The 72,089-nt window shown below is 34.7% G+C and overlaps 2 protein-coding genes across 3 annotated transcripts; both read right to left on the bottom strand.

Moving 5' to 3' along the window:
* Positions 1-3,418: 3,418 nt before the first annotated feature.
* LOC114259980 (GATA transcription factor 1) lies at positions 3,419-7,741 on the bottom strand. The gene is made up of 2 exons (XM_028200017.2): positions 7,220-7,741; positions 3,419-4,355 (listed from the first exon to the last, which is right to left on the bottom strand). Exons 1-2 carry the CDS (start codon positions 7,409-7,411, stop codon positions 3,756-3,758), a joined length of 792 nt encoding a protein of 263 aa, XP_028055818.2. The 5' UTR covers positions 7,412-7,741; the 3' UTR covers positions 3,419-3,755.
* Positions 7,742-50,678: 42,937 nt separating this feature from the next.
* On the bottom strand, positions 50,679-53,691 carry LOC114259989 (uncharacterized). Of its 2 annotated transcripts, XM_028200024.2 has the most exons (4): positions 52,355-53,574; positions 51,698-51,745; positions 51,022-51,083; positions 50,679-50,933 (listed from the first exon to the last, which is right to left on the bottom strand). In XM_028200024.2, the coding sequence occupies exons 1-4, from the start codon at positions 52,547-52,549 to the stop codon at positions 50,918-50,920; spliced, it is 321 nt and encodes a 106-aa protein (XP_028055825.1). In that variant the 5' UTR covers positions 52,550-53,574; the 3' UTR covers positions 50,679-50,917. The 2 variants fall into 2 exon arrangements, 1 of the variants encoding a protein (XP_028055825.1); XR_014334560.1 differs by having other exon boundaries at positions 51,688-53,691.
* Positions 53,692-72,089: the final 18,398 nt, after the last annotated feature.

Genomic DNA, 72,089 nt, shown 5'->3' with positions numbered 1-72,089 from the left:
ATTATGGTTGTTATTTTGGTTATGACCAAAGAGGCATTTTGTTATGGCTCAAATCGTGTTTAGTTAGGATCTATTATGGTTTCTTTAATTATGACTAAAAATAATTTAGCTATGACATTTTGTATTATCAAGACTACAAAATGTCATGACTTATATTATGTACATTTTTAAATTTGTGTATTGTAGAATGATCTTAATCTTAATTACTTTTATTTATTTATTTATTTATTCAATATGTAGTCACACATAGGGTTGGACAAATGTCGGACCGGATGGGATTCGGGTTGGGCCGAAATTACATAATAAGGGATTTTGTGTCTATCCAAGCCCGGCCCTAACATCAAATCTCTATATGTGTCCAAGACCGGTTCAAAAACTAATTATAAATCCTAAGCCCACCCATTGGGTTATATGTTAAAAAAAATTAAAACATTCCATAATTAAATTCAATCACACATTATATTTCTTAAATAAATATATTGATATTATTATAAATTGAAAGATTTTGTATATAAATTGAAAGATTTCTTAAATAAATTCAATCACGTATCACCATAAATGTGAGTTTCAATAAAATTAATAAAGATAAAGTTTAGATCCCAACAAAAAATATGTATATTAATGTATTATAAATAAATAAACGAATAATTAATTTAATAGCTGGCCAGGCTGGGATGGGTTGAAAGTATAAATCCCAAGCCCAATCCATTAATATTTCGGGTTGAAAATGTGGGCACAGACCGGCCCTATGGACTAAAACAACCTTTTCAAACCTTAAAAAAATAAAATTAAAGTCGGGCGGGCCAATGTCCACCCACACAAGAATATAAACATTTATTATTCTTTTGGAGAACTTTGAGTTGTTTTGTGTAAATGTTTTCCAAAATTCAGTTTACTTTCAAACTCCCAAAGAAACATGCTACATAGGATCATATTTGTTATTTTTTTTCCACTCCTATATTCAAGTGGGTGGGTGTCGTACATGTATTTATATCTAAGAGTGAGAAAATGAGTCAAAGAATGAGATTATGTATAGTAATGCTCATCCTCAAATCATCTCTACAAGTCAGAGAAGTTTCACTAACTACAAGTCAATTACAGTGGCATTTAAATGATTTTTGGAAATTTCTCTAACTTTAGTTGTTGAAATTTATATGGCTTTCAGCTAGTGAAACTTAAAATCAATTGCAGTGACATTTAATTGATTTTGTTGAAATTTCACTGACTCTCTATTTAAAGATAACAAACTTGGTGAAATTTTCGTTACTTTTTGTGTCAGTGAAATTTAAAGTCAATTATAGTGACATTTAACTAATTTTAGTACAATTTCTCTGACTTTAGTTATTGAAAGTCAGAGAAAATTCTCTGTTTAAAGATAATAACTTAGTGAAATTTTCATTATTTTTTTTCTTTAGAATTTCATATTCATCATGTATCTTATTTGATAGATCTTGATAAGAGAATTCTACAAATAAAAAATTTATGCAAAACGAAGATCTAAGAAAAAAGTTATTGAATTTTAAATTTTGAAATATATTACAAAAATGAAAACAAAGTTTGCTGGATGTATTTAACTATTTCATGTAATAAGGTTGTTTTTGTTGAAAAAATTGTAGCATGCTATAATAGTAAAATCTTATTATATGATTCTACTTTAAATTCAAATTAAAATAAAATAAAAATTATCAGAAATAATAATTTATGTTGAAAATTTTTAAAATTATTAACAAATAATTAATTTGATATAACAGATCTACTATGCTAACATAAATTGTTATATGGTATTTATTAATATTAGTTACTAATGAAAATTAATAAAATCACTAATAGTAATTCTGATTTTAGAGGAAATCAAATTTTCATTTCTCCCTCCAAGCAATTTAACTAACTTCAAATTTATATAGACAATTTTCAAATCTCCCTCTAAAACATTTTAATTCGAACACTTTAAAGAAAAATCTTATTATATGAGAAGTTTTCACATTCTCTTTAAATTTTCAAATGAAATTCCTTATGGCTCAGTTTGGTTAGGATAACAATGGCAGAAAATGAAAAAAAAAAAAAAAAAAAAAAAAAATTAAGTTTGTTTAGCATGAAAGTGGTAAAAGTAATTTTCTTATATAAGTCATAATAGCGTGATAGCTAACCTTCCAGCTTCTTACCCAAAAATAAAAGAGAAAGTTTAAATTTGTTATAAAAGTAATTACTTATAATTAGAATTCTTATTTTCTTACAAAATTTTCATCCTAATCAAATTAATACAATAAAAGATATTTTCTTTTCCTTTTCTTTTCTCTCACTTTACTTTCTATCATTTTCACTTTCCATAATTTATTTTTTTATAATCAAACGAAACCTAAGAAAAGCCACTTGGAAGGAGAGTTTCTAGTATTGATATACAAAAAAAAATAAAAAAAAATACATATATAATAAATTAATATTAATAATAAAAACAAAAATTGGTAAAATCAAAAATATAATAGGAGTATACATGATTTTATGACTAAGATTATAATCTCTCCAAAATTATATAAAATTCAAATCCTAGTACAATTCAGATTGTTTGACCTGTCTGAGATGAGCATAATTTTGATATTGGAAGTCGAGCACAGCAAATAGCATAATAATAAGAGTAACTCCAACTATCACATCCACAAGCACAAAATATTTTGAAGTAATTTGTGAGTTTTGTATCTTTGTATAAAAAGGAGGGACACCTCAAATAAACTTCACCCATTGTTGACAAAGAGGTTGCACAATGACCAAGTTCACACTACAAACAACCAAGTCAAAATCCAGCAAATAATATATCAAATTGATACAAACAGAGGTGAATCCCATTATTGGATTACAAGATTTTCATAATCCTTCTCACTTAATCTTGTTTTGGTCATAAACTACCAAAAGCCTCAATAATTAATCACCTGACCATTTTCTACTCACTTGTATGACCATTAATCAAAACTAAAATAGACCATACAAGATAACATTGGCATTTTAAGAGCCTTCTTTGGACCCTGTAATCCAACCAAATATTCTAACACTAATTCTTAAAAAAAATTTAAAAAAAAAGAATACATTTTTACAGATATATGAATTCAAGGGGAAAACCATCCACCACATTGTGTTGAGAAGACAAGAATAAGCAAAAGTGAAGATTAAAGACTTGGTCATCTTCAAAAAATCTCACAGAAATTTAAGTCATTGACAACCAGTGCAAGCACAAAGTACAAAGGAAATGTATATATATATATAAATAGAACTAGTTTAAGTAGATTGAAACAGCAAGATGTAAAAATCAAAACTTATAGACATGTCTTTGTATTCAAGGCATCTTCAACATGTCAATCATCAAAAGCAACTCCCCAACTATCCATCAGGCTTTAAGCTAGCTCAGAAAACAAAACATGACAACCACTTTGTGTCCCAAAATTTCACCAAAACCTTCATTTCAGCAATCCAAAATTCCATCATCTCCATTCCAAGCAAACAAACAACTAGTATACCAAAACCAAAACCAAATATTTTTTGGGTGTTTTCTATTCGAATAATGCATAAACAATCACACTCTAAAGTCAAAATTCCCCTAATGAATTTTGATGAACCAAAATAAATAATGGTTAAACTAAACCATCTATGTAGCCCCATTACAACAAACCCTAATTCCTAATCTAACATCACTATGCTAAATTAAAAATAAAGACGGAGAGAGAGAGAGAACTACTCACCACTATCCTACTCTATATCCACAGATTTCATTCACCACCACCATACCTCTGCCTTCTCATCTCTATTATCTTCCGGTGAGAATTTGAATGCATTACACTGGAAAATGTTGGACTGCTTGCCGGGCGGTACTCGGGCACAAGCCTCCCTGACTTGTACCGTACCCCACAAGCATTGCACAATGTTTTCGGCCCCATTGGACCCGCCCGCCATTGCGGTGTCTTGTCCGCCTGACAATGCTGGCACTTCCTCCCGATTGTACTACTTGGTGGTGGTGGTGGTGGTGGTGGTCCTTTGGGCAACCCTTTTTTGGCACTCTTCACCATATCTTGGCTCCATGACCACCACTGCTGACCCGGTAAGTCTGAAAACCCGCGCCGCCGCCGCCTCCTGCTCCGCGCTTTACCGGGGTATGGCGGAACCGGAACTAAAATGCTGCGTGCACAGCAGTTCGGAACAGTGGTGGCGCTGCTGTTGCTAGTGCTGGTGCTGGTGGTGCTGCTGTTTTCAAGCACCGATGCCGGGCTCTGGACAATGCCAGGGTTGTCTGAGAGGATGTCCAAGCAAGTCTCAACGGCCGGAAACGCATCTTTGTTGGACAACCATTCCAGTTCTTCCTCGGCAAACTCCTGATTGGGGAAACAAATTACTCAATGCCAAACCCCTTTAACACAGTGGGTTGACCTGTTGAGTCAACTCAGCTAAAATATCATACAAATAACAATACAGTAAGCTTAGGTATGTTTGAAAAAAAGGTCATGAGAATTTGAGTCAAACAAGGTAGTGTGTAATCTAAATTTATTTTAAATGTAGATCTCACTGGTTTTGATCATACAAATCAATCTGGACTACACACTAATTATTTTAGTACTGAACTTATTGATTGGGAAGTGGCTTTTTTTTTATTTTCCTGTTTTTTGGCTAAAATATAATGTGAAAAAAATCAAAATTGTTTGAAAAGGACTTTCTGATTTTTCACGGGAAAAACGGGCAAAGAGTCGAACGAATGAAAAAAAAAAAATCTGACTTTTTGGTACGAATTGAATTTTTTTAGCTTCTTAGTTATTTTAGTAATTTTTTTGACTTTTTAATTAAAATGTTCAATTCCCAAACAGACCCACCCAAGCCACAGTTTATTTGCTAAAAAAATCATTCTGTTAAAAAAAGAGTTTTAAGTCATTTAGCATACTCATTTCTCAACAAAAAACCTAGGCCTCGTTCAGGAACAGACTTTTTTAATAACTTTTTGATTTTTTAATTAAAATATGATGTAAAAAAAAAATAATATGTTTAGAAAGACTTTTTAATTTTTTATGAAAAGATGTGCAAAAAGTAAAGAGAAAAGAAAATCTTTAACTTTTTAATATAGGTTGTTGGCTTTTTATTTTTTTAATAACTTTTTGACTAAAAAAACAACTTGCCAACCGATTACGTTATAACCACTCTAAAAAGTCAATTGAAACGTCAAAAAAAGCTATCAATATGGGTGTTCTGGAATTATGGTTAAAAGCTGATTTTTTAAACTTTTTTAGCTTTTTTCGCTGTTTTAAGTGAAAGGTGATGTGATCCAAAATAAATTAAAAGTTTAACTTTTAACTTTTACCCTATGTTCCCAAAATGGGAAGTCTCTTTTAACATCAGCTTTTTTTATCAGATTTCTTTTATTTATAGTCAATAAGCTAACTTTTTAGCAACATCTTAAAAAGGCCTTATATTAACTACATTTACCATCAAATTTTATTTATTATATAATACGACAAATTCATAACTGCTGAATATTATTGGGAACCCCTATTCACATGTGACATATCATATGGTAAGAAAATATGGCAATTTAACATTATTACACAAATAAAAAGTTCCCATACCCACATGGTGATAGGTCACTATTCCCATAAAACTACCCCCCCACTTTTTGAATAGGGTCAATTGTACTTTTTCTTTTCCCCTTTTTTTTTTTTTTTTTATCAAGATCGTAGGATGCTTGTTCATTAGTAAAGTTACACTATAATTACAAGAGTCGCTGCTGCATCAGTTCAAACTCCTAACATTCTCCTCACCAAATAAGAATACTTTGATCTTTGAAATTTTTTTCTTCCCATTTTGGTCTTCATGTTTTAAGTTTTTTTTTTTTTACTTTACTTCTAAATCTAATTTATATTCAAAATTAGATTTAAAAAAAAATATCACGGTAGCTACCAAACTATATAATTGTATTGGAGTTTGGGTTTGGGCCAGAGGTGTCCGTTACAAATAATAAAATATTTTTATTCTTTATATCATGTGACCGTGTATGTGTTATTTTTTTATATAGTTTTTTTTTTAATATAGAAATTAGCTTAAATTGAAACATGAATGGTGAAAATGTATATATACATATATCAAGCAGTCTCGTTTGACAATATCATTTTTTATTTTAAAAGTTAAAAAATTATTAAAAAATTAAAAAGTCTACAATTTATACTAAAAAATTAAATTTTTTTTTTTTACTTTTTACACATCTTTTCGTAAAAAATTAAAAAATTATTTTAAACATATTTTTTTATATCATATTTAAGCTAAAATATTAAAAAATACTAAAAAAGCCTTGTTCCCAGGCTTAAAATAAAAAATAAAAAAAATAGCCAAATATAAACCGGACAAAGTATAACTTAACGTTTTGAATAATGCTAATGTGTGATTTGTTGTAGAGGGGTATTATTGTCATTTCACGTAGAGACACAAAAGAGGTATGAGTTGTCAAATGGGAAAATGTCGACTAGGCGACAACTAAGAAATAAAGCCAAGGCTTTATGTTTGGCATGCTGTTTCGAACTAAATAGTCATAAAAAAAAAAAATAATAATAATAAATTAAAAATTAATAAAATAAAATGTTATATTTAAATAAAAAAAATTATAAAATTACAAAATCTATCTCAAATAGTAAAGAATTTAAAAGTCAACACATATCCAAAGAAACATATTACCTTATTAACTTAGGCTATGTTTGAAAACTAGTATTTTAATTAAAAAATTAAAAAATTATTATAAATTATCACATTATCTTATTTATTTATTTATAAATTTTTTTTTTAAAATTTAAAAATTATTAAAATAATCTATTCTTAAAGGAGGCCTTATTTGAATTGACTTACCTTTTTATATTTTTTATACGTTTTTCAAAAAAAAAACCCAATAAATTAATTTTTTTTCCACGTCCCATAAACAAGCTAACTACCCTTAGATTCCCAAAGGACAAAACTGTCCACGCATTAATTTTGAGTGGCAAAACACCCCACAATATTAAATCAATATCAAAACCGCCAGGGCCACCCAATGAAGAGAGCCCACCGACTCGGACCCGACTCAAAAAAATCATCCGAGTTGACACATAAGATTCCCGAGTAACACCGTGTTAGGCCCCAAACAACCCAGAATCGTCCGAGTCAAGCAGAAACTCGGACAGAGTTTGGGAAAATGATGGAAACAAAAAGGGGGATTTGAAGTACTTACAGTCAAAGAGAGGGTTTGATGATCATCTGGGTCTTGTTTGGATGACTCCAAAGAAGAAGAAGAAGAAGAAAGGGGTTTTAGGGTTTTGTTGTTGTTGTTTTCGTCATCATCGTCTTCATCTCCTGCGTCCAAAGTGAAGTTGAGAAGGTCATCAACCATGAAACGTGCACGTCTGTCCAGAGCAGCCTCCATTTTTCTTAGAAAATACAGAGAGAGAGAGAGAGAGAGATGAAAAGAAGGCGTGAAATGTTTAAAGGGTACGACCAAAAGGGTTTGGTTTAGAGAGGGAAAGAACGCCTGTTTAGAGAGAGAAAAAGAGAGGGGGTGTTTCTTCTCTTTTTCTTTTGGCTATATCATCAACAATGCCAAGAGGGCTTTGTTTGGCTAGCATTGCCATGTGGATTTTTTTAAAAAAATACTATAGGTCTTAGATAAATTATTAAATAAATTATCAAATCTCTTATATAGATATAAAATTTACATTTATGTAGATTTCACACTCATATAAGAGATTCAGTAATTTATTTAGGCCAAGTTTGGGATGTTCCAAAAAAACCAAAAAGTCAAAAAGTTACTCAAAAAGTTAAAAAGTTAACACTATTCACCAAAAGTCAACAATTACGGCTGCACAACTCCCAATTCAAATTTTTCCCTTCAAATCAATTTTTACAATTTTTTATTATACATTTTCCAATAAAAAGTCAAAAAGTTAACCCAAACATCCATATTTTCAACCTCAATTTTTTAGTCCAAAAAGACAAAAAGTGTACTTATTTAGTTTTCCCAAACTTAGCCTTAGAGTACTTAGCGTAACTCAAATTTTTTTCTTTTTCTTTTAGAGTGTGCTCATTTTTCCTTTTTCTCCTTTTTCCAATTTCCTTTTTTAAACGTCTATTGTAGCATCTTTATTTCCTTTTTTATCATTTTTTATTAAATTAATAAAAAATATTTTTTCATTAAATTAAAAATTTATCAAATCCTTCTTCAAAAATTATATTTGATGAAAAATTTTAAAAATAAAACATTAGAGATGATTTTTTTCCCATCAAATTAGATGAAAAGAAATTATAATCAGTGCGTTTGGTTTGAGTTTTTTGAATTAAATTTTTTAAAAACTCCATTTTTTAGTTTTCATACTTTTTTGTCTTTAGTAAATATTTTTAAAATTTTAAATATTTTTTTTACTTTTTTAGATGCACCTTACTTAGATGTATCTAAAAAGTAAAAAATTTGGGAAAAAATATTTTAAAATTTTAATAAATACATAAAAATACAAAAAAATGCATTGAATTCTCGTATTTTTTTTTGTATTTTTGGTATAAGAGCCAAGTGATGTTGTATCCTGTTTATGACTGCTTTGCTGCTTCTAGTCAATCTTCTCTATTGTTTATTTGATTAATCTTGTTTTCAGTTCATCTTAATCACCCAAAAGATCAGTCTGTTTTATCCACCTAGTTTGAGTCACCCACTTTCGTCCCTGTACTGAGTAAGTCCTTAGAGTTAAGTCGTGTTGGACTTAGGAGTCTTCCGAATAGGGTATGTATGTATACTAGGTATGAGGTAAAACTGACAAGAATAGGGTATGTATTAAGATATCTGTCAAATTGATTAATTAAACAGAACAATGAGTCGATTATTTAGAAGCAACTCATCAGTGAGTTCTAGGTCAACAACTTTGCCCTCAATACCTAATCAAGGATTAGTAATTAATGAAGAAGATGTTGAAATACAAAATGATAAATTTGATGCTGGATGGAATATACCCAAATTGCCGATTAAAGAAATTTATAAAACTACTTTTTTACAGAATGTTTTTAAAGTTGCTCTCCATGTTAAAACTATTGAACAAGTTTATGCTTTAGAAAAACTTAGGGAAACCTGCCAATTATTTGATAAAAAGTTAATCAAAAGACATTTAAATAATGGTTATAATTTTATGCATATTGGTTTAATTCAAGTTAGTGTAAATCCATTAACGATAGTAGGCAAAAACACTTCTGTTTTATTATGTTTAAGAGATGCTCGCTTTCTTAATTACACAAATACTCCAAACATAAACATAAATCATCATACAAATATTCTAGTAAATATAAAAAGAACTATTCACCTTCCAAATCAAATGATAAATACATAAAAATACAAAAAATGTATTGAATTCTCGTATTTTTTTTTTATATTTTTGGTATTTAGTGAATTTTTAAAAGGTTTTTTTCACATTTTTTTTATTTTTTAGGTATATTTATGTTAGATATGTCTAAAAAGTAAAAAAAAAAATGCTTAAAATATTTAAAAAATTTAATAAAAACAAAAAAAATATGAAAAATAAGAAAGTAGAATTTTTTAAAAAGTGTTTTTGAAAAAACACAACCAAGCATGGTGATTGTTTTTTTTTTTAAATTGAAGAATTGGAGTAGTTCACTCTGTCCCAAAATATTGGATAAATTAATATAAATTGTTTCTTATGATTCTAAAAATTACATTTCATTTCTTGAGGTCTTTAATTTCGTAACAAATCTCTCTTTTTATTAATAAATTATCAAGTTAATTAATAATTTTTAATGATATTAGAAATATATTTCAATTAATAATTTAAGTAATTTTATTATTGTATAGAAGAGAAATTATGAATTTTATTTTCTTAGTTAATTTTGTTAAATAAAAAATTCTAAGAATGGGATATTGGTAATTTTTCAAATCACATGGGGCAATTTGTACTTTAAGTAAACCTCAGAAGTTGTATTCAAAAATACTAGAGACCCTAAAAATTTTATCAAAAATTTTACTAAATGTCTCACATGAGTGTGGAAGCCACATGAGACCCACATTGTGTGGGACCCACACCCATGTGAGGCATTTGGTAGAATTTTTGAGGTTTCTAGCATTACGCGATTGTATTTGTAATATATCCCAAAATATTAGTAGTCTCTTATGGGAAATCTGATTTTTTTGAATAATGCTATATGTATTAATTAATATACTAACTAGTATACTAACAGATGATGTGGCATAATTTTAGAAGTTTTGGATATTTATAATTTGTATAATACGTGAGGTCAGTAATAATGACATAATACTAGTTGGTACACTAATGTGTACATTAATTGATACATGTTGCACCATCAAAAAAAATTTGGTAGTACAATTATTATTCTTTGAAAGTATTAAATTTCTAAGTGCTCATTTGGAAAGATAGGTTTGGTGTTTTTTTGGCTAAAATAGTCACAAAAAAAATAAAATAAATTTTTTAGTCTAATAAGACAAAATATCACATCCAACTCATAATCATTATATTCTTTCTCTCACAAAAGTCAAAAAGTCAAAAAACACATCCCAAACAAAATTTTTTAACCCCAGATTAAAATAGCTAAAAAATCGACCCACTTTCCAAACCAACCCTAAAACTATCATTTGACTTCTTTTGTTTTTAAGAGAAATGCCCCGTAACTCGATATTTTAAGGCTCGAATGGCCCATCTCTCTCTCTCTCTCTCTCCATCTTTCTCTTTCTTCTCTATCTCTTTTCTGCTTTGGTCTTCTTCTTTCTGAGTAGTGATGGCGGTGCCGGAAAGGTTTGCGACGTTGGAGTCTGTATCTTATACACACATATGTATATGTTTGTGTATACACAAATTCTCATCCCTCTCTCCCTGATCCTTTCTCTCTCTCTTTCTCTCTGGCCGATTTCACCTCCCATCACTCTCACCTCTCTTTCTTCTTCATCTTTCTAGATTGTTGGCCGATTGACGGTTTTCAACTGTGGCTGTGGGTTTGGTTTGGATTTTGGGATTTGATTTTGGATATGATTTTAATTTTGGGTTTTGATTTTGTTTATTTGTGGCTCTAATGACCATTTCCGCATGAGACCCCAAGTGGGTTTAATTCTGATGACCATTGTGATGGGTGATCTACTCCCAATTTCACGAATTTTGAGGTTGCTTCTTGAGTGTCTATTTCACATTTGATAGACACTAAATGTGGAATAGAGCTTCTGGGTTAGTTGGGTGTCTGTGTTAGAGCTTCTTGTATAGTTTTTAAGCTTCTGGGTTAGTTGATAAATGTGGAATAGAGCTTCTTGTTGTATAGTTGATAAATGTGGAATAGTTGAGTGTCTATGTTTCAAGTTGTTCTTTGGGTTCTCATGGATTAGATAGATAATTTGTTTAATAGTAATTTTAGTTTCTGGGTTAGAAGAGAGTGAGATTGAAGATGAGGAAGAAAGAAGAGAAGGAAGGAAGAAAGGAATAAAGGAAAGATTTTCGGAACGATTTTCAAAATTTGGTTTGGGTCTAAGAGGAAGGAAGGAAGAAGAGAGAGAAGAGGAGAGAAAAAGAAAGAAAGAAAAAAAAAAGGTACCAAAACAAGCCACTCGAACCAGCTTATTTTCGAGCTACATAGCGGAGTAGTTTTTTTAAACATCAATTGTCATAATTAATGAATCTAAAATAATGGTAAAATAGAAAATTTATTTTATTTTAGTCCTTAATTTTTGAAAAGAACCTAATATTGGGATAATAAAAAATGAAATAAATTATTAATATTTTGGAATGGATGAAGTAAATTTTTTCCGTCAAACTAGGCTTTTTTTTTATAATAACTTTTTGCCTCTTTCATAAGAAAAAAAAAATTAATGTGTTTGAAATAATTTTTTAAAAGTAAAATAAATAGTTGTGAAGAAAAAAAGTGATTGATTATGTGACACTTTGCTAATTGGTTAAATTTGTTATTTTCTGACTTCTTTAATCAAAAAAATTTCTTTCCAAATGGGACAAAATAATAATAATAATAATAATAATTGTGCAGAATTGTAGATAATGATTGATTGTAAGATTTTTTTTTTTTTAATGGGATTAAATACTATGGAATTATACTATGATATTTTTAATAAGATTGTAAGGGATAAATTATATTATGAGATTAGATTACATGAAAGATTTGATATATGATATAATTATTGGGGTGAGTAATAACAATGGGATAATAATAGAATTGTGGGGATAAGTATAATGGGATAATAGATGGAGAGCAAGATTGTCCAGTGTAAACATACACTCTCCTGCTGGTGAATCAATGAAGTGGTCCCATTTTTCATTTCATAATGGACTAGTCAAAATAAAAGGTGTGTGAATAAATTTATATTATTATTTTTAATTTCCTATTTTTCTCATCCCTCAAAAAACACATTACTTATAGTGTTATTTAATCCCTTATTTTTCACTATTTAATCTTTCATATTACTATTAAAATTATACAAAATTTAGAATCATGTAAAATTATTCGAAATTTACGTAAAATAAATAGTGGATTAGACTATTCAATAAGACTTACATGTTCCTCACCTCACCTCTAATTTATTCGACAATCAAATATCCAACTATCAATCCAATGAGTCATATTTCTTCCACTTTCAATCTCACTACTTGGTAGATAATCAAACATACCGACAATGGAGAAGTTGTTCAACAGTGATGGAGCAAGTTTACTTGGTATCCCAAATTCATTTTTATTCACCGAAATAGTAAAAAATATGTTACCAAATTCATTTTTATTCACCGAAATAGTAAAAAATATATTTAGTGTAACGATTACATTATTAACTAATTAAAATATCACAAATGAGAAGTGAACCATCAAAATTAAATATCAAAATTAACTAATCCAACAATTTTGTGATTCCTATTGTAAATCAAAATTATTCATTAAATGGTGATATTATCATACAATATCACTGTTACTTTTAATATTTTTAAGTCCTAACTTTATTGAGATTATAAGTAAAATTAGTATATGTATTATTTTTAATTGATGCGGAGAAAAAATTATCCTCACCCTACACTCCTCTAACGATCGATTCTTTGTTATCACCAACGGTAATGCTGTCATTATATATCACAAACAAATCTCAGCCGTACATGAACTCTACACAAATCAATAATTGAAATATGCTTGGGGACAATGCCGTTGGTAGCAATGAATAATTTTGGCTCTCTAACTAACGCACCTCAATCATTAGGCCTCCATGCATGTAAAGCTAGACAATAAGTGGGACCTACACTATTAAACAATTGAAAATGATCATAATAATACAACCAAATTTCTAGCATGAGGCATGGCCACGTTTGTTTCAGAATCAAGGCATAAAGGCACAAATATTCTAGTTTTAGGATAATAATATATACACAAATTCTTGTACAAAATAATGTAGTTAGGAGACCGGCTTGGGTTTAGTCCAAAAATTGGATTTTTTTATTTTAATAGTAAAAAATGATGTTTTGAGGTGTCATCATGGTATTCGTTAGTCCAGATTCTAGAATAGCTAGTTACCGGCTTGATATAATCTAACCCATAAGAAGGGACTAATCGACCACTCTCAGCAAGACCAAATTCCGATGGAAGTACAGCACAAGGTCTCTGTAAAAAACCATTGAAAATTACCTAGCATTTCGTGTCCTCCAATAGTTGAACTTGACTCTGTGCTGAGGAAGGCCAATGCCTTCACCACTTGGCCACCACCCTCAATGGTCTAAAAATTAAATTGGAGGGTCTAATTTACGATTTTGTGATCCTATCCCTAGTCAATCTCAATAATTCACACTGATCAACTGCTAGCATCAATTAGAATATTTATACAGAAAATATTATTAACTAAATATTAATAGTTATATAATTGAATTATATTTTTCATTAAAAAATGAATGACAAGAATTTTTTTAAAACATACTGTCTTTTTTGAAGGACAAATGTGATGTAAATATATGATTGTCAATATCCAATAAATTTAATTTTTTTTTAGAAATGATCTAAAGTATTTAAAGTTAAAACGGTTTTTTTTTTTTTTTAACACAAGTTAAAACGGTTTGAATTACAGAATTAGGATCGAGAGCTACATCACAGCTCCAAAATTGTACTATTGGTGATCCTTTCATTTTAAACTGAAACTTTTCTTATTGTAGTTTATAATTTTAAAAATTCACATTATTTTTATTTAGTTTTATGTATGAAAATTATATTTATAAGGACTAATGATACAATAATCATTTATTTATACCATATTATGTTACCAACATGATATATGTTTTTATTTGTCTTGTAATTAATATTATTTTGAATTATAACGAAATATGCAGTACACTCTTTTTAAAAGTGTATATTACAAAATTAGTCTTTTTATATCATGGATGTTAGATGAAATCTATATATTATACAAATAAAATGGGGTTTTTAGTGATAAGAGTTAAGAGAGCTCTAAGCTGTCAATCTAATTTTCTTGATATTTCAATTTAAAAAATAATTAATAAATCACACACTAACACTTTCTTTTTTAAACAAATAGTACATTTTTTATTCCTAAAATCATTCATTTCTTACCATCAAACAACGGAGTTTTTCAATTAAGAAAAAAATAATTAATAAATCACACTCAAAAATATTTAAAATTCTTCATTATAAAATATAAAATAATTTGTATAATTAAAATTCCGTAACATGTTTTTTTTTTTTCCTCTCACCATGGCCATTACTACGTACTCAACGTATATATCAAATCTCATTATTTTCATATACAGTAAATGTTAATAGGATTTCTTTAAAATTTAAACTCTTAACTCAATTTTTTTTTTAATTTTTAATTTTTTTAATAATGAAAATACTAAGTGTCATTATGTGTTGCATTTTAATTAGTTCATAATTAAATTCATAAAATTTTATTCACCATAATTACCATTTCAAATTACTTCCTTATGTTTTCCACTATTTGGCATAACTAATAAGTGTACATATTTGGGTCACATCGCCTCTCTATTTTTTTTTACATTTTTCGTAAAAAGTCAAAAAGTATACTTATTTAGATTATCTCAAATAACTCCCAAATTTATTTTCAAAATTGCTTCCTTAAGACTGCATTAATGCATTATTTTGATACATTCATACATAGACATATGAAAAATAATTAATTCTTTAACTTCAAATTTAAACATTATTGATTCTTTAACATGACTTGAGCTTCTCTCCAATCTTCCATTGGACTGGAGAAGTGCTATTGGGCCTTGTGGAATCACTTTTAAGCCTCATTTTAATAATCTAAACTATTCATATTTTAAGATTCATCGAGTACATCATCCCTATAAAAAAATCAAGACGATCAGATAACAGTAATCATGTGTTTGAATTAGTTTTGTATACAAAAAAAAAATACAGTAAGAAAATAAACAATTCATACAAAATTGATCCAAACACGCAATTTTCGTTATCTAATCGACTTGATTTTTTGCAGGGATGATGTACTCGACAACCCTTAAAATATGAATAGTTCGGATCATGAAAACGGGGCCCAAATTGGCCTATTGAACGTTTAATCCGATATTAGAACCCCTAAACTAACTCATATCGATCACGAATTGATAAATTATAAAATAATTTATACATAATATTTAAATTTGTTATTGTCAATTATTTTTACTAAGATTAAGGTTGTTTGGAATACACTAAAAAAGTGCACTTACTTATCTTTTTATTTTTCTTTGGGGCACGTCACCTTTCTTTTTTTGCGGTTCATTTCGTACAAAATCAAAAAATGTACTTATTTAGATCATTCCAAATAATTCCTAAAACTAAAATATAACATATAATTTAGGGTGACTCTATCTTAGATAATTTTTTAATATATGAATATATGTAACTATTATTTCATAATGTTATCATAAATATATAATTTTTTACCTAAGTTCAAATTTTTTAATAGAGATATGCATAAAATATTTTCATATTTCTTATTTAAAAAATAAAAAATACTTATAGATATTTATTTACCAATTTAATAAATAAATAGGTCAAATGATTCATAAGTTAGGGATAAACCAAGACAATTTTTTCATGATTAGGTGAAGATCATGTTGGTATAAATATACAATCATTTATGTGTAATTCCAATAAAAACGAATAAAATTTAATTAATTATAATTATTTTTACTACATATTTTAGATAAATTTTGATTATTTATTTATACTCATGCATAGCACTATCAAGGCTACTTTACTGGCTCTTAACAAAAAATAAAAAATAAAGCTAGCTAAGATTTTAAAAAGAAAAGTGATTTTTTTAAAAAAATTTAGCAGCTTCAAAATTCAAAAATTTCTAAAATTTATAAGTTATTGACACAAAATAAAATTAAAATGAAACTAATTAAGATTTTAAAAGAAAAGTGATGGTATTTTTCTTTTTATTTAGTAGTTTCGGAATACAAAAATTGTTAAAATTTATAAGTTACTAACACAAAACAAAATTAAGAAATAAAAAGGTGATCACTTGAATATTTTTTTTTTAATTAAGTAGTTTTAGAATACAAAAATTGTTAAAAATTATTAGTAATAAGATATCATAAATGCTTATTTTTTAACTACGCGAAATTTAAATTCTAAAAAATTGTAGTTGCTATTTAACTTTTAACTAATTTTTAACTTATTACACCACAGTTCTTATTTTTGAGATTTTTTTTAAAATTTTGAAAAATTATAGGTGATATTTTATTGTTGTCCAATTTTATAGTTATTACCCTCTTCTGTTCGTCTATTATTAGAGTTTAGTTTTTTTTTTCAAGTTTATCTTATTTTATTTTTGAATTTTTAAATTTCAACTTGATTTTTTTTTAATCTTTATTTGATATTTACTTAATTTCTCTCTATCTCATTTTTCTAGAATTTATTTAATTTTGTCTTTCCAAATTCTTATAATTCATCATCAAATTTAAACTTTATTTTTTTTATCTTTCTCTTATATTTATAGAATCCATTCTCACTCTTGATTTTCAGTTGACTTTATTCTTTTTTGAAAATTTATCTAATTTTCTCTTTCTATATTATCTTCAAATTTAAACTTTTTTTTAATAATTTTTCTCTTAGATTTATAGAATTTCACTTTTATTATTCCTTTTCAATTGAGTTTATTTTAAAAAAATTAATTAGTCCTGCATATTTATATAAATATAGTGGATATACTCAAATTTATTATTTAAATACCCATCTAAATTAATATCATAATATTTAATTAATTTTTAACATATTCAATATTATTTATCATATTTTATTATTTGCTGCTATACGCTAGTTGTATATATAATGAAATTTACTTTATTATATTTGGTTAGATTTAAAAATAAATAAATAAAGAAAAAACAACAAGATAAGTAATATAATTATTCTTTTTATTGGATAAAGGAGAAAACCTAGAGAGCTTATCTCATGGGAAGTAGGGGTGGGCGCGGGTCGGTTGCGGTCACGGAACCTCTAATCTGCTATTCGTCCGTCAGATTGGCGGATTGGAGAAAATCAATCCGCATCCGTTCGCCAATTCGGCGGATGTGGATTAAACGGATTGGCGGTTTGGCGGATGGATGTGAATCGGTTTGGCGGTTTAGAATTTTATAAATTTTCAACATAATTCAACTTTTGCACTTCCTCAAAAAAAAAAAGTATTACAATCAATGATTTAAAAAAATATTACAATCATTGCATGCCTCATCCAAAGTAAGAAAGTTTGAAACTTTAGAATATCATAATCACCGCATGCCTCACCCGCATAAAGTATTACAATTTGTAGTTCTTAAAATATAAAAACAATTCAAACCACCAAAACCATAAACATAGCAGTAGTAGAGATTGTATGTCTCTGTATTGTTACATCTATATCTGTTTTTGAAAACAAAAACCAACCAGTATATATCATATTTTCTATTTATTATTTTTAGAGATAGATTTAAAAACTAAAAAATATAGATAAATAATACATTTATTTTTTTCAATTCAAAAAAGATATTCAAGTTGAAAACTTTTTTTCAACAGAATATTTAAACTCTTTTTTAATTGAAAACACAAACAGAATATTTAAACAAACTAAAAACACAAAGTCTTATAAATTACTAGGGGTGCTCGCGGTTTGACGGTTCGGTTGCGGCCAAATGAATCTCAAATCCGCTATCCGTCCGCGAGATTGGCGGATTGGAGAAAATCAATCCGCAACCGTCCGCTCGTCATCACGCATCCGTTCAAAATGTGATGGATCGGTTCGGTTCGATCGATTTTGACGGATCGGTACATCCGCTGCTCACCCCTAATGGGAAGAGACTTATAATTCAGTGATTTTGAGAATTTCTTATTTCGATCATACACTAATCTCATGAAAAGTGGCCTCCCAAACACGGTACTAAGGATTTGGGAACGTGGGCCTTAATGTTTCATTCTACTTCTCTCCAATCTCTCCGCATGATCTCGTTTATCCAATCTATGATAATCACATGACATGTATGAACCTATCCAATATATATTTGGGTCAGTTGGTACATAATGTCTCTTTTTGCGGCTGCTCTAAAAATATGTTGGATTGACACGTTGTGGAATATTATAAAAAGTATAAGTGAAACTCATTCTACATTACTAAATAATTTTAGAAAAATATTGTACAATATTTGATAACTGTTATCAGAACAAAATTATCATGGTAGTTTGAGTCAGAAGTGGAACTAAGAGAAGATTATGGAGGTCATGACCTTTGCTTTTATGAAGGATACAATTTGCTTTTAACATTTTAATATATATATATATATATATATATATCTTATTTTATTTATGAAATGACCATTCAATTTTAAAAGTATATATATATATATATATACTTGTAAATCAGACTTTGAGAAGAATATTTTTATTCATCTTAATTCAATAAATTGTGCAATTGCTTATTGATAGAGATGGATCACCAGTAAGTCCTATAATTGAGTTATTCCTACAATCAAGCGATTTCTTAATCTACAGATAGAATAATAGTATTTCTATAATAGGAAATAATCACAATAGATAATTCCTAAAATCTCTTCACTCCTCAAGTTGGTGCATAGATGTCACACATGTCCAACTTGCCCAAAAAACTTTGAGAACGCTTGACTGGACACTGCTTTGGTGAGGATATCGGCCAACTGATCTTTTGAGTCAATCTTAAGCAACTCCACAATTTTCTCATCCAATTTCTCTTTAATGAAGAATCTGTTCACTTCCACATGCTTTGTACGATCATATTGAACCGAATTATGAGTAATATCACATGCCGCTTTATTGTCACAGTAGAGTTGAACTGGTTGCGTAGGCGAATAGCCCAAATCAACCAAAAGAAGTTTTAGCCATAATGCTTCACATATTCCAAGTGTCATACCTCTAAATTCAGCCTCTGTACTTGAACGTGCAACAACATTTTGTTTCTTACTTCTCCATGTAACGAGATTACAACCTACAAAAGTGAAATATCCTGAAGTAGATCGTCTGCCATCTACTGCTCCAGCCCAGTCAGCATCAGTATATGCATCCACACTTTGACAATCTACATTTTTTGTAAATAAAATTCCTTTTTCAGGAGCAGACTTCAGATACCTCAAAATGCGCATAACTACATTCATATGTTGCTCTCAAGGATTATGCATAAACTGGCTGACAATACGCAAAGCATAGGCAAGGTCCTGTAATTGAACTATTCCTACAATCAAGCTATTTCTTAATCTACAGATAGAATAATAGTATCTCCACTAATAGGAAATAATCACAAAAGATAATTCATAAAATCTCTACACACACACACACACACATATATATATCATTCTTTTCTGATCTTATATTCTCTATTCTACACTCAAAAAGTTATTAATCCAGTCAAAAATTATTTCTATTGTATTTATTTTTTAATGTATTTTGCATGTCAGAGTATGGTGAAAAATTTTATGAAAATTTTGACTCTTTCAATGATGAAATCTTAATTCCATCTCTGATTCGAGTCACATAAGCAATTATATGTTTATTCTTTTTAATCCTAACAAAGGCAGCCAATATGTATTTGTCATTTTTGCCATGTTAAAAATTTCAGAAAGAATTGTAAATCAATTGAAAGCATAAAAACATATTATAAAAATATGGAGGAAAAGTGAGATGCGTTTTGATCTTGTTATCACTTATATCCGAGCACAACTCTATTTACACTTTCATATTTTTGTAATTACTTACTTCTTACTAATTTTAAAATTTCCAGAGTTGAACATATCATGTTTCTCTCATTATATTTGGAATTGGAGAGAGAATGAAAAATAACTAGGAAGGATAATCTTCCTGCCCTACTCTGCTCTGCCTCAGCATCCCGTGGAAGTTTTTTTCCCCTGATGAAGAAGTGGGACGGAGACAGATTTTGCTCCCTATCCCATTCTACCCCACCCTCCCCTATTTTATTTATTAAATATTTTTATATTTCTATAATTTAATTTTTTTTCAATATAATAAGACTAAAATATTATACTTAATATTCATTTTCACTTATTTATTAATTATTTTACATCTTTTAACTCTCATTAATTATAAATTAATATCCATAATATAATTTTTTTTAAGGTCCCTCGTATTAAGATTTTATAGCATAAAGGACATCTAATATTTTCATAATGTCTAAGGTCCCTCAACTTGATTCAGAGAAAATTGGTCCAGAGAAAATTCAAGTCATAGAATTTCTCTGGACTTTCCAGACAAATTTTGCATGGCCAAAAAGGAAAAAAAATCAGAGGTGATGGTCAAACATGAAATATAAACTTTGAGGCGTATATACCTCCTTGTCATTCTGATATTTTGCAGTACTCAAAGGATTCTGCGAACAATGCAAAAAAATGAGTGTGTAAGAGAGAGCAAAGTTAGAATCAAGCAAGTACATCAATTAATTAGGGCATGGGCATACATCCATGATGGCTGCTTGAACTCTTGGATTTTGAAATGCCATGGCGACTTCGGGATTGGCCATAATTTTTGAAATAACTTCTTCAGGAGTAAGCCCAATTTGATCTACAAAACACAAAATAAATTTAGTACTGAATCATGAAATCATTCTGAAATTTCATCCAGAAAAATTTTGCATTTCCCAAAGAATTTCTCTGGGTTCAACCCAGAGAAAATTCAAATTTCTCTGGGTTCATTTTGACCAATTTTCTTTGGGTTCATGTAATAACCCCGATCCGTAATTAGCCACTAATCCGTAATTAATGATGCTAATGAGAGGATTAAAATAAATTATGTGTTTATTCTGTATTTTGCATGATATTTGGCTTTCTATCTGTTGCCTGTAGAAATACCTGTTTGGATTTTCCGCTTTAATATATAAATTGAAAGCCTTATCGGCATCCGAAACCGAAATTGATTACATCAATACGTTATTTGGAATTTTTAGAACCTTGTGGCAAATTTTATTAAAAATTGATTTAGAACGATTAATTAGGTCGTGTTTGGTTAGCCTAATGTCCCGATTAATGCATTATATCATCATAACTATATATGCATCACATTTAGCTCTTTTGAGCTCATTTCCCTTGAGTGGAAAAATCTGAGATTTCATCTTCAGAGAGAGAATGCAATTCTAGAGAGAGGAAATGAGAGATTAAAGAAGAAGTTGAAGATTTTACTAGAGTTCATCAATTTTGTGCAAGAGCTAGACTAATTCAAGACTATAGGTATGAATTCAACTCCTAAATTTATGAATCTAAGTTATTAACATGTAGATTGTGAGTTTAAATGTGTATATTGAGCCTAGGATGAAGATTTGAGTTACCATTCATACATGCATGCATGAATACATGGAGTTTTGACATGTTAAGTTTGATTTTGGGCATCTATGTTGTTATCATGAGTTATTTGGCACATGCATGCGTAATTCTTCATATTTTAAAGCTTAAATCCATGTTTTGAAAAGGATTTCCCTCATGCATGGAGCCTTTGAGCTCAATTTACTAGTTTCATGAAGTTTGAAGAAAATATTTTACATGCATGTTTGTTTCTTGAATTTCAAGTTGAAATTGTGAGTTTTTAACAAACCCTTGGGCCATGATTTTATGAAATGATCCTAAATTCTTCATGTTTTACAAGTTTACTATGTTATCTCAAATTTTGGGGCCCAAGAGATGTGTTTTGGATGGTTGAATTCGAGTTTTGAGCTTGGTGATCAAATTTGAAAATTCCAGAATTTGCATCCACGCTCAAGCGTGGGAGTTTATGCTCGAGTGACCACTCTGAGTGCGTGCACTCTACTCGAGCGACCAAAAGTCCATTTGAGCGTGAATTGCAAGCTCCCAGAAGTTTCATGTCGTTTACAGATCGCTCAAGCGAAGGAATGTGCGCTCGAGCGACCATTTTCATTTTGCATGTCCGCTTGAGCGTGGAAGTTGTAGCTCGAGCGTAGATTGAGACCAACCAGTACTTTTTTCCAAGTTTACAGATCGCTCGAGCGAAGGAATGTGCGCTCGAGCGACCCCTCTCATTTTGCATGTCTGCTCGAGCGAGGAAGTCTACGCTCGAGCGGGGACCTTATTTTCAGAAATTTTGCCTAAGTGTTCCAACTCATGTTTTGGCATCCTCATTGCACCTTAGGCATTCCTAAGCCTTAATTAAGCTTTGATAATGAGGTTATGGATTAGAAACACACTAAGAAAAGAATGTACCAAGTTCCGAGACTGCAAGTGTGTGTCTGTTTTAATTAATGTGCTGAGTATGAACAAGAACCAACGTAATGAAAGTTAAGCTGTGTTGGCCATGTGAACGTGTAATAATGAGATATGTTGTGTTATGTACTTTTGTGATTGTAGGTCAACGTCTGAAGATTGATTAACCGTTTGCGAGAACCATTGTGAGTAACGTTATCGTAAAGATACGTTTATATGAAATTATGTTCCAAATGACATGTGATAAGCTATGATTTTTGTTACGATATTTGTTTTACGTGAACGAACATCCCCAGTTTGAAATCTATTATGGCATCCATAGATAGTCCCAAGTCATGGGGGACGACATGAAAATGCGGGTCCATGACATACAAGTTTACGAGATCTCGTTAGCCACTTCATTGTGGTGATATGTGTTTAATCGGTATCCGGAACCGGTTACTCTAGTCGGAAGACGTTCTGTGATGTGTTCTATGGGATGTACCATTATTATGTTCTGATATGAGAATGATTATGCTATGATCCGTTTTCTGTTTATGATATGTTCGGATTTCGTTCACTAACCCCTTTACCTTAATGTTATTCACTGGGTTTTAGCTCACTGTTTATATATATATATATATATATGTATAGGTGAGCATTCCGGAGTTCAAGTCTGGAGACTTTTTGTGTGGATCTGTGTTCGGTTGTCAGCCAGCCATTGTGCCTCACGTGGAGGTTCCCGAAGTGTCCTGTGTTCAAGTTTTGTTGGTCCTGTATATCTATTTGACTTGATGTAATCCTGTTGGCTGTACTTTAGTACTTTAATGTGTGTGGGTATAATGTATGATTGACTTTTGACTATGTATATAATGTTTTAAATATTCTGTTTCATATAAGTCAGCACAACTCATTGGACAACTATATTTATGTACTTGCTTCCGCTAGGCCCCTTATTATATGCTTATTTGTTCAGAGACCTTCGGTAATCCAAGGATTACTGGCCGGTTACGATGCTAAACCTATAGGGACGGGTTTGGGTCGTGACAGAGTGGCATAAAAGCACGAGTTATACTGCACACACGTGTCCATATGAGCTATAGGATGTCCTAGAAGTGAAATAGGGACATTGTATTACCATGTTTAAGTGTGTGAACTATTATGAACACATCCTTATTGAAAATGAATTGAAATGAAACTTTGTGCATGATCGAAGAAGTTAAGTGAAATAACATGTAATATTAATTTCAATATCGAATGTGGAATCTTGTGAATGTGAACGTATGAAAGTAAGGATCACGTGATTGTATCTGAATTGAGATGAAAGTATAAACGCGTCTGATATGAAATGAAATGTGAGAACAGTGAGAACTTTCCTTATATTAATAAGTAACTTGTTTGTGTGTAGCCAATGGAAAGGACAAGGAATATAGACGAATCTGAATCTTCTGACGCTAGAATTAGCCGGTTAGAAAGAATGGTCGAAGCCTTAACCGAAAATTTGAAACAACAATAACAAGGGCAAATACACGTACCTGAACCAGCTAATTATGATATGATAACACTGACACAGAAATACAATAAGATGAAACCACCGGAATTTCAGGGGGGTATTGAACCGTTGAAAGCTGAGGCTTGGGTCTTAGAAACTGAGAAAATATTTGAGGTATTTCCGTGTACTGAGGCACATAAAGTTTTGTTGGCAACATTTACGCTCAAAGAGGAGGCTAGGAGATGGTGGATGTTAGTACGAACTGATAATGAGGGTGTGACATGGGATAGATTTAAAGAAATTTTCTTCGAAAAATATTTCCCCCAATGCATCCGGGATGGATGGTATCCGAATTTGAACAACTAAAACAAGGCAAAATGACTGTGGCTGAATATGAAACAAAATTTACTGAGTTAGCCCGTTATGCATCTCACATGATAGACACTGACTACAAAAATGCTAGGAAATTTGAAGGTGGGCTTGACTTAGATGTGTTTGATCGAGTTGGCGTCTTAAAATTGCCAAAATACGTGGATGTTCTTGATATAGCCTTAATGTCCGAGGCAAATATAGCAGCTTTGAAAATATCAAAACCAACATCACCAACTGAATCAGAAAGAATGAAACAAAAGAAACAGAAAGTCGAAATGACTAGTACTTTGACAACTTCTGCAAATGAAAAATCTAGGGCGAAAACTGTGAACAAAGAAAGTTGGGGGAGCAACGTGATCAACAATATACCTATCTGTAGAGAATGTGGGAAACAACATTGGGGCATTTGTCGCCGCCTGTCAGGAGCCTGTTTTAGATGTGGATAGAAAGGACACTTAGCTAAATCTTGCTCACGAGCTCATCCGAACAACACCTAGAAGCAAGGAAGGGTTTACATCCTAGTTCCAGAAAATGCCCGGAATACTGAAACAATTGACGCAGGTATTACCTTAACTATGTGCAATTGTGTAGACGTCCCCGAACGTCCCGGGAGGATGAGTCCCGTTCTGTTCGTTTGTGGGTCACTACAGTTCGGACTCAAATTGTCACGGTTCTAAATCTGAACCAACGAGTCCAAATCCTTCAAATCGTTTTGAGAAAACAGATTTTTAAAAAGAAGTTCCAAACATGGACTGTTTTTCCAGATACAAAGCCGCCACCTAAATATTTATTTTGGGAGAATTTAGGAAACCCTGACTCGTTCGCCTAAAACCACGTGTCCGTCATCACCAAAGTTGCCTCGGCTCGGGAACTTGGGTACGATTGGGGAAGGTCAGCTATGAGCACCCCCGCTCGCCGGATCCGAAGATCGGTCTCTACTAAACATGATATCTAGTTTTGAAAACGTCATGTGCTCTTATTCCGGTTATTAGCCTAGATTTACTATGTGATGCACACAGCATACAAGTATAGACTGGGTCGCCTGAATTGAAACAAAACATTTCATGTTTGTTTTGAAAATGGTTTGCTACTCGTAAGTAGGCTAAGACATGGATTTTGCCATCCTTAAGTGGGTTTAGAAAATATGGCTTTGCCACTTCCAAGTGGGTTTAAAACTCATAATCAATGCATTATTCCAATTCAGATAACCCAACCTTTACCCACAGGCATTCAAGCAGTTATATCACATAAGCATATAGCCTCATGGTAAGCATGTAATATGGCAACACTCACACGCATGCAAGATGCTAAAGCATAAGAGCTTACCTAATACTCCAAGCCAAAACAGAAACTAGTTAGTAATCAAATGCATAATCCTAGTTCATGTTAAGATGTCTAATGCAATACATACAAAATGCAACTAGAATAGGCTCGGCTAATCTAAGAATGGCATGAGAAATGCGACAACTCGATACACGTATTCAAGTTGAAATGGAAATACTATGCAGTCAGTATGATGCGCCGAGCCCAGTGCATGCAAGACTGATGAATGATGCACGCATGCATAGCATAAGGTATGCTAATTTAAATATGCCCTAATACTAACCATTGAAAGCTAGTAAATAAAAAGGGAAGAAAGACGTGGGGTTGGAAGACATACACAAACTCACGCACACTTATTACACAATTGCCCTCACTCGGAGGGTCCGAATAAATAATACAAATTTAACTAATTAACTAGCCGACTAACTAATTAATTAATTACAAAATTTCTAATTAATCAACAAATTAATTACAGAAACAGTCTAAATATGAAACTAAAGAGACCGCCACAGCTCTGCCTCGGAATGCGTGAATGATGCATGCTTGACTCGCCTTGCTCGGAAACCCGGTACCATGCCACTGTTGCCTCTGTTTACACTGCCTTGCTCCTTTGAAGTTCATGAAAATTTCCGGAACCCTTCTGGATCACTCCCTGAGTGTTGTGGGATGCCACCGGCCATGATATAGTATTACCGGCCATGAGAATGTTCTTATCGGCCAAAGACTGGGCCACCGACTGGACACTGATGGTCGATTGGCACTTCAAGTGGTCGGCCGGCCATTTATGCCTGCAGAATATTGGTTTGACAGCAACAGAGGACAGACAAAGCATGGTATGGAATTCTCAAGACAATATGTGCATGTCCACTCTCCCTATCATGTTGTGGACTCAAGGGAGTGTGGGCCTCGGTTCTCGGGCCACCAATCACGCATTTTGATGCATGATGGCCAAAGGCACCAAGTTTGCAAATCAATATAAATGCATGCAACAAGGCAAATGGATGCCTCATGCCCTATCATGTTGAGATCAAGGGCGTAGGCGACCGAGGAGTGAGACGTGTTTCGTCACTTTAAGTACAAACACACCTCATTCCTCATGTTTGGTTTGACACCCCAAACCAAAGATAATGCAATGCATGTACGCAAAATGCAATGCGAAAACATGTAATTAATGCAACGCATCATGAGTAATGTAACATATCATGCAAGCACCATGGCAATATGACAAGTATGCAACACTACAATGCAACCTAGATAGGCAATTATGCAAAGTGATAGGCATGCAACAATGCACTAACTACAAGGATGCAACAACCATTCAATGTAATGAGCATACAACAAAATGCAAATGCATGACCCATGGTCTTACACTATAGGTGGATAGACCTCAGCCTTGTCCATAACAGTGGCCAAAATGATGCAACAAGAGCACAAATCACATATGCAAGCATGCATGCCCCAAGGCCCATCACCTAAGGCATGAAAGAGGCAACTCTAAGCATCCATAAAAGAGACAAACATGGGCATTAGACCAACAAAAATCAGAGCTATGGTATGTTAGAATAAGCCCCAAAACCCACATAAATGGCATCCCAAATGACTTAAACAAAGAAACATGCACAAAAGCGCAAACATGAAGCATAAGACCATAACTCTTCAAGGCAGTAAAAGGGTAACAAATGCAAGCATGTAGGCACAAAACATGAACTAAAATGGCATGACAAATGATTCCAAATCACTGAAATAGACCAAATGAGGCATGCTAACGACTCACACACCTGAAGCCAACAAGCTAGAATACAAAGAGGCTATATGAAGCATGGAAAGCATGGCTCCAAAGACTCAAGACAGACCTTAAGCATGTTAAAACATGACCAAAAACTTCACAAAGCTAAGCCAAAGCATGAAAACATGATGGTCCAAAGGCAAGATGTATTTCTAGGCAAAATGGAGGAATATAAGGCAAGTGTATTATGCATGCAAGGGGTCAACAAACCAACATGGGAAAGAGGTAAAACATGCTAAATAAACACCAAATAACCTCTGAAATGAAGCCAAACAAAGCTAGGCATACATGCTACCCTTATGAGCCAAAAATGCAAACAAAAGAGAGACAAAGGGAGATGGGTGTCCCTCCCCTATGCAAGACCTCAAACCCTCTTCATCACCACTGAAAATCCACTGGATTTCAGTGGTGAGAAGGCCAAAGCACAATAGTATTCAAAGCTTAACAAAGAGAGCACAAAAAGAGCCAAACAAGGCCTAAGAGGGGGAGGTCGACCCCAAAAAACAAAATGACCTGAATGTAGTATCTTAAGAATACAAATACAAGACTTTTTTCAGTTATACATGAAGCTCAAATCAGTATGCAAAGCAGGTCAAAAGCTAGTGCAAGATTGGGGAATCTAAAGCAAAAATGTTACCCTTGAAGAACACCTCAAGAACAGCAAGTCCAGCCACCTTCTTCTGATCAAAACCAGCTCAAAACCTCAAGAATAAACCCTCAAGACCTCCCAAGTCGATATGGTGTAATGGTGTGTGTCTTAGTGCAAAACTAAGAAGAAAACACACCTTTAGGCTCTCAAACCCACACAAATGAAGAGAGAGAGGGACATATAGAGAGAGAAAGTGTATATCAGATATATATATGTATTTTGCTCTGATTTTTGCTGAACCCCCTTCAAAGGAGAAGAGGGGTCTCTTATATAGACAATGCAAAGACTAAGCTTCCAAGGGAAGCTATTCAAAAAGGGTCAAGGCTTCCAAGGGAAGCTAAGCTAAGGGTGCAAGCTTCTTGAGGAAGCTATGACAAAGGGTCAAGCTTCCTCAAGAAGCTTGAGCAAAGGGTGCAATCTTCTCTAGGAAGCTTGGACTAAAAAGGTGCAAAGGTTTAAAACAGCCACACCCGTGCATGGGGGGTAGGGTCCGTGCATTCCAGCTGGCACAGCTGGCACGCATTATGCCTAAAAAAGGCAAAAAGGTGGTATCGGCCAGAAAAGGAGTCCATCGGCCAAACAGATGGTCGGTCGACCACACCGAATGCTGACCGGCCAATGGTATATTTCACCAATGGCCGGTAGCAAGAATACACGGTCAGTGGCCTCAAGCCAGGGCCGGTGGGTGTCAGGGGTAGCTAGCAAGCTACTCTCTACCCTCAAGTGCAAAAAACAAACAAGTCCTTGGTGTAAAACCAAGTACAGAACAAGCAAGTCGAGAGATCCTGAGGCAAGACGCGTAGCCAAGACCTCCGGGAACTCAAAACAAACACGAACATGGATGATCACCGAGTGTTCAAGCGGTGACGTCCAAGTCTTAAGGATGGTCAAAAATAGGGTGTCTACAAATTGTCTATATGGGAATTTGTGTGGGAATCGTTCGTTTCTTAACTTAATATAGATTGTGGAAATGTTGACTGAACCAATTGAATTATTAGAATTATAACCCTAGTTATTGATTGTCTCGAAGACTTACTAACTTTATATGAGATGCTCGAAACCCTATAATGAATCACCTGAGTTTTGGGAATTATTGGGACTTATGAACAATGAGAAATTGCCGGGTTAAATCTTTGTACCGTATTGCAAAACTTTAATATGAACTGTTAGGTGCGACCTTTTGAATTATGCTAGAACTATTGGGCATGGGAACACATTATGATTGACTTTAACTTGGGAAAATCTGTATGACCATGACTTGAACTGAACCGTTATAGATTGATTGACATCATCGAATGATTAGACCCGTGATCACGAATTGTATGTATGAATCAGTCACGTAGGGAATTTCTGAAATTGAGAACCTATGTCAGTTTGAAAGAATGAACTTCTGCTTATGAATCCGCGAACGAATGCCTAAATAATAACTGATTTTAGACTCGTACCTGCATGCATGTTTTCATGCTTGTAATACTATTAGAATTGATGGGGTTGAACTGTGGTTAATGAATACTTTGAGACCTACTGTTTGATGTGAACTATATGTGCGACACTGTGGACCTTTGCTAACAATTACCTATACTATGGAAATATTTGGACTTATGTATATGCATACTTATGCTTGTGGATGTTATTAGACTCTGGATATGTACATATATGACTATACCTTTGCTCAGAATGATTGATGTGATTATTTGTTGATAACTTGACCGTTGGGATTATGACTCTGGAAAATTGTTATATTGACTGTGATGCTTACTTCTTGATATGAACAATTACATACTTGTGCACCCACATGTGAACTTACTTGGAGAATGTAACATTGTATATGACCTGAACTCTTCGGTATGAACTATTGTGATACACAACCCTGATGTGATTTGAGAACTGAGGAATTTAGAACAACTGTAGAACTACTGACTATGCACCTAAGTGAATGGAGTACGAACTATAGAACAAATGTGCTTCGTTTGGAAATAATAAGGCTAGAACCTTTACCCGATCTAATCTGATAGAACTATGATTTGATGAGACCTTTGTTTGAATGATGGAACTTCTGTTTGATGACTCACGCTTTGAACTTTTACTTGATGTGACTGGGTAGAACTTCATTTGACATGACCGAGTAGAACTTTCATTGATTTGATCTGAGAAGACCCTTATTGAAAGCCGTTATCTGATTTGATTACCTTATAGAGGATTGTGAATTGTTTACGACTGAATAACAGAGTCGTGTGGCTAAGGGAACTAATCGATGAGAACTTGAATCAATCTCGAACACTTAAGAAGAATGTGAACTGTCAACAGCGGACTGTGTGATTATAAATGACTTTTACCATGCGCCTATAAACGATTAGAAACACGTGAACGAGATTGTGGAATTTGGTAACTTATGCTTGGAGATTATGGGAATACTGTATATATAACATGTGATCAATTGCCCGATATTACTGTTACTACCTCGAATTTGTTTGACGAAGAGAATGATTGCTTCTGTGTTACTATACTTCAAAACTAATGGAATCTATTGATAACAGACTAGTTTGATGGAAGCTTTGATTACCTGGAAGTATATATAATCTGTATGTTCTGTGAATTACTGCTTCTATATTGACACGTAGTACGATTGAATCTGTGGGAACCGAGGCTGATAAACGGTATATGAATGACTACATCTGAATTTTGTTTACTGCCGTGGGATCAATATATGAATTGCCTGGTATACTTGACAACTTCCGAATGACTTCGAATGACAATGGTAAATTACCGAATTGAAAACCAAATTGAACAAGACCGGGTGAATGACCCGGAAGTGAATAAATCAAATCTCTGTAACTTAACAGGGGAAATTACTTATGAAAATGAGACCAGTGCGAATTTATAACCCCGATAAGTACTCGATATAAGTAATGTGAGTAATAATACAGTAAAGTTGTGTGCAACTGTATTTATGTTCTGTGTCACGAAATAAGTTTTGTTTTCTGAAATGCTATATGCTGTATACGAATGATTGTTCTATCTCTGATATGTATTCTCGACTCTTGGTATTGTGTGATATCTGTTGGCTGTTACCCGGTATCGGAGGTTCCTTTGTGGAATTTATGTCTGTCTGCACTCTGTTATCCGTACCGGAGGCCCTGTCACGGGGGCTTAGCTTCTGTTTTGTTCTGTTACCCAGATTCGGAGGTTCCTTTATGGAACTGGTTATTTATAACCATCACGTGTCTGTATCTGTTCTGTATCTGCTATATTTGTATCCGTTCTGTATCTGCTACGTCTGCATCTGTTCTGTATCTGCTCTGTTATGCTGGTCAATGCACCACGTATGTTTAAGCCAGAATTGTGACATCTGTGTATGATCTGGGCAAGAATATGGAAATGAACATGTGTATGAATCTGTTCTGGACTAAAACCTGAGTGTGTATAAGACTCTGTTTCGATAGGAACCCTAATCTCTGTACATGGTTACGTTCTGTTTTGTAAAGAGTTGAAATTATATTTCTGTTGAACATTGTTTCCTTTAAGATAACTTGAGTTTGAAGGACCAAACTTCTTAAGGTGGGGAGACTGTAATAACCTCGATCTGTAATTAGCCACTAATCCGTAATTAATGATGCTAATGAGAGGATTAAAATAAATTATGTGTTTATTCTGTATTTTGCATGATATTTGGCTTTCTATCTGTTGCCTGTAGAAATACATGTTTGGATTTTCCGCTTTAATATGTAAATTGAAAGCCTTATCGCCATCCGAAACTGAAATTGATTACATCATATGTTATTTGGAATTTTTAGAACCTTGTGGCAAATTTTATTAAAAATTGATTTAGAACGATTAATTAGGTCGTGTTTGGTTAGCCTAATGTCCCGATTAATGCATTATATCATCATAACTATATATGCATCACATTTAGCTCTTTTAAGCTCATTTCCCTTGAGTGGAAAAATTTGAGATTTCATCCTGAGAGAGAGAATGCAATTCTAGAGAGAGGGAATGAGAGATTAAAGAAGAAGTTGAAGATTTTACTAGAGTTCATCAATTTTGTGCAAGAGCTAGACTAATTCAAGACTATAGGTATGAATTCAGCTCCTAAATTTATGAATCTAAGTTATTAACATGTAGATTGTGAGTTTAAATGTGTATATTGAGCCTAGGATGGAGATTTGAGTTACCATTCATACATGCATGCATGAATACATGGAGTTTTGATATGTTAAGTTTGATTTTGGGCATCTATGTTGCTATCATGAGTTATTTGGCACATGCATGCGTAATTCTTCATGTTTTAAAGCCTAAATCCATGTTTTGAAAAGGATTTCCCTCATACATGGAGCCTTTGAGCTCAATTTACTAGTTTCATGAAGTTTGAAGAAAATATTTTACATGCATGTTTGTTTCTTGAATTTCAAGTTGAAATTGTGAGTTTTTAACAAACCCTTGGGCCATGATTTTATGAAATGATCCTAAATTCTTCATGTTTTACAAGTTTACTATGTTATCTCAAGTTTTGGGGCCCAAGAGATGTGTTTTGGATGGTTGAATTCGAGTTTTGAGCTTGGTGATCAAATATGGAAATTTTAGAATTTGCATCCACACTCGAGCGTGGGAGTTTACGCTCGAGCGACCACTCTGAGTGCGTGCACTCCACTCGAGTGACCAAAAATCCGCTCGAGCATGAATTGCAAGCTCCCAGAAGTTTCATGTCGTTTACAGATCGCTCGAGCGAAGGAATGTGTGCTCGAGCGACCATCCTCATTTTGCATGTCCGCTCGAGCGTAGATTGAGACCAACCAGTACTTTTTCCCAAGTTTACAGATCGCTCGAGCGAAGGAATGTGCGCTCGAGCGACCCCTTTCATTTTGCATGTCCGCTCGAGCGGGGACCTTATTTTCAGAAATTTTGCCTAAGTGTTCCAACTCATGTTTTGGAATCCTCATTGCATCTTAGGCATTCCTAAGCCTTAATTAAGCTTTGATAATGAGGTTATGGATTAGAAATACACTAAGAAAATAATGTACCAAGTTCCGAGACTGCAAGTGTGTGTGTGTTTTAATCAATGTGCTAAGTATGAACAAGAACCAACGTAATGAAAGTTAAGCTGTGTTGGTCATGTGAACGTGTAATAATGAGATATGTTATGTTATGTACTTTTGTGATTGTAGGTCAACGTCTGAAGATTGATTAACCGTTTGCAAGAACCATTGTGAGTAACGTTATCGTAAAGATACGTTTATATGAAATTATGTTCCAAATGACATGTGATAAGCTATGATTTTTGTTACGATATTTGTTTTACGTGAACGAACATCCCCAGTTTGAAATCTATTATGGCATCCATAGATAGTCCCAAGTCATGGGGGACGACATGAAAATGCGGGTCCATGACATACAAGTTTACGAGATCTCGTTAGCCACTTCATTGTGGTGATATGTGTTTAATCGGTATCCGGAACCGGTTACTCTAGTCGGAAGACGTTCTGTGATGTGTTCTATGGGATGTACCATTATTATGTTCTGATATGAGAATGATTATGCTATGAACCGTTTTCTGTTTATGATATGTTCGGATTTCGTTCACTAACCCCTTTACCTTAATGTTATTCACTAGGCTTTAGCTTACTGTTTGTATATATATATATGTATAGGTGAGCATTCCGGAGTTCAAGTCTGGAGACTTTTTGTCTGGATCTGTGTTTGGTTGTCAGCCAGCCATTGTGCCTCACGTGGAGGTTCCCGAAGTGTCCTGTGTTCAAGTTCTGTTGGTCCCGTATATCTATTTGACTTGATGTAATTCTGTTGGCTGTACTTTAGTACTTTAATGTGTGTGGGTATAATGTATGATTGACTTTTGACTATGTGTATAAAGTTTTAAATATTCTGTTTCATATAAGTTAGCACAACTCATTGGACAACTATATTTATGTACTTGCTTCCGCTAGCCCCCTTATTATATGCTTATCTATTCAGAGGCCTTCGGTAATCCAAGGATTACTGGCCGGTTACGATGCTAAACCTATAGGGGCGGGTTTGAGTCGTGACAGTTCAAATTCAAATTCAAATTTCTTTGGGTTCATTTATAAACCAGAGAAAATTCAAATTTCTCTGGATTCATTTTAACCAATTTTCTCTGGATCACAATATTATTTTATGAAATCATTTTGACCAATTTTCTCTGGATTCAAATTCAAATTTCTTTGTGTTCAAATTCAAATTCAAATATTGTGGATCTATTTCATTATAAAAAATATGAGAGGGACCTTAGACCAATTTCTCTGGGTTCAAATTCAAATTCTTCCTTCAGAGAAATTCTTTGATAGCCTTCATCATCATCATCATCATCTTCTTTCTACATCAAATAAGTAGCTGTAGTAGGTAGCACCATGAAAATATATATTCTACCAAGCAACAGTGAGCCAAATCAAAGAACAATTACCTTGCCAGCAAAAGGTTCACCTCAATACTACTAGATAGCCCATTAGCCAACAACACAAAAACTCCCAAATATTAGTAATTATCGATTTAAAGGCTTACCGAATCGGAGGACCACTCAGTGTAGGTATAGATTCAAAAGTTTGAGTTTGATTTCTCAGAAGCCCACTTGTCCAGTAACGCTCTCCTCGCCGACAAATTACCAACTATCCTGACTCTTTGCTGGGTTCCCAATTCATTGTGAAGGCCCCAGAAGTCGGGAAATAATCGCTGAGCCAGGAAGTGAGAGACCAGTTCTTCTTCGGCACTCGGGCAACTTTGTAACCACACACCCATTATCAGATTGATGATACCCATAACAAAAATCAACAGGTCCAATGGCAAGACTATTGGCACCATGATGAATCATTCCATTTAGAGTCAACATCCACATCAATAAACTTCCATTTACACCACTGAAAGTGAAGTACTTCTCATCATTATTAACATAACCATACTTGGAAAACCAAAACTTTTCTAACCCATAACTCTCTTCAGGTTCACTGATCACCTTCACATCGCGCAACGTAGATAGTATATGATTGCTATAGCTGCAATTGTTCCTGTCGACCTTGCAACCACTGGCCAGAGCTGCTTCAAACCATTTGATCCCATCTCATCGTCTCCGATGATCGAAGCCGTTGAACAATCCGAGTCTTTGATATGCTTTCGATTCTGAAAACGAGCCTATCCAACTCTACAGCCTCGGCTCCTTGTGCTGCTTTGCCCATCTCTTCTCTCTAGGGTTTCGGAGAGAGAGAGAGAGAGAGAGAGAGAGAAGAAGTGCTGCTCTGCAGTAGAAGATGAGAGAGAAAGAGTCAAATTTCTCTAATATATGTTTAGGAACCTTAGACATCAAAAAACAATTTTGTGGATCTCTTCCATTATAAAAAGTGGGAGAGGGACCTTAGACTAATTTTCCCTATATTATATTATCTCTAAATTTTATTAGCTTTTAAAATTTAACATTTACAAAATTAAAAATGGCTAATATTCATTTATTTTGTTTAGATTAGTTTTAAGAAGTGTTGCAAAAGTATGTGATGTAATAAAAACAAGAAAGGGAATCCTCTCCATTTTATATTTGTAATATAAATATTTCATTACATTATCTAATGGTATGTAGTGATCTATTTTTTTTCAAATAATTATAAATTTACATTCCTAATTTAATTACATACATGAGATGAATTGGAGATGATCAAATTCCAAGGAAGACTCCTATTTAGCTTCGAGTGATGTTAGAGACTTTTAAAATATGATTCTTAAATTTATTTATAATAATATGATATTGCTTGGGTGTTAGATTTTGATCTTTAAACTAATCAATAACTAATATTGATTAGTCTAAATTATTGTAAGTAAATTTAAAAGTTTTATTTTTCTTTTTATTCATATCACAATTTTTTACAATACGAACAAGAAATGAAATATTGATTGTTAAATATATTATTAACAATAATGCCTATACTTGCCTTATGTACATATTATATTATTATGTTTACCATAATATTAGTATAATAAATTTTATCACTAATGTATATTTTCAATATAGTGTTGACAATTAAATTCATACAAAAAAATATAATGATAAAAATTAATAATCATTAGTATTACTCAATTTTCTTTTTAATATTAATCACCTTATTTGGTTTCAAAAAATTGAGCACACTTTTCAGAAAATTGAGTTTTTAATTTTTCATATTTTTTATTTTAGTAAAAAATTTTAATATTTAAAAAAAATTATTTTTTATATGCACCCTAACCTAGATACACTAAAAAATATAATATTTATGGAAATTTGTTTTAAAAAAATTCATCAAAAATAAAAAAATATAAAAACTTGGTATATTTTCATATTATTGTGTATTTATTGAATTTTTAAAATATTTTTTTACAAATATTTACTTTTTAAGTGCATCTAGAAAGAAAAAATTTACTTAAAATATTTTTAAAAAATTCACTAAAAATAATATATATATATATATATATATATGTATAATAAAAAAAATTATTTTTGAAGAAATCAATTAAAACAAAGAACATGAATAATATCCCCAAGTTTTGGAACACTGTGAGCCCGTTAGTAGCTTGGTTAAATTTATTTATTTATTTATTTTTATTTATTTTGAGTACAATAGCTTGGTTACTTTCGTCAATCCTCAGTTTATATGCATAACAATCAAAAGAGGGGTGATTATTGTGAGTAGAAAATACTGTATATCATACTCATCTTATAATTTTAAAAGAAAAGTATATAATTTTAATTTTTTGAATCATAATTGAAAAAAAGGAAAGATGTCATAATTAAATACAATATGAGGTACAACTAAAAAATTTATGAGTTATAACTAAAGAAAAAAAATAATTATAACTAAAAAAGAAAATGACATAAGTAGTACACCTTTTTAAATGGTGTATATTAGAATTTCTCTTGTGAGCAAGGACAACAGTTATTATTGGGTGCCTCTATTTACATACCACATTTCATCTCAAGGCACAGCACTATTCAAGGCACACATTTAGTAATTTGATAAATGAGAAATTTGCTCAATACACACTACAATTTTCTATCTTTACCCTTACTTACTCACACACACTCCATCCACAATCTTCAATCGTTTATTTCCTTATTTTTTTTTTTACATCTATATCCTTATAATCAATTACATTTTTAACCTTCACACATATTTCTTAATCCACACAACCTACCCCATCACCTCTAACCCTAACCCTAACTGCCGCCGTTGCCGCCCGCTCGCTACTTGTCCCTGTCACAGCCATTACCAGCTTCGGTAGCACCTCCTCCGCCATCCCTAGCTCCGACGATCCACCCCATGCCATCCCCATCTCCCATATCCCAACTTTAATCCTAAACCCTAACATCTCCTCACTGTCACCGCTGCTAAGCCAGCGTTGCCCTTCCGAATCTCCTTCAGTTAGCGCATTTTCTCTGCAAATCCCCTCTCTACTGCTATTCCCTCCCCCATTGCAGCTCCTCTCTTCTCCTATTTCCACTCATAGCCCCTCATTTTTTCTCTTTTTCTTTTTCTTTTTCTTCTTTTTCTTCTTTTCTTCAAACCCTCGATCTGGAAACCCAAATATCTTTCTCTCTCTTTCTCTCTCTCTCTCGCGCGCGCTCGTAACTTCAGATCGAATGATGGAGTGGAGGAGTTGAGTCGCGCTGTGGAGGGGATCTAGATAATGGGTAGCGGTAGAGGGTGGCCAACGGGGCTGGAGAGGTGTGACGGGGGTGAGGGAGATACGAGTTGCAATGTCAGCAGTAAAGGAAAGGGCAGCGTGAGTTGCTGCCATGGCAAGGGCGCAAATAGATTGGGGATGGAAACAAAAAAAGGGATGGTGTCGGTCGAATGGTAGCGGCGGCAAAAAAAGATAGGATGGCTGATGACAACGGTTGATGGCAGCGGCGGCTACAGAGTAGAGTTAGGGTTATGGTTATGGTTATGGTTACAGAAGATGATGATATGTTGGGAATATTTGAAAATTGATAGTGTGTATTGAGTGAAAAATAAAAAATCAAAATTGAGTGTGGTGTGCAATGAGTAATTGGTGTGTATTACGTAAGGAGTGTATCATAACCCTTTATTATTTGTGGTTATTTTATATTAAGTTAATATTGTAATAAAAAATAAATTAATTAATGGTGTGTCTTGCAATGAAAGATAGTGTATAAATAGTGACAACCATTATTATTCTGTGCTCAATAGATTATACTTGTAAAAAATTAAAATTAAATTAATTGGATATCGATTGCTCTTTCATTATATTATATTTGCAAGTAAAAAAAAATAGAAGGTATGATTTTAAGTATAAAATTAAACAAAAATATAATTTGATAAAAAGAGTATTAATACCCAATCAACTTAATTTTTTTTAATATTTTTTTTATTTAATATATTTTAAAAAATAAATAATTGAAATTATTAAAATATGACCAGCCCAGCATCAAGCCTATCGAACGCACAATAGTCAGCCTGTTTCCTCTAGCCATCATTGTTCTGCTAACTAGGGGTGATAAGCAAATCAAAAAGTTTGAACTCGATTTGTATTTAACTTGTTAAAAGCTCACTCGAACTTAATTCAATTAACAAGTCAATCTTAAACATAGGTTAAAGTTTCAAAATTAAACTTGAACAGTAAATTTCTTATTTGGCTTAGTTCGTTAAGTTTAAAATTACATAAAAATACCAAATTATTCGAGTTTGGCTCAAAAATTTAGAGGATGTTTGAGATTTATATACTTTTTGACTTTTTATAAAAAAAAATAAAAAAAATATGACTCAAAAAAATATAAAAAGTATACTAATATACGAGATGCCAAATAGTGTGAATCAATCTTGAACACATTTCTTATCTCATTAAAATTTTAAAACTAAATTTAAAAGCAATTAATTGATCAGTTGTTTCAGTTGGTTTATCACCCATAACACAAACTTTTTTCCAGACCTATTTGAGGGAAGTATATGTCTGTAAATAAAAATAAGAGCAATGTTAAAAATTTTAATAAAATTTATATCAAATATTTAACCTGATTTAATAAAAAAATTAATAAAATTTGTAAATTCTCTAACATTTTCATAAAGATAAAAGGTGTGTTTAGTTTGTGTCTTGAGATGAAGAAAGTTTAGAATTTTTTTTTAGTTTGTTTGGTTGTATATTTTGAAAATAGTTTTGGAATTTAAGAGATTGAGATAATTTTTTATTTTGTTATAATTAAGTAGATGCGTGTGAGAGAGAAAAAGTAATTAAGAAGGAGAGAGGAGAGAGGAGAGAGAAAAAATGATTTATTAATGTGTAGGAAAAAGAAAGTAATTTTGAAATATTTTTTTAAAAAAATTCAACTGGAATAAAATTTTAGAATTTTCTTTTAAAATTTGTATCACCAAAGAGTTGGAGGCAAAATGGTCAAATCAATTTGAAGGCGGGCCGACTACGCAACAGCAAGAAGCACGCAACATCAAAACAACCCCCCCCCCCCCCAAAAAAAAAAAAAAAAAAACACAAACAAAAAATTATTAGTTGATATCTGGGCATCACATTGGAGTGTTTTGGGTGGTTGTTAAAAAGTTATTTTTTTAGTTTTTTTTTTTAAGTGGTGGTTTAGAATGATTTAAATAAGTATTTTTTTTAATTTTTTATGAAATATGTGTTGGATTTAAAGGGCCCGTTTGTTTTGGGAGATAGAATGGAGGGGATTGATAGTGAGAGGATTAATAGTGAGGGGATTGTTAGTGAGGGGATTGATAGTGAGGGGATTAATAGTGAGGGGATTGATAGTGAGGGGATTAATAATGAGGAATTGTTAAATTATTTTTATATAAAATAATAAAACAAATAAAAAAATATAAAAAATTAAACATTATATTTTAAAAAAAATTCCCAATATATAAAAAATAAAAAAATTTCCAATCCCCTCACTATTTTCTAATACCATCTCTACCTCCTCCTTACCAATCCCCCTTCCAAGGGTATTAGCAATACCAAGGGACTAATAGTCCCAACCCTTTCTCTGCAAACAAACAGGGACTTTAGTAATACCTTGGTATTACTAGTCCCAATACCCTCCCTATAGCCCAAAACAAACGGGGCCAAAGTGATATAGTAGAGAGGTCATGTGACTTAAATAATATGATGTGACTTAAATAGGATATTGATTTTTTGAATTTTTAATTTTGTTTAAAGATGCCAAATCAAACCTTAATCTTTTTTATCTTTTTGTGAGTAAAAAATATAAGAGGTAATGTGATATAAAATAAATAAAAAATTAAAAGTTAACTTCTTTAGTGTTTTCCAAAAGACCTGATAATCATATATCAAATCAATCACTAATTTTTATACTTTTTTATATTTCTCAATCATTTAATATAAAATCATAAATTTTATTTTATTTACCAATCACAATATATAAAATATCAATGTTAGGTATTTTAAAATTTTGTAATTCAAATAATATCGTTTTGAGTATAAAACGACGTCATTTTAACAAATTTTAACTAATTTAAATTATTTAAATTACAAAATTTTAGACTATCAAACATTATTCTATATAAAAAGCGGCACGTAACACTGCCGCTCGATCAACAAATAACTTATCTTCTTCCAATAGGCTCCGACTCACGAGTCAGACATGCAATAGTAATCTCCCACCTGTCAGTTTTTAATTTAATTTTTTTTTAATTGACGAATTTTGAAATCTTTGACCATACCGACACCGCACGTGGCGGCGATAATCATGTGATCCCTTTCACTCCTCTATTATACTAATGTTTGAGGTTTGTCGTTTGATTTTTTTTTAGTTTATTTTTAATATATTTTTAAAATGTTTATGTTTTAGATTTTACCCAATTAGATGAATAAAAAAAATTAAAATTTAAAAAAATTAGAAAAGACAAAAATAAGTCAAAAATAGTAACTTTTTTTTTGACTTATTTTTTTTTATTTTTTTAAAATATAAAAAAAATTAAATACATCTATACCAATAATGTTTGATAGCTCTAATGCAACTCTAATGATGTCGAAAGTATCTATGTGAAGCTGGTACTCACACTCCTCTCTCTACTCTCTCTCTCTCTTTCATCTCACTAAAATTCCATTTAAAGCTATGTGCCATTTTGGGAAGAAGGCTTGTGAAAAAAAAACTGCCTTGCCAAAAACGCCAGCGGTTGCATTTGGCAAGTGACAAAAAAGCTGCCTTGTGAAATTACCTAAATACCCTACATATTAACAAATTACCTAAAATTTCAAAGTTTAGCAAGGGTATATTGGTCATTCTATTTTAATTTGATGCCATAAATAAATATTAAATCAAAATCAAAAAAGTCAATTTTTTATCAATTTCTCAAATCATCTATAAAAAAATCAAAAAATTTGGTAAAAAATTAAAAGTTAACTTTTTACTAACATCCCTATGTATCATTACTCGCATCTATACAAGAGTATCAAAAAAGTAAAAACAAAATTGATATAATTTATAAAAAAAATCACTAAAAAAAAAAAAAAAAAAAACAGTGACTTCTTTATGGTTGTTTTGGCAACCTACTTTTTTAATCAAAAAAGTCCCCACAAAAAGTAACTATTTTCTCTATTTTTTGAATATTTTTTTTTATAAAAATTAAAAATAAAATAAAATAAAATAACTAATTCACAAAACAATTATGATCTTAAACCGCTCGTAATAATGGGTTGAAAGTTGTTGTGCCTTGTGACACAACATTCCTGTTATGCCTTGTTTTGAGAGTTTTTTTTTCTAATTTATTTTTATAATCAAATCATTTTTGAATGTTTTAAAAAAGTATACTTTTTGATTTATTAGCTCATATAGGTTAGGTTTGGGTTGAATTTGATGTGATGTGTTAAAGAGGTAATGTAATTTAAATAAGATGATGTGACTTAAATAGGATAGTGACTTTTTAACTTTTTGTATTATTTAGTAGATGCCAAACTTAGCCTTAGTTGAATATATTATTTATAAAATAAAAAAAATCAAATTAGTCGAATATATGTAATCTCATGATCATATCTTAATTGTTTTAACAAATTTATTAAAATATATTAATTATTTATTTTTTTAAAAATAAATATACTCTTTTGATGATGTTATATGAACTTTATTTTTTAACTAAGGGCTGGTTTGGCATAGACTATATAATCCATCTTTTTATCTTTTTTTCATCACATCAACTCTCTACTTTTCTGAATATCTTTTCGTATAAAGATAAAAAATACACTTTTTTAGGACATCCCAAACCAACTCTAAATAATCTACTCAACAAATTTATAATATAAAAAATTTGAATTATTAAAAAAAAAAACTCAAGACAAATCTTTATAGAGCTTCACGGCAGTCTGGTGTGGCTGATGGTACAACAGCATATCCCATTTCCATAATAATAATAGAAATCTGTGAGGGGCCACTGCTTTTTTGCATGTTGTGTGGGGTCCACCCACGTTTTCAATTTGTTGGGTGGGATGGCACGAAGTGAAAGGCGTGCTTGCCCCACACCAACTCCCCAAGTACCATGTGAACCTCACGTGCTTTACAAGGAAGCTTCCTTTTTTTGGGATAAGGACTTGTTTGGGGTGCAATTTAAAATTTGTCATTTTAATTGGATTTTTTTTTTAATATTTATATTCAGTGTTCTTCAATTAATTTTTTTTTCTTTTTTTCTTTTTTCTGTTGATTTGGAAATTTTTTTTAACCTAAAGCTAACTAGTAAAAAGCTAAAAAACAGTTGGTTCCAAAAAGAAGAGATTAATGAAAGAGTTTATTTTCTCTCAAATTTTGAATTTTAGAAAGAATAATGCTTGGGACTCCCTTTTGGGGGTCACCCCCTCACCTCCCTTTGCCACGTGGCAGGTGGTGATTGGAGGAGCAGGAAAAAAAAGAAAAAGAAAAAGAAAAGGTAGCCAATGAGAGAGAGAGGGGGTCAAAGGGGGTGGGGGAAAAGGGGGATGAATCATTACTCTTTTAGAAATTATGTAGCACATCTTAAGTCTTGTTTCGATAATTTAAATCCTTTATTTTTGTAAAGTCATGAAAAAAAAAAGTTAATTCGATAATTGTAACGCATTCGTTTTATCATGTTTATTATCAAAAAATGAACGAAATGTATGTTTTTCTTAAAAATAGATTATATATTTTTTGAAGACAAAATATAATAAAATGAATATGTTACGATTATTAGATACACCTAGTTTATTTCATACAAAATGAATATTCGAATCATTAAAACGGAATTTATGATTTTAATATATTAATGTGTTTTATTTATTTATTTATTAATGTTTGGTCTTGCTAATAAATGTCTTTGAGTATAAAATATATATATATATATATATAGAAAACGAGATTTTTTTTTTATTTTAAAACAATTTTAAGAATTTTAAAATTATTTTATTCTTCTCACTCATTTTTAAAATATTTTTCACTCAAATTCTTCCGAGACTAAATAACATTTAGGAATACTCATTAGTATTTTATCTTTGTGTCTTTTTTTCTCTTAAATTTGCGAGATTTTCCTTATGAATTTGATTAGTTTGACTGATGACTTGACAAATTTAAGATTTGTTGTTAATATTATTTACCATTTTGTTGAATTGAAATCTACTCTTTTTTAATTATGAATGAGGTGGCAAATTTTAAAATTCATTGAAATAAATGTTATTTATTACTAACTTTTTATATGTGTTTATGTTCTCAGTGACATGTGTATATATGACGTGTATATGTAAGGTCCATTACATTTAATATATAATTAAATATTTTTGATGAAATATTTAAGTGATTTATAGTAACCTCATTAATTAACTACTTTATGTATCTAATCTAAAAGTATTAAATCTTCTAATATGAATTAACTTTTCAGATTTAATGTCTCAAAATCAAAAATAAAATAAAACAAATAAAGAAAATTTAACGTATAGGAACACAATTTATTTACATCATATATGTGCCCCTTTCAAATGCTTTTGATAATCAAGTATGCTGAGATCCTAGAATTAACTATTGCACAAACTTTCAGTCACTCTCGAGATGATTTAAACTTGAGACTTTAGATCATATTTTTAAATTTTTATCGCTCGGCCAACTAATTGAAATTTTCTTTACGCTTAATTTGAAAATTTTCTTAACAACAAAGGATGAGTTGACAAATTTGAAACATGTACATAACCTATTGTTGTTTATATATTTTCTCTATATAGAATCATCGATATATTTTCTCTGTTTAGAATCATCGAATTGATATTAATAGATCATTTGACAAAAATTTAAAAGATGAGCATTATGCATTATTTTGAAACTGAGCACTATGCTATACACTTTTTTTTTTTTTCAACACATATATGGGGGATATCACCTTTGAATTTTTTTTTTTATATCATTTTTGCTTATATTGTTTCTTCTTAATATAAAACCAATTGCACACCGTGAACTGAAGATATTTATGGTGTGCGAATAAATTTACCCCTATATATTTTGTGACATTTTATTTTTTCAAATTCTAAAGTTACTCTGGACTCTCTAAACAAAAAAGATAAATTCAACTCTCACGTTAGGATATGTTTTTACAATATTCTTTGTTGTCTATTCACATTGGGTGTAAGCCCATGTCATGTGATGATATGAGATCCACTCTAGTTTGAGAACTGAGTTGACTTTTTGACTTTTTGATTTTTTTAGTTATTTTAACTTGGGCTAAAAAGTTTGGTTTGGGAAGGACTTTTTGACTTTTTTAACTTTTTTTGTGAGAAACGAGTGTAATGATTATGGGTTAGATGTGATGTTTTGTTTGTTGTGTCTAAAATAGCTTATTTTATTTTTTGTGGCTAAAATAACCAAAAAAGTCTAAAAACCTTCTTCCCAAACGGAAGCGATTAAAAACATTGTAAAAATGTAAACCAAAAATTGTTACACTACAAAAATTGCTACACAATCACTTGGTGAAGGCATGATTACAGTTGGTCAATTTGTAAAATAATATTTTCAAAATGTAAACCTAACCCACTTGCAAGCAGACTTACCCAACCCTGCAATAGCTTTCTTTGCTTAGCATCTTCACCAACCACAAAAAATATGATAGTGAGCTTTTACTATTACCTCCAATGTGACTAAGCACCACCCAACACCTAACAAATTCATTGCAAGTTTCTTCACCCCTCTAATTTTTCCAAGAGTATATATTATAATTTGACTGAATTTTAAGTCTATCACTTTAAAATAAAAAGTTTATTAAATTATTTTTAATTACACAAATTACATTGTCACATCAATCTTACACAAAATTATTTATAAAAAGTAGGATAAAATAACATTTTTCTTCTTATTCTTAACATCTTAGCATGTTGAAGCATTGAGAAATAGATGCTTAGTCCTAGGATTTGTCAAAAGAGAAGGAAAAAAAAATTGAAGGAATATTATTAAAATATATTTTTTTATTTGGTCGTTTGTAAAGTAAAAACGCTATGCGCATGGAAGACATTTTTGTGCGCGTATCATTGTTGGTTATCAAAAGTACAAGTAATTCTGTTCTCACTTTCTTTTCTTTTGCACAAGATCCATAACATAATGGGAGATTTATTATTTTTTTTTTTTAAGTGTTTATAACTCAATTAGTTTATAAGATATTTTTGTATTTTAATAAGTCATATTATTTGAACATTTGATCTATCAAATCTTAATTTTCATATTTAAAATATTTTATGGATATTTTTACTTTAATAAATATTTTTTGAACGGTTATCAAATTGGTGATGTAGACATTTATATTTTACAATGTAAATTTTCACATTGACGTGTGAATGTTCACATTGACAATGTGAACATTCACATTGACATGTTAACATTCACACTGATGGTATGAGCATTCACATTGACGGTGTGAATATTCACATCAATATGAACATTCGTATTGACATGTTAACATTCACACTGATGGCGTGAATATTCACATTGACGGTGTGAATATTGACATCACGGAATATTCATACTGTAAGTGTAAATATTATTAGGGGTATTTTGGTAACTATGTCACCCATAGGACTTATTGGAATATAAGGAAATAACGTGGACAGTTATTGATTGCTACCGCCAGAGGGTCACTTGTTGTACCGTGAGCGGGGAATGCTTTCATTTTCTGGGGGACCGGGTTGGTAGTGTTTTGCCACCGGGGTATGATTCGCGAGGGCGGAGTGAGCTTAGTGGTCTACTTGCTAGCTTTTTGAGTAGTAAGTGTGATGAGACCTAGATTGTGTTGCCACGGGTGGTTTGTGAGTACTCGGATGTCTTTCCCGAGGACCTTGTTGGTTTGCCACCTCACAGAGAGATTGAGTTCTCTATTGACTTAGTGCCCGGCACGACGCCGATTTCTATGGCACCTTATCGTTTTGCCCCAGCCGAGTTAGTTGAGTTGAAGATCCAACTCCAGGAGTTGCTAGATAAGGGCTATATACGTCCTAGTGTTTCGCCATGGGGAGCACCGGCCCTATTTGTTAAAAAGAAAGGTGGTGCTTTGAGACTTTGTATAGTCGACCTCTATATCACAACCCCTAACACCTTGTTTCAAGATCAACTCACCCCCAAGAGGTGACACTACACAAATAGGAGATGCTAACTGTGCTAACTCCAACTCCAAAACAGATGCAAATGCAGCAGACACAAAGGAATGAGATACACCTGTATCAATCAAAATACTAGCAACCGAGTTGCAAAACAAGAAGGTACCTCTCACAACTGATGGTGCCGGCACAAGATCCTGCGTGGTAACAGCGTACACGCGCCCAGACGACCTCTGATCAACCTGCTCACCCCTAGGAGCATAAGATTGCTGCACCGACTGGGACGATGAAGCCCCCTGGTTGGCCCTCGAGGCCTGACCCGACTGTGCTGGCTGATGACTCTGAATCTGCCTCAAACCAGATGCACCAGGTGTGCCACTCAACTGCGGGCAATACCTCTTCATATGCCCTGGCTGACCACACTGATAACACGAGAGTGGCTGGCCTCTACCCTGACTCTGGCTCTGAGATCGAGCCGAAGATGATGCTGCTCTCTGCACTCCTCCCCTCTGAGGACAAACTGGAGACTTGTGGCCCAGCTGGCCACACTTGAAACAGGTAATGTCTCCCTGACTGCCTTTCCCCGAACTAGCACTCGGCACAGGAAAAGTCGATCTAGAAAAGCTACCCTGAGACTGCTGAGGATTAAAACCCTTCTGTCTCCTACCATCACTCTGACCATCCTGACTTCTCTTGGAGCCCTTCTGTCCTTCCTCCTCCTCCTGCATCATGATTTCCATGTGGGCCGCAGCATCAACCATACACCCATAATCCCGAATCATAGTTCCCCCAACTCGCAGCTTGAGACCACGCCTCAACTTCTTCTCAAACTCGATACAACGGCGTTCCTCAGACGCCACTAACTCAGGTGCAAACCTGGACAAGCTAGTAAATGCAGCCTCAAACTCGGCCACTGAAGAACTCGACTGCTTAAGCTGGCAGAACTGGTCTCTCAGCTTCTCCCTAACTGCTAGAGATAAGAACCTCTCCTGGAAAGCATTTACAAAAGCCTCCCATGTACCTTCTATACGACCCTTAGTGAACTTCCACCACTGACCCGCATCCCCCTTCAGCTGGAAAGATGCCAAGGTCACTTTCAACCCCTCGTCTTCGATGCCAAGCATCTCAAACGTCTTCGTTGTCTGTTCGAGCCATTCATTTGCCTTAAGTGGCTCTTTAGGATCACCCACAAATTTATCCGGGTTAGACCGGAAAAACTCCCTCTTCAGAAAGGAAGGTCCTGCATCCGCAACAACAACCCGAGCTTGATTCTCAGCTCTGAGAATGCCTACTGACTCCCTGAATGCCCCTGCTATTTCTCGAGCTAAAGCACCCATAGCCTACTGGCCTACTGGCTCGGCCACATTGGCCTGGCCAACTCCCTCCTGTACTGTCGGAATCTCCTCTGGCACAGGCACCTCCTGCCTACCTGGCCTACCACGCCTACCGCGTCCTCGTCCTCGTCCTGACATCCTAATAAAGGAAACAAAGACGTTAGCACATTAATAAATGTGCCGAAGCTAAACACTCGCGTCCTAATACATTGGACAACAATAATTCATTCCACATAAGCACATAATCACATAAGCACCTACGAACTTCATTCCCGGATGATGATAGTTCCGAAGCGTTACTATAGTTCCGGTTGGAAGCAGCATTGATCAAGTGCCTTTCCAACAAGACTACTAGAAACTCAAGGGTCCAATCAACATCCTAGGAACTACATTCCATACCCACATAGTCACATAAACATGTTATCACGTAAGCATATAACATTACACTAAGTCTCTATCAAACGAGACGAACCCATTGTGATACTAATCACTTCCTACGTACCCAAAGTATTCAAACCCGGTACGCTCTGATACCAAGTTGTAACGCCCTCAAAATTAACCCATTATATATATATATATCATTGACATGCAATATTTAAAGAAAACAATTCATTAATTCATTCATCAGAGTATTACTAAATAAAAGCATTACATGTAACATCAAATTAAATGCCCTACGGGCTAACATCTTTCCAAGCCAACACTTGGACACAGAATACGAGTTCTAACTCAAATACAAATAAAGCCCTAGGCTTGAATGTTTACATGTAATATCAAATAAATAAATAACAACTAAACTAAACAGAGTCTTCAACTCCAATTCCTTCTAAGCTAAGTCCTTGGAGGTAGCTTATCACCTGAACCTGAAAATGATGTTCCCATAAAGGGTGAGCCACAGCCCAGTAGAAAAATACTAAACCAAATATAAGCATTGGATAAAGCTATAGCATTCAATAGATGGTTAACCAAGATAATCAATTATAACTTGAAACTGTCTCATGACACTAATGTCTATGACATGTTTCAATTCCCATTATTATCAATATGGCTCAGAACCTGACCAAACTTACAATAGTGAACTATATATCACATTCACATTACTTCCAATATCAACAACACAGATGAGACTCAGGCTCATATCAAAACACTTCGTACTTCTCATTTGATACACATTTTAGTGCTGTATCAATAACATGTAAAAACACTTCAATATAATAAGCACACATAATAGTGATGCTAATTGAGTCCATCCCCTATCTCCTCCCAAACAAAAATCCGGTTTAGAGGTCCATCCCCTATCTTCCCCTAAACCGTGGAGTACATCCCCTACCTCCTCCCAAACAATATGCATATGCAATACTCAATCAATACATGTATTTTCTGTATTAATTCAATAGTCTAAATTTATGACTTAAACAAATTGATTAGTTTCAATTTTCCCTAATCCAAATGCAATGTCTACAACAAACACGACTATCCTCCACCGATAGCCCAAAACAGTTATTTCTAGACTGGAAATAAATATATCAACAATTCAATAGGCGAGTGATTTTAATTATCCAACTACACCATTTAATCAATGAATTCCTCAATTTCATGCATTTAACCAATTTCCCCAATTTCCTTAAATTAATTATACAAATTAATTTATTAATACAACTAGGGTTTTCTTCCAAAATTACCAAAGTACTCCCAACATATCAAAATACCAAAACTTAGAACAAAACTTATAGGATGGAGTAGGAAATCCCTACCTCGAAGAAAATAACCTGAATGGAGAAGACGAAGATGAATACCCAAATTCCAAAGTGCTCTAAACCACCAAACGTTCAGATTGAATGAAAGCCCTTGACTCACTCTATCTTTTTAATAAAGGACCAAGGTTAGATACTCACCCTAGGTAGATCAATTTTTAGAGAGAAGGCAGGTTTAGAGAGAGAGAAAGAGAGAGAGACTCTCAAGGGGCGGTTTTCTAAAAGTTAAGAAAGAAAAATAGGTCAAAAAGTGATCCAAAAAGTGAAATCTCGGACTGATGTAGTCGACTCCCCGCTCGAGCGTCAGACACAGACTCACGTTTGAGCGTGAAAAGAGCCGCTCGAGCGTCGATTGCACACTTCCAGAAGTTTTGCAGGCGATGGTACCCGCTCGAGCGCCAAACTCTCCGCTCAAGCGGAGGGACTGCAGAGTAAAGTACTGGGAGATGGAAAAACACGCTCAAGCGTCAAAACTCCCGCTCGAGCGGATAAGCAACAACGAAGAGCCCGCTCGAGCGTTAAAACTTCCGCTCGAGCGTGAAGACCAAAATCTGGACATCACCTTTTGGTTTCAAAGTGCAACCAACCTGTTTCAAACCTGCCCATCACAACCCAAGATTCAAATACAAAGAGGAAAGGCTAGAAGTGATAATGATACAAAAACAAGTCCACGGAACCAAGTCCAGAATACAGTATACAAAGGAAGGAAAAAAACCGGGATCGCTATAACCAAAATACGACTATAAGCTAAAATCCACACACATGCTCCAATCTAACATGACAGAAAATAATAATAATAATTCGAATTCAGAACTGAAATCAAGTAAGTTCAGAGCAATGTTATATATATATATATAGAGAGAGGTGAGAATTGGAACGTGATCTTTTTTTCTCATTCACAAATTTTATTATCTGAAATAAAACCTCACGAAGAGATGCTTCAAGTGCTGCCCACCAATGACTTCTCTCATCCAGAGCACTCTCTGCCATCATTCACAGGGAAGCATACATCATTATGAGTTATTACTAAAACATTTATAAAAAGAGAGCAATGTACTGCAATGAACATACCTCCTGGGTCTACTACTAATTTGGAATGATGAGATTTTCATTTCATAGAAAGATAAACATATCTGCACCATTAAGAGGCCTATAAGTGGAAACAAGTAAACAAATAAAGCAATTTTTATGAAGAAGAATTAAATACTGCCAAAAGCAAATATGATGGAGAAAAAACTTAGCCATGTTTGAGAATGTGAAAGCAGTGATGCTATATTCTTTAATCTCTAAATTTTAGATCCAGACAAACCACACTTTGTCTCTAAATTTTAGTCTCTAAAACCTTAATTTTTTTGTAGTGTCATAAGCATGAAACTATGAAGCATCAACACTAGAGCTCTCCAGCTCTTATTACATGGTGTCATACTATAACCATTACTCATATATAGCCATAGCATTAAGCTTGGACAAGCTTATAATCAGCATCTTTAAAGAGATTAATCAAGTTCTTCAAATATTTTTGTGGATCAGGGACATCCTTATTTCGTTTCTCATACTCTATTTCTATCAAATGGACTGTTTTGTTCTCTTCATCTATGGAAACACTCTCCTTGTATGTCTCGACCTTCCCCTCTATTTGCACCAACACAAGCAAGCATAAATTGAGAAAAGTCAACCATAAATAATGACTAAATATTAAAAAATTGAAATCAGTAGGAAATAATGTAATTAGTATACCATGCCTTACCAACAACACAAGTCCAGGCCTTGACAGATCCATGATCACCCCATTCACCTTCATGTAAGTTTACATTTTGTATGTGGTGAGAGACCACAATGGTTACTTGAACAGAATAATTTGAATACAAAACATAAGCAGCATAGATAAAACAGAAGGAAAAAATAAAAAAATAATAAATAAAAACCATACTCTCACATGAATAACAAAATTTCTTCTAAGATAAAAAGTAAAAAGGCAGGCAGTTCCTTTTACAGTTTTGAATTCTTCATGATAACTATCTAATTGTTTAATGTAGCCAAAAGATGACACAAAATATCAAACAAAGAAATTTTGTTTAACTAAAGGAACCAACATCATGTTTAGTTGTTTCATGGTAAATATTGGAATCTTCTCTGTAATAAAAGCATATCAATATCATGTGAAACTCATGTTCTATAGATCCATTAACAACTATCTGTATCCCTAGATAAATTTAATCAATATTCAAAAAACCAACAACCAATTAAACAAAAGTTAGGAGTTGATGGCACCTTCATAGATTTATACATAGAAAGGTAAGGTACTGCACTAAAAAGAACTAAAGAATATCAGAGATGCATTACAAACTTAAGATTTCAAGTTGAACTCAACTTCGAGGATCAAAAACAGTTAGAAGAAACATACATCATTTCGAACAAGAATTGTTGGCTTGAATTCTCCTGTGCCCTTGTTAACACCCTCTTTACATTTGATAGAAAGCTGACCAGTGCCTTTATCTTTCCATGCATCATTATATGCTGGATCACTTGACTGATATAATAACCACAGAAGTTGTCCCATGTCCAACTTCTCGGTCTTGAACGTTCCTAATAGATTCATTTATAACTAATGCCAAAAGATAAGGACTTAGTATTGATTTTTTTTTTATGTAAACCTATTACCATTAGAAATTCACATGTTTCTCCTCTGTTTAAACAATAGTTACAACTCAGATATACATATATATCTTTAATTACATCAACATAGCTAACTAATGCTCCTTTATTTTCCAAAACTATCCACATTATATCTATCTAAGCAGCTCATAATGCTATCTAGGAAACCTATCATATATCTTATCTAAACCAATAATCACTATATAAGGTCCTGCAAATTCAAAAACTTTTGTATCTCATCAGAATTTGTTAACAACTTTGCTGCATATTTTTTTTTTCGGGCATTTTCTCAGCAACAAAACAGAGGCAAAAACTATAAATATTATCAGAAAAATGTACAGCATAAAATTCTCATCTTAATTTTCATTCTAAGGGACTAAAAACAGAGCTAAAGAAAAAAACTCAATTTCTTCAATTTTAGTTTCTGACAATTTCCAAGCAGATAAATAGAGGCAAAATGGAGAAATGTGATCAGACAAAATAAAAACATGCTGAATTTTCAGGCTTGAGAAGCAACAAAAAAAAAAATGGAAATGAAAAAATAAAATTGAATTGCATTGCATTCATCAAATAATAGAAATCATCAAATTTGAATATTGCAACGGTCATCCGTCGATCCAAACCCTAGGAGCATTTTCAAATCGCAAAATGAGAAGAAATGAAGGAAAATAGAAACAAAGAGAAGAACTTCCGAGAGAGAGTACCTTGAACTCGATCAAAACCCTAGGTATCCAAAAACAAGAACAAACGGAGAAAGAAACTAGAGAGAGAGAGAGAGCGTACCTTCAATGATCGAGTTCAAAAGAATCAGGGAAAAGCTTACTGTGTCTTTAGAATATAAGAAACAGAGAGCACAAGATTGAGAAGAACATCAAGACATTGAGATCGAAAGAAGAGAGAGAGTGAGAGATTCATACCAGTGTGAGACTGAGAGAGAGACAGCGACAACGCGTGTGAGAAAGAGAACGATCATTGTGAGGGGCTAGGGCAAATATAAGGGAAAAGGGGAAAATAAATTGAAGAAAATAAGGAAGTTATTTGCGACTGATAACTAGAGGGTCGCAAATTATATGGTAGCAAAAGGCCACTTTTCTAGTAGTGTATATAGATTACAAGTCCAAAATATGGGATTTATTGGTCAAAAATAGAGTTATAACAATTTGTAATTAAAAAATAAAGCAACACATTGGTATGGTAATGTTACATATTTTTTTATTGAAACATTTTTGAACTACAAAATATGTAATATTATCACAAAAATATTTAACATTACCATAAAAATTTATAACATTATTTTTTAATCACAATTGTATCAAAAAATTATATAACATTTGTTATAATAATACATAGTATAAATATAAAAAAAATACATAACAAAATATATATCATAAACATCATAACAAAGTGTTCCCTAAGAATTATTATTATTATTATTATTATTATTATTATTATTATGGTGATGTCTAGAAAGATGGCAAACAATGTTCAAATGACAAGGATGTCTATCATTTATGCCAAAAGCAGTTTGAAAAATGGAAACAAAAACATGTGAATTAAAAAATTGTCACTTGACCAAAATTTTAACCTTACTGACCAAAAATTGTGACTTGACCAAAATATTAACCTTAATTCTTCTGCCATTCAATAGAATGTTTATGCGCGTTCTGAACTTATATAATTTTTCTCAATGCATTGAAAAACATTTAAAATCATTATTTTTTTATTTGCTAAAGAGCCCTTTCAAATTGAGACTTGGAAACAAGTGCTCTTAAGGCTTAAGGATTAAAATAAAAAAATAAAAAAATAAAAAAAATAAAAAAGAGCTTCTTTTTAAGAAAAATCGTTGATAAATCCATCTTTAGGGTGTATGATATTAGGTCCAAGAATTATTTTGTTTTGGTTATAAGAATGCGATTAATGAAATTTTTTATGAGCTAGTTTAATAGTTATAAAAATAAAAAAAATAAATAAATAAATCTGGGTCCTCTTTCTCTAACCAATTTTTGAGGTCCAAAGCGACGCCATTCCCAGCTTTGAGCCATAACGGATAGTGTTTAAGTGTGCAACCCCTTAAAGGTTGCACACCATATTGTAGACACCTCATTTTTGACCGCCCTTTGAGCGCCTTAGGTTGGTCACCCGTTGATGAAAAGTTACGCTGGACAAACATTCGATTTCCTCACCAGGAAGCCTCGATTTTAAGTCTCAAAAGCCTAAATCCTTGCACCACTTTTGGACCAAAACAGAATTTTTTTAAGCTTGACCACCCAAAAGCCTGTAGGCCAAGGGTGGCCGGCTGGCTAGAAATTGGTGGTCGGCCGTCCCCCACCTGGCTAGCCGGCCATGTTTCCCGATAAAACAGATATTTGTTGCTAGTTGTCCCTCCATGTACATGTGCTGCACCAGCTAGCTCGATATAGATATTTCCGAGATATCAACCAGTTATTTTATATATAGAGAGCCATACCTTATGTTTTTAGATTAGAAAAAAATTCCAAGAGCTCAAATTCTTGAAAATATCTCTATTTCTCTATCTTGCAACCTATATACACCCTACCTATACTCTCTAAACCAAAATTTTTAGGGCTTCTTGCTGAGGTTCTTAAGCTTAAATTTCAGCACTCGAGGGTGAGAATTTGTTGGTTTGTGAATCAAAGTGTTACTCCTCTTCAAGAGGTATAACTTCTAGCTTCTTTACATTATTTCTTCCTTATCTTCACTTGCTGTTTTTACACTGTTTTTACCCTGTTTTTATGGGTTGAAACTTGTGATTTAAAGCTATCAAAATGTAACAACCCCGACCTCTAATTAACGTTAATTCATGGTTAAATAAGCCTAAACAGTAATTAAAGTGAAATTCTGAATTAATTGCATGTATGTGTTGCATTATTGTGTTTATATCTATTTATCGTAGAAATATCTATATCTGTTTCTGTTTCTGCTTTGTACTGTGAATTGAAGGCTTTATCGGCATCCGATTACGAAATTGACTTGATTTATGTGTTAGTTGGAATTTTTAGAACATTGTGGTAGGTTCAAGTTGATTCAGAACGATTAAATTAGATTAATTAAGGCCTATATGATTAGCTTAAACTAAATTAATTAAAGACCACTAAGCATGCCTATATAAGGCTTCTATACCACTTAAGACACATCTCATCTTCATCCTTATGAGCCCAAAACGTGGGTGAGAGAGAAAGAGAATAAGGAGAATTGAATTCAAGCTCAAGGATTGTAGAAGGTAGAAGACTTTGAAGCTTTTGGCTTGAAAACTCTAACAATTAACCATCTAGAGCACAATTGAGAGGCTAAGGTAAGAATTCAAGCCTTTGGTCGTGTTCTTGAGTTGGTGAATTCATGAATACAAGTGTATTGGGTGGATTATTATGAGAAGTGAGCTAGAATGAAGAAACATAGATCATACCATGCATGCATGTCCATTTGAGCACAAATTGAGTTTGATTTCAAAGAATTCTCTCATATATGTGTCCATCTTACCTTTATTTTAAGAATTCATCTTGATTAATGTCATTTTATCTCAATTGATCATGTTTAGAAGCTTTGAAGTCAAGATAAAACATGCATGTTATGGTTTCAAAGAATAGAGTTGAGTTTTTATTTTGCACAATTGGCAAGCTTTTGCGGCTTAATTTTGTGAAATGACCTTGAATTCATGATGTTTGACTGGTTTAAACATGTTTTCTCAAGTTTTGGGGCCCAAAGGTTGCATTCTAAAGTTTTATATTCAAGTTTTAGACTTGGGAGTGCAATCTAAAAATTCCAGATTCTGCACTTTCGCTTGAGCGGCAGGATCTGCGCTCGAGCGACCACTCTGTGATCTTACACTTCCGCTCGAGCGACTAGAGTCCGCTCGAGCATGAAATGCAAGCTCCCAGAAGTTTCACATTTTTTCAAACCGCTCGAGCGACAAGAGTTGCGCTCGAGCGAGGACCTAAGTCTCACGCTCAAGCGACCGTCAAGCATGAAAATCACATAACCAGTACTTTTTCAAAGTTTGCAGACCGCTCGAGCGAAGGCAGTTAAGCTCGAGCGGCCCCTCACATGTTTGCATGTCTGCTCGAGCGAAGGAAGTTGCGCTCGAGCAGGACCCCTATTTTTAGCAAGTTTTGTTAAGTGTTTCCAAGTGCATTTTTGGCATTCTCATTGCATCCTAGGCATTCCTAAACCAAGATTAAGATACAATAATGAAAGTATAGGCTAGAAACACACTAAGAATGGAATGAAATGAGTTATGTTCAATCCAAGTGTGTGTTTCAGCATATGTATCTATTATGTTGGTGTAGGTCACGCGCCATGAGCATTTGAGCCATTGGTCTGCTACTAAGCTATCTGTGAAGCTATCTATGAGTAATAACTTAGTAAAGCTATGTTCAATATGAAATACTTTTTGAACATTATGATATGATATGAACTGTTTCTGAATAATACAAAAGGTTATTTTGTGATTACATGAATGATGATCCAATTCTTGAAATGTCTTTGTGGTATCCTTAGCGGAGGCCTTCGCCCAGGGGAATAATAATGTGACTTATGGTCATGAGGCCCTCGCCCAAAGGAATAATACCGTGGCCAGGCCCTTGCCTGGGGGAATAATATCGTGGCCCATGTACGAGATATGTTACTCGGTACCGGAGGTTCCATTATAGAACTTGATATGCTTGACCAACATGTTATGTTACTGTAGACACCCCATTTTTTACCGCTCTTAAGACTTGGGCGTTACTGATGGTTTACTTGTTGGTAAAAGGTGTGCAGGGCAAAGGTTCAAATTCGTTAGCAATGAGAGAGTCAAATCCCAACTTCATACCCCTTTTGGACCAAAACAATCTTGATCAAAAGATTTTAGATCTTAAAATCCTCTCTTTCAAAATGTTTTGAAAATAAAATTCCTACGATGTTCCGACGCTCACATTTCGATAAATGTTGCGTTTTTCGGTAAACCGAGCAAGGACAAGTTGGAGATGAATGAAAGAGAGATGAAATCTTTGAAAAATCTTTCAAAACACTTTTTTTAGGGGTTTGGAGTTGAAGAAAAGAGGAAAGGAGAGGAGAAAACTAGTTTGGGAGCAGTTCGGCATGAATCCGGGTAAGAGAGAGTTGAGCAGCCCTCGCTGAATCGGGCTTATTCATTGGCATACTTGGATTTTAGCTATAAGGCCACCACCGTTGGAAAGCTTACTTCCGGGGCTTCATTTTGAACTCAAGAATCTCCTAGAGCCAAGTCCGAGTGGGGGAGATATGATTGGTTGAAGTTGGGTATCATCCCGGTTGGATCGAATCTGCGCGGCTTCACCAAAATGGGCATAACTTTTTCCACAGGAAGAATTTTAATGCAAGGTTTGCGCCATTGGGAAGCTAACTTCCGGGGCTTCAATTTGGACACCCACCGGCCACTTTTTGGCCTTTTCAGCCACCACCAGCCATCAATTTATCCGACCGGCCAAATAGATAGCCGACCGACCATTTAAAATAGCCGACCAACCAATTTTGCTGGCCGACGACCTTCTAGAGTATTCTACAGATTGAGTGGATGCCAACTGTGCCAGCTGGAGGGCACAGACTAGATCCTCCATTGTGTATGGAGGATCTTTGCTCTTAGTTTGAAGCTTCTAAGAGAAGCTTTAGTCCATTGACTCTATAAAGGAAACTCTCCTCTTCCTTATACCAGGTTAGAAAAACCAGCTGGGATTCATATATACACCCCTCCATATATCTCTTCCAAACCCTTCAAACCCTAAGGCTCTTGCCCCCTTTACACTACCACTCATAGCACCACACCTCCACCCTCCATTCCAGCCCTTTGAAGCTGATTTCCAGAGGCTAGAAGCACCATTTCTTGGATCAAAAGCTGTTGAAGACTTAGGCTACAAGGGTAAGTCTCTTTTCCCTCTCTTTTAGCTCTATTTTGCATACTTTCTTAGCCTTTGTTTCTTGCATTTTTGGGCTCCGACCCAAACTGGAAATAGTCATATTTTGTGTTCATATCCATGTTTGATTAAGGGTTTTTCTCTGTTTGAGGTCCCCTCCTCACCCTTTGTGTTTAAACTCTCTTTTAGGCATATTTTTGCATAGTATTTTAGGCTTATTTGTGAGCTGTTTTGGACTTTTCCATAAACTGTGAAATATCTTGTTTTGAGCCCCTCTTCAAGGCCAGCAGCTACCACTTGTCCCTTTACCCCTCTTTTAGGCCCTCTTCTTGCATGATAGTTTGGCCTTATTTGTGATTATTTTAGTGGCTTGATGTAAACTGTAAAGTGACTTTTTTTGAGCCCCTATTCAACTTTGTTGAAGGGCTCTTTGCCATTTGGGGCCAGGTGCTGTCCCTTTGTGTTTAATCTCTCTTTTAGGGCCATTTTTGCATGATAGATTAGCCCTATTTGTGTTCATTTTTGAGACTTGTTATAAACTGGAAATATGTATGTTTTGGGACTGTCTTGCATCTGTCTTCATGCTTCATGATCAAATAATGCATGTTTTGTATAGCTATAGGTCATTGCGTATGCCTAGTTTTGAGTTTCGGGGTTCATCTCGTGCATCGGGTGCCATATTTTCATGTTTTGGGGCTGTTTAGCATCATACTTCAGTGCTGGAATTTGCGTGTTCATATGCCATGTTTCATCATTTTCCATGCTTAGTGAGAGTTGCGTGTTGTATCTTAGGATCGGTCCATGCATTGGACATGTTTGTGTGCATTTCGGTTGCCTCATTTCCATCTTATTGGCCACTGATGTGAGTGTGGCTGAGGTCTACTCACATTGGTATAAGTCCATCCTGCATTGTGTATGCCATGTTTCAATGCGTTGTGCATGTTATGTTGTTAGCATTGTGTGTGCCATGTAGTTGCATTGCATGTTTGTATGTTTGCTTGCATGCTTAGGTCACATGTGCATCGTTGCACATTGCCTCGCCTCTTGATCAACCATGATTGAGGTTGGGGCCCCTTGTATGTTTTGTGTGTATTGCATTTGACATTGAAATGCATACTTGACTCTTCGGCCATCATGCATCGAAATACGCAATTGGTGGCCCGAGGGTCGAGGGCCATGCTCCCTTGAGTCCATTGCATGATAGGGGGTGTGGCCATGCATACATTTGCCTGAAAATTCCATGCCATACACTGCTTGCCCTCTGCTGCTGTCAATTGCAGGTTCTGCAGGAAGCTTTGGCCGGTCGGCTAAATACAGTGCCGACCGGCCAGTAATCTGTGGCCGACAGGTTAAAAGGCGGCCGGTGATCATCCTGTTAGGCCGGTGGTGTTTCTACTTGGTCGGTGGTATTCCCCAACATCCAGAGAGCATGCCCTTGGACTTTGGCAGTCCTCAGAGGAGCAGGGCAGTGAAAAACAGAGGCAACAGTGCTATGGCAGCGAGTTTCCGGGCGAGACGAGTCAAGAATGCATCATTCATGCATCCCAAGGCAGGGCTGTGGCCACCATCTTTTGTTATTAATTTGTTAATTAATTAGAGGGTCTGTAATAATTAATTAGTTAGGATAGTTGATTCATTATTCGGATTGTATTATTCTTTTGGACCCTCGGGCAATCGTGTAATAAGTCTGCGTGAGTGTGTGTATGTTTTCCAACCCCACGTCTTTCTTCCCTTTTATTTATCCACTTATAATGGTAGACTAGGGCATATTTAAATTAGCATACCTTATGCTATGCATGCGTGCATTCATACATTTGTCTTGCATGCACCAGGCTCGGCACATCATGCTAACTGCATTGTGTTTCAATTCCAAATTGAATACGTGTTAGTTGTACCATTTCACATGCCATGTTTAGAATAGCCGAGCCCGTTTCTAGTTGCATTTCGCATGTGTTGCATTAGCCATCTTAAACTAGGATCATGCATATGATTTCTAACTAGTTTCTGTTTTGACTTGGAGTACTCGGTAAGCATTTATGCTTTAGCATACCGCATGCGTGTGAGTGTTGCCATAACAGTATGATTACCATGAGGCTAGCTGCTTATGTGATATAACTGCTTGAATGCCTGTGGATGGAGGTTGAATTACCTAAGTTGGAATAATGCATTAAAACTGTGAGTTTTAAGCCCACTAGATAGTGGCAAAACCATCTTTTCTAAAAGCCCACTCGAGGGTGGCAAAACCTGCATTTTAGCCTACTTGCGAGTAGCAAACCATCTTCAAAACGAACATGCAATGTTTTGTTCCAATTTAGGCGATTTGGTTTATACTTGTTTGCTTCGCGCATAACATAGTAATTCTAGGCTAATAAATGGAATAAAAACACATAACGTTTTCAAAACTGGATATCACGGTTAGTAGAGGCCGATCTTTGATCGGGCGAGAGGGGGTGCTCATAGCTGACCTTCCTCAATCGTACCCAAGTTCCCGAGCCGAGGCAACTTTGGTGATGACGGACACGTGGCCTTTGGCACCGAGTCAGGGTTTCCTAAATTCCCCCATAAAAAATATTTAGGTGGCGACTCTGTATCTGGCAAAGCAGTCCATGTTTGGCACTTCTTTCAAAAAATTTGTTTTCTCAAAACGATTTGCTGGATTTGGACTCTTTTGTTCAGATTAAGAACCGTGACAATTTGAGAGTCCTAAACTGTAGTGAACCCAATATGAACAGAATGGGACTCATCCTCCCGGGGCGTTCGGGGACGTCTACAGTTACACTAAAGGAAGTACCATACATAATTTGAATATGAATATGATTCTGTTTGTAATACGAATACGATCATGACTATGTTTCTGTTTTGATAAGAGATTTGAAATTTAAGTTTATTATGATCATCATTCATTAAAACCTTTACTTTGTTATTATTCACTGGGCACCAGCTCACTGTAATTATTTATGTATGTAGGTGACCAGGCGCGTGATCAGGCCCAGAATTGAGGGCCTAAGTTCTGTCTTGTCAAGCCATCCATTGTGCCTCCCGGGGAGGTTCCCGTGCATAAAAGTCATGTTTTGAGGACCATGTCAAGGGTTATTTTGTATATCACACTAAGAACATTTGTGTTTAGTCTTGTTTTGTTTTTCTGTAACCTGGGCTAAGTCCCTTTTATAATGCGTGCACGGCGTTGCTAGAGTTATATGGACGTGACATTACATGTGTATATTTTATAAGGTTTCAAATTTCTGTCCTATTTATGTCTGCACAGCTCTATGGACTATGAATACTTTGTATATTTGCTTCCATAGTCCCTAGTTATATGTTATTCTGTTAAGAGGCCTTTGGTAATCCAATGATTACTAGTCGGTTACGATGCTTTGGTTTGGTAGTTTAGGCCTTAGACACCAACCTATTTGAGTTGATAGCCTTTACTTTCATAGCTTTCATATATATGTTCACACTTTGCATAATCACCTCTGCAACCTCCCTCATTTCTTGGTTTTTTTGTTATTTGAGAGTCGTTTCAAGTGAGTGTTGTTCAAAGCTTGAGAAAGAGACCCTTCCATGCTTAATGGTTTAATCTCTTTAGAGGTTCATTACTAAGGCATTACATCTCTCTCATGCCAAGAACAACTCCTTGTTTGACACTTCTCTCCATTAGTGGACTTAATTCTCATTTTTGGACTAAAATGACTAAAGAATCAAAAGGTAATTAAAAAAAGGACTAATAAAATGGACTAAAAGAGGTAACAAGAGTAATAAAAAAGGTTTAGGTTCAATCGGACGTTAATTTAACCTATTGAGTCTTGAATCATTTTATACTCTTTAGTGATGATAATAGTTCAAGATTCAAGGTCTACCACTTCCCTTGATCAATTCCATGATAGGGAGGAAGTTTTGTCGGTCTTTCATTGTCATTTTCTGAGACTTTGTCTCTCGATGCATAGATCATTATGCAATAAGTTTGCGTCGATTGATGATTTGTGAATTGAGACTACCCTTCCATTGATCTATTTCATGATAAGGAGAAGCAGAAGGGACATAAATACCATAAGGCTAAGTGCTTAAGTGATATACCTGTCTGAATACCTGTGGATGAAGGCTAATTGCTTAAGTTGGAATGATTTGCTTAAGTGCACATATGAGATCACTTTTTCAAGTAGTACATATTCAAACACCTTTCAAAACACACATAAAATCAAAGCGTTCAAACTTTTGCAATTTAGTCTATACTTGTGTGCATCACATAGTAAAGATAGCTTAAATAATCGGAACAAGAGCATATCCTGTATATGAGAATCACATCATGATTAGTAGAGACCGATCTTTGATCGGGTGAGTGGAGTGCTCAATTCATGACATTCCCTTCTCAAACCTAAGTTCCGAGCCAAGACACTTTGGTGATGACGGACACGTGGCCTTTAGCATGAGTCAAGGGTTTCCTAAATTTTTCAAAATATTTAGGTGGCGACTTTAAAATCTGGCAAAACGGTCAATTTTTGGCATTTTGATTCAAAATCGATTTACAAAAGATTAGCCAGATTTGGATTCATTTGTGTTTATCTATTTCACATTGTACTTGTAAAATCAGATTCAGAATCAGGGGAGTCCAAACTGTAGGGCTATCATATCCAAAAGGAGTATGAAAAGCGCGCTGCAGTTTCTGGTGACTTTACTGAGAAAATTAGAGAACTTGCCTCGAACTTCATGATGTGAAATTTTATTTACAGATATATGTTCTTTGAATTGCATTTGCATTGGTACTTTAAGTCACTGTGCTTTCCATCTGCTATTCTTGGACGGCTTGCCTAAAGAGCTTGCCAAAAGGCTAGTCGGTCTTGGGCTCTGCCATGTTGGAAATACAACCCTTGGATCTAGACTGCCGTTGTACCGATTGATCCTCTTTTCACTTCTCGGTGTTAGGTGTGAGACATATATTTGGTAGTCTTGCCGAGGTATCCCTTTTTGACCATTTGGCCTAGCTGCATATAGTAAAGCCATAGTGACTATTCCAAACTAGGACAGGATGCTCACCCATATGCAGGATTCTATGAAACTACTTGTTTGAAGTAATGAAACCCTAGCTCATGACAAAACTAGGACAGGGTAACCCTATCACCTCATAGGGGTGTTTTGGCTCTCTTTTAATTGGTATGTGCTTTATAGTGAAACTGTATAGGAATGCTCATATCAGTGGCAGAGTTGGTATCTGTTTTGGGACAGAATTTAGTGTGGAGTACAGTCCTACAGTTTTGATCATGTCTGTGTTGATAACATTTTAGTTGAGGTGTTGTCCAGTTTCAGATTACTGTTCTCTTTTCTTTATTTCTTTTGCCAGGTAGTTTAAAACCATAGCTTTAGAAGGTTCTGATATCCCCTAAGTACTCTAGACCCGCGTCGGAAGACTTTGTAAGGTCGGAGATCTTGTTCGGGGACAGCCCCGTATTTGCTTCACTGACACTGGTTACAAGGAGAAGGATGATCAAACAAGGTTCATCGGTGTCATTCTTACAACAATCATCTCTCAGCTCACCTGTATCCAGTCCAGCTTAAGAACAGTCACCTATTCTAATGGCGCAGTATCCCTCGGCAAATATGGAGGAATTAATACTTCATCTGCAACAAATAGTTGACACACTACAGCATGATGTAGCTTGTCCGGCCGAGGTTATAACTAGGTTACAGCAACAACAACAGCAGCCGGCTGCAGCCTCTACATCACATGTACCCGCTGCGGTTATTCCTGTGCTCGGTGCCACTGCTAATATTACCATTGCTCAAGATCCACAAACTGAGGGCATTCCAGTTTTCCCAGTCCAAGGCGGTTATTCCTGTGCTCGGTGCCACTGCTAATATTACCATTGCTCAAGATCCACAAACTGAGGGCATTCCAGTTTTCCCAGTCCAAGTAGAACCCATCCCAGTATAAGCTTCTAGAGCCCCGGTTTATCAAACCGAGGCACCGTTTGAATTAGAGGTTGATCCAACCACACTCAAAGTCAACAAATTGGAGAAACTGTTCAAAAAAACGCAAGGGGTCAACTCCATTCTAAACATGGAGGATGGGTACATTGAATCTACGATTACATTACCAGAGCGGTTTAAGATGCCGCATTGATCGCTTTGATGGTTCCGGGAACCCAATGGTTCACTTACAGTTATTTTCAGATATCTTGCGGCCAATGGGTTTAATTGGACTGCAGAAGCTATCCCTTTTTGGTCGTACTATGCTGGGTATAGCGCCCATCTGGTATGCTAAGTTGGAAGATTCTGTAAAGCAGAATTGGGAGGAATTAGTCGAGTCTTTCATTGCTCAGTACATTTATAATACATAAATCGAGGTCACAACTCGTGAACTAGAGGCGACACGTCAAGAGCCAAATGAAGGTTTCTTCGAGTTTGTAACAAGATGGACGGCCAAAGCATCAATGATGACCTCTCGATCTTCAGAGAAAGACCAAATCAGAATGGTTGTCCGGAACTTGCATGGCAAGCTGCTGCAGAAAATGATTGTTCTCCCCTTATTTACATTTAAAGAACTTTATGAAATGGGGGTTCTAATTGAGGATGCCATAAAGCAGGGGATTATTATTGATGATAAGGAGCCGACTAAGAGGCCATTTGTCCACAGTTCCAATGTTACCGAAAGTAGCACAACTGCAAGGCCATCAGAAGTAAGTGTTGTCACCACAACCAAAACTGTCAACCCCTTCACCAACATGGGCCCACAAACATCATCCAATCTTACCCGACCTTCGTGTAGAACTTTTAACCAACTATGCATGACCCTATCCAAAGTCATGCAGGTGCTGATCAAGAAAGAGCACCTAAAACCTTTAGAACCTCGTCCACTTCCCGACCCTCTTCCACCCAAGCATGACCCCACAAAATACTATGCTTTCCACTAGCAACACGGTCATAAAACCAACCGATGCTTCCGCTGGCATCATGAGATTCAAGATCTCATTGACAACAACATCATTGCTTCACCCCAAAAACCAAATATAACCACCAACCCACTCCCTGCCCATAACCAAGTCCCTCTACCCAAAAATCTCCATCTTATCCATACACTGCCCACCTACCGAAACCGATGTTGTTCATTCTTGAGGGCACGAACTTATGTGTGATGGACACATCTAATTTACAAACTGAGCCTCACAGATTAGTGGTGGCAACACTTGCAGTAGAAGAGGTTTTGACCTCAGGGGGAGGTGATAAGCTGTTGCCAGAGTGTCCCAAAGACTCCTCAGAAAGAAAGTACGACCTGAGCCATTACATTGTTCATACTACTCAACTCAAGCTTGAGATGGTTTTACCAACCTCGGTGGACATTAATGTGGTTAGGGAGAATGGCCCAAATCAGGGGTTGGATGATCTGGCTAATCTCGAAGAAGATTTGGACAACCTGTAGGTCTTCGACTAACAAGATCAAGGCAGTGTACATATCGGTTGGTTCGATTTGAACAGGTCGACTGATAATGCTGGGTGGTTGAGCGATGAGTCAAACAAGGAAGAAGAAACCATAGTTAAACCAGAGGAACAACAAGCCAGAATAGCTGTGGTAGCTGGGAAAGCTGAGGAGAAAGGAAAACTCCCAGAGGGCACATGTACGGGAAAACCAACCCAAGAAGTGGGTGCTGTGAAAACTACAGATACTAAACAAGAAGCTGTGCTGAGGCAGTTTGAAAGAGAGAGAATTGAAGACAGTTAGAAAACCGCAATAGCGTGTCGCCCTAAAGGGGACACTGGTACTGTAAAGATGATTTAAGTGGAGCTGGACAACTGTTTGTTGGCAGCTGATGGTGAGTGGTGAGATGATAGTGATCTGCATTTAGCCTATACTGATGAAGACTGGGGAGACTACATCCTGGATAATACATGGTATTATGAGGAAATAGGTTATCTCACTAAAAGTGGATGATATTTTAAACCTCCACACCTGGATCAGGCAGAGCCATCAGGAAAGAACTGGGAGGTCGAGAAGGAAAAGGAAAAACAGTTGGAAGATGAGCTAGTTCTGAAACAACTCAATAAGATCCAAGTTGATATCTCCATTTGAGGACTCCTTATGGCTTCACGGGTACACCGATATGCAGTATTGACGGCAATGGATAAGGTTAAATTGTCTATTGATACTACGCCAGAGTAACTTATGGGCCCGGTCTTTCTAAGTGGCGCCAAGCCGATGCTCACTTCCTCTGACAAAGAGCTGCTGCCAGAAAGATTAGCTCACAACAAGCTATTATACATATCCATGGAGTGTAGAGAGAAATGGGTACCAGTGGTGTTAGTAGACACTGGTTCTTCTATTAATGTCTGTCCTTCTCGCACTGCCTATGCGATAGGCCTCAAACTGGCAGACTTCGTCCCCACGGCCCAGGTGATACGGGCATATGACAACATAAGCAGAGAAGTCATGGGGTCAGTAAAAGTGCAAGTCCAGGTGGGCCCATCTGAGCATGAGATCGAGTTCCACGTACTTGATGTGCCAGCTACCTTTAACCTGCTGTTAGGGAGGCCTTGGTTACATCACATGAAGGCTGTGTCCTCCACCCTCTAGCAAATGCTGAAGTACCCTCATAAGGAAGGAGTAGCGGCTGTTTTTGGGAATTCATCCATCAATCCACCGCCAGAGGTAACTACACCATTTCTAGAGATTAACCATGGCGATGAGGATGTATTTCTCTCAAGATTCACTCTGGCAGAAGCCCGAGTAGTGCAGACAATCTTAGCCACGAACGAAGGCATGTATGTCAGTGCTCAGTCCATCTACTTTATGAACAAGTTGCGGCATATTCCAGGAATGGGGCTCGGGAGGAGCGGACAAAGAAGTGTTGCAGCACTAGCTGAGGTGCCACACAACCTGCATGCCTTTGGGTTTGGATATGTGCCCACCAAAGAGGACTGGAGGAGAAAATGGAAAGAAATAAGGGACAGAGCCAAGTCCAAAAGAGCTGGGAAGCACTATGAGCTTGTCTACAAGCCAATCCGGGTGACATTGAATGGGCGTTTTGTTATATAATGAGAGAATTTCCCCTTTTGTGGCTTTCTTGAGCCTTGGGTGAATTCCTCGAAGAAACGTGTCCCCGGTTCGAGATTTTCTTTGACTATCAGCTGCAAGACAGTGATGAAGAAAAGGCTGAACCAAACATCAATGCTAGCCAGAGCACGAAAGATGACTCAGACAATAGTAGGCTGAAGTAGGGGTAGCACTGGCTGATCTTCTGACAGATCCCGCGATCGACATGGAGAACTTGAGGGATAACTTTACTGTCTATGATTAGAGATGAACAGGGTGTGGATCCCACCAGTGGTATTCTGGATACATTGAGGGCACCATGCCTCATTTGGCAGGTGGAGAAGGGCTTTCTTTCTAGTTCTAAATCGGATGATGAGCCGGAATCTGATTCCACCAAGTCTATAGAGTCAGGATCAGATTCGAGTTAGTTCAGAGAGTCTGAGTCTGGTATTCCCGGGGGTGGTAACCCGGATGCCAAGGTCCTGTCTAGGTTCTCTTTTGTTTTCTCTTTTGAGTCTGTTGTAACCGAAGAGCCGGAACGTATGTATGAAAACATTGCAGATTTTGTGTACTTCTCTGTGCCGCTAATTCATTTCATTGACCAAGATTTTCAGAATTTTAATGAAAACGAAAAGGAAGAAATTCCTCTAGCTTAGAAAAACTTGATTGATCGAAAGGAGGAAAGACGTGCTAAGCCATGTATTGATGAAATCATTGCAATTAATATGGGTACTAAGAAGGATTCACGCTTGGTCCAAATTGGGTCCACGTTGTCTTCGGAGGAATGCGAGTGTTTAATCGCTTTATTAAAAGATTTCAAAGATGTTTTCACGTGGCCCTATGAAGATATGTCTAGAATCGATCCTGAGATTGTACAGCACCAGATCCTTCTTGGCCCTAAGGTCCAACCAGTGAAACAAAAATTGCGCAGAATCTGTCCGTATTAGGCACTGAAAATCAAGGAAAAGGTCACCAAGTAGATTGATGCAGGATTCTTGATGGTGTCCAAGTATCTGACTTAGTTAGCCAATATCGTTCCAGTTCCGAAGAAGGATGGTAGAATCAGGATTTGTGTCGACTTTGGGATCTAAATAGAGCTAGCTCGAAAAATGACTTCCCGTTGCCGCACATTGATGAATTGGTAGATTTCACTGCTGGCCATTCCTTGCTTTCGTTTATGGATGGGTTCTCCGGGTATAACTAGATTCTGATGGCATCGAAGGATAGGGAGAAAACTACATTCACCACACCATGGGGTACTTACTGCTGCTGAGTTATGCCTTTTGGATTAAAGAATGCTGGGGCTACATATCGGAGGGCCGCGACCACTATCTTGCACGACATGATCCACAGAGAAGTTGAGGTGTATATGGACTACATGATTGTCAAGTCCAAAAAATGAGAAGGCCACTACACTGCACTGGAAAAATTCTTCCAATGGATCAGAGAATACAGTCTGAGGTTGAACCCACATAAATGCACCTTTGGGGTGACTGTAGAGAAAATGTTGGGATTTCTGATCACACAAAGGGGAATTGAAGTAAATCCTTCCAAAATCAAGGCCATCTTAGAAATGGCACCATCAAGGACTTAAAAGGAAGTATGCGGCTTTCTGAGGAAAGTGCAATTCATAAGATGGATTATCTCAAAATTAACCTTGACTTGTGAACCATTATTTGGTTTGTTGAAGAAAGGAAAGAAGTTCTGATGGGATGATCGATGTCAGTTTGCCTTCAAACATGTCAAGCAGTACCTCCAAAATCCACCCATGTCATCCCAGCCAGAGCTGGGGAAGCCTCTGATTCTATATTTTTCAGTAACAGATTTGACCATGGAGTGCATGCTAGCTCAAGAATCTGAAGATAAAATGGAGAAGGTCATCTATTATCTGAGCAAGAAGATGCTGGATTATGAGACCCGCTATACTCCTTTGGAGAATGCTTGTTTAGCTTTGGTATGGGCGAAAAGGAAGTTGAAACACTACCTGTTAGTTCACTTCGTAATTTTGGTTTCGAGATTAGATCCCATCAAATATCTTTTTGAGAAACTGACACTTACGGGTAGGCTAGCTCGTTGGTTGCTTCTTCTCTCTGAGTTTGACCTTAAGTATGTCACGCACAAATCAATTAAGGGAGAGTGGTAGCGGAATTCTTAGCCGACCACCTAGTGGAAGGTGATGAAAGAATGGAGTACTTGTTCCCAGATGAAGACATTCAGCAGGTAGAAGAGGAAACATGGACAATGTACTTTGACGATGCATCTAATCAATATGGTTATGGGATATGTGTGTTGCTCATAGCACCCGATGAGTCCTATATACCCCTAGATTTCAAACTCCGAGTCAAAGTGTCCAACAACGAAGCAGAATACGAGGCGTGTATTGCAGGTTTGGAAGCGACCCTAGAACTAAGGGCAATAAGGTTGGACGTCATCAGGGACTGGAACTTGGCTATTTCTTAAGCGAACGGAGACTGGAAAGCCAAAAAAGAGAAAATGAAGGTTTATTATTAGACCTTGGATATTCTGATTCCAAGGTTTAAAAAACTGACGTTCACACATCTACTAAGAGAGAATAACCGGTTCACTGATGCGCTGGCAACTCTATCTTCCATGGTAGACATCATACTTGGAGTTAAGATGCGTCCGATCATTATCGAACAGAAATATACGCCGGCTTATGAGACCATTGCCGCGATAGATGAGGTTCAAGACAAAAACCCCTGGTATTACGACATTTGGAATTTTTTGGAAAAAGATATGTATCCACCAGGGGCAAATGCCAAAGAGAAACGGGGCATACGCCGTTTGACTGTCCAGTTCATCATCTGCGGGGATAAGCTGTACAAGAGAGGTCATCTAGGAATGCACAAGCTCTGTGTTGAAGAAGAAGAGTCGAAGCATCTCATGGAGGCTATCCATGGAGGAGAATGTGGAGTACACATGAATAGTGTGATGCTAGCTAGGAAGATTCTCAGATAAGCCTATTATTGGTCAACTATGGAGGAGGATTGTATTAGTTTCGTTCAGTGATGCTACAAGTGTCAAATCCATGCCAATCTCATGAACATACCGCCGTCGAAGCTCTACAACATGACTTCGCCATGGCCTTTCTTAGTCTGGGGAATTGATATTATCGGCGCAGTCTCGCCAAAGGGTTCAAATGGACATGAGTTCATCTTGGTGGCGATTGATTATTTTACTAAGTGGGTGGAAGCTCAGTCTTACTCTGTGTTGAAGGCGTCACATGTAGCCAAGTTTATCAAAAACAACATTATCTGCCAGTATGGGGTTTCGAACGAGATTGTTTCAGACAATGGCTTGCACTTCAAGAAAGAGATGGTGGATTTGATTGAGAAATATAACGTGGTTTTCACAAGTCATCAACATATAGACCACAGACCAACGGAGTTACTGAGGCCGTTAACAAGAATGTTAAGAACATCCTGCAGAAGATAATGGAGACCTACAAGGACTGGTCGGATAAACTACCTTTTGCACTCTGTGGTTATCTAACATCAATTCGAACATCCACAGGAGCGACCCCTTATTCTCTAGTATGTGGGAAGGAAGCTGTTTTGCCGATTGAGATCAAAATACCGTTGCTGAGAATTATGGCCAAGTGTCAGATAGTAGAGACGGATTGGCAGCAGAGCAGATTCGAAGAATTGATGTTGTTTGACGAGAGAAGGTTGAAGGCATTATACCACATCCAGGGGTACCAGCGCAGAATTACTAGGGCTTCTAACAAAAAAGTCAAATCCAAAAATCTCAAAGAAGAAGATATGGTGCTCAAAGACAACTGAGCTCCCATCCATGACCCTAGGGGCAAGTTTCGACCTAATTGGACTGGCCCTTATATTATCAAATCTATTTGGTCATGAGGGACGATTATCCTTATGGACCTAGATGGCCTGGAGTTTTCACAACCGATCAATATGGACAAGTTGAAGAAATACTATCCCTGAGAGGCTCGCTAGGCCGAAAACCCAGAAGGGCGACCTAGGCAAAAGTTAGAGCATGGAAAAATTAGAAATAAAGAAAAATTGAGCTCGTAATGTTGAAAACCCGAAAGGGCGGCTTTGGCAAAAGTTAGAGTGAAAAAGGAGAGTGTTAATACTCGAGTGAACCCGAACTGAACTACGTAAGGCTTGATTCCCATCTTTGGGATACGTAGGCAACTTAATCATGAAGTTCGACCATAACCTTCTCCAACTCCACTGTCCTATCCATTTTGATTGACCAGGCTATCTTTGTCCATCGTCTGTTAGCTAGGTTGTGTTATCTTCATTTTGGCAGAAGGGCCAGTTGCAATGGAGAGCAGTGATGGTGAATGCAGTTGTAGGCAGTTATGATCTTTTGATTCGGAGTTGTGCATCTTGAGGACTGATTCCGTGTGTGTCAAGTAGTGGCCGTTTCTGAAGATTTTTGAAATGTTTTAATAAAGTTGATTTTTCTCAAAATTTTATCTTTTACAACTTAGACACTTTTTGGGACCAAAAGAAAAATTTATAGTGCTTACAACTTTAATTCTATTGATTTCAACACAAGTATGTTCTTCAACTCTCTGATTAAACCAA

Source organism: Camellia sinensis, chromosome 7, assembly GCF_055761805.1.
Source record: "Camellia sinensis isolate YWXY chromosome 7, ASM5576180v1, whole genome shotgun sequence".
Lineage (NCBI taxonomy): Eukaryota > Viridiplantae > Streptophyta > Magnoliopsida > Ericales > Theaceae > Camellia > Camellia sinensis.
This window is presented reverse-complemented; position numbering and strand designations above follow the sequence as displayed.

Coding starts and splice junctions, on each gene's coding strand:
- LOC114259989 (XM_028200024.2), bottom strand. CDS start 52,549: ATGAATCTATTAGGAACGTTCAAGACCGAGAAGTTGGACATGGGACAA. Junction 51,746..52,354: donor CAATTCTTGTTCGAAATGAT/GTATGTTTCTTC, acceptor ACTTACATGAAG/GTGAATGGGGTGATCATGGA. Junction 51,084..51,697: donor GGCCTGGACTTGTGTTGTTG/GTAAGGCATGGT, acceptor TTAATGGTGCAG/ATATGTTTATCTTTCTATGA.
- LOC114259980 (XM_028200017.2), bottom strand. CDS start 7,411: ATGGAGGCTGCTCTGGACAGACGTGCACGTTTCATGGTTGATGACCTT. Junction 4,356..7,219: donor ATCAAACCCTCTCTTTGACT/GTAAGTACTTCA, acceptor TTCCCCAATCAG/GAGTTTGCCGAGGAAGAACT.